The 71816-nt window shown below is 47.8% G+C and overlaps 2 protein-coding genes across 11 annotated transcripts; both read right to left on the reverse strand.

Annotated features, from left to right (window-relative positions):
- Positions 1–6628: 6628 nt before the first annotated feature.
- ADAT1 (adenosine deaminase tRNA specific 1) lies at positions 6629–30866 on the reverse strand. Of its 9 annotated transcripts, XM_040410073.1 has the most exons (11): positions 30731–30799; positions 30630–30686; positions 23770–23912; positions 23477–23533; positions 18652–18706; positions 15630–15760; positions 14729–15257; positions 13621–13760; positions 12184–12283; positions 10278–10364; positions 6629–6984 (listed from the first exon to the last, which is right to left on the reverse strand). In XM_040410073.1, the coding sequence occupies exons 2-11, from the start codon at positions 30635–30637 to the stop codon at positions 6858–6860; spliced, it is 1377 nt and encodes a 458-aa protein (XP_040266007.1). In that variant the 5' UTR covers positions 30638–30686; positions 30731–30799; the 3' UTR covers positions 6629–6857. The 9 variants fall into 9 exon arrangements, 8 of the variants coding, with proteins under 8 accessions (XP_040266007.1, XP_040266009.1, XP_040266008.1 ...); XM_040410075.1 differs by lacking the exons at positions 30630–30686; positions 30731–30799 and adding an exon at positions 30805–30866; XM_040410074.1 differs by lacking the exons at positions 30630–30686; positions 30731–30799 and adding an exon at positions 30495–30603.
- A 3164-nt stretch (positions 30867–34030) lies between these two features.
- On the reverse strand, positions 34031–57637 carry KARS1 (lysyl-tRNA synthetase 1). Of its 2 annotated transcripts, XM_040409348.1 has the most exons (15): positions 57515–57624; positions 51348–51520; positions 50296–50413; positions 49656–49818; positions 47911–48004; positions 44291–44477; positions 40249–40374; positions 40047–40166; positions 39807–39969; positions 37346–37519; positions 37077–37162; positions 35330–35415; positions 35101–35227; positions 34306–34449; positions 34031–34223 (listed from the first exon to the last, which is right to left on the reverse strand). In XM_040409348.1, the coding sequence occupies exons 2-15, from the start codon at positions 51479–51481 to the stop codon at positions 34146–34148; spliced, it is 1800 nt and encodes a 599-aa protein (XP_040265282.1). In that variant the 5' UTR covers positions 51482–51520; positions 57515–57624; the 3' UTR covers positions 34031–34145. The 2 variants fall into 2 exon arrangements, with proteins under 2 accessions (XP_040265282.1, XP_040265284.1); XM_040409350.1 differs by lacking the exon at positions 51348–51520 and having other exon boundaries at positions 57515–57637.
- Between the last annotated feature and the right edge of the window lie 14179 nt (positions 57638–71816).

Here is a 71816-nt window from a genome sequence, read left to right on the forward strand (position 1 = left end):
TGTACTGAAGGGGATTCTTAGCAAGCTCAGGAATATGGGTCTGTGCGATGTGTGGAGAACTCTGAACGCCGATAAAAGAGATTATTCCTACTATTCTCATCCCCATAAATCCTTCCAACGCCTGGATTACTTTTTTGTCTCTGACAGGTTATTGCCTCAGATCAGGAATGCTATAATTCACAATATCACTATCTCGGATCACGCTCCGGTTTCTTTTACATTTATAGCCCCTGGAGTATCTGGGAAGGAGTAGGTTTGGTCCCTGAATCCTACACTTTTGAACTCTCAGGCGGACACCATCTCGTTTGAGGGAAAGCTGACAGAATATTTTTCTATTAATGCCCAAGCTGGTGTAGCTTCAGCTTCAGTATGGGAGGCCCATAAGGCTGTTGTGCGGGGAGAATTTATAGCATTAGGTGCATTTTTAAAGAAGAAGAGGGACAGTCGTCTAAATTCCCTACTTTTAGAGATCTCTTCTCTTGAACAAGCACACAAACGATCTATATCAGATACTGATTTGAAGGCTCTGACTGCTCTAAGGAGGGAGCTGAAAGACCTTCTGAATGTTAAGGCTGCTAAGGCTTATCTAAAAATCCGTCACCGGCAATATGCTCATGGAAATAGAGGTAATAGATTACTGTCAGCCCAAATCAAACAGAGAAATGATCAATCCTATATTGCCAAGATGTGCAATGATAGAAATGAGACAGTTGCAGACACCCCAGGTATAGCTGGTATTTTTACCTCCTACTACTCTGCCCTATATAACCTCCGGGGGAAGGAATCTCCTAATACTATCCAGGACAGAAACACCCTTACCAACTCTTTCCTCTCCTCGCTCAATTTACCAAAACTGTCATTGGCAGACAGTGAATCCTTGACCTCCCCCACATCCCTTTCAGAGATTCAGAAAATCCTCTCCTCCACCCCCTCGGGTAAAAGCCCTGGCCCCGATGGCCTCCCAATTTCGTACTATAAGAAATTTTTTCAAATACTGGGACCTCACCTGGTGTCTTATTTTAATTCTATGCTAGATGGTGCTCCTCCTGCTAGACAGGCTCTGGAGGCTCATATTGTGGTCCTTCCAAAACCTAATAAAGATCCAGTAATCCCTTCTAGTTATAGACCTATATCCCTTCTAAACGCCGACATAAAATTATGGGCCAAATTGTTGGCTTACAGAATAGCCCCCTTCTTGAAATCTCTAATCTCTTCTGACCAGTCCGGCTTCGTGGGTGGGCGTGAGTGCAGGGACAGCACATTTAGGGTTCAGATGCTAATCCAACATGCTCTACGAACTAAAAGTAGTCTGGCTCTATTGAGTACCGATGCCGAAAAGGCCTTCGATAGGGTGGATTGGGGTTTTATGGAGGCTGCTCTCATCAGATTTGGTTTCCATCCTAAATTCGTGGGAGCTGTGCTGTCCCTGTACTCGGCTCCCCATGCCCGGGTAAGGGTTAATGGTGTTTTGTCCCCTTATTTTGACATCTCTAACGGAACTCGACAGGGGTGCCCATTGTCCCCATCCCTCTTCATCCTCTGCCTAGAAGCCCTTGTTCAGAAAATTAAGCAAAGTAACGTTATTAAGGGGTTAAAAGTCGGCTCCACTAGCCACTGTGTGGCGGCCTTTGCAGATGATATGCTGCTTATAATGTCGGACCCGGTCACTGCTTTCCCAGAGGTTTTGAGACTGTTAGACGAATTCGGTCATCTCTCTAATTTCAAAGTCAATTTGGCTAAATGTTCCGCCATGGGCATTAATCTCCCTAGGAAGACCTTATCTAGCCTTTCATCCTCTTACCCCTTTCTCTGGTCTACAACTCATATTAAATATCTAGGCGTCAATTTAACGCCCTCCCCTAGTCAGCTGTACCATTCAAACTATTTGCCCCTATTGTCGGACATTAAAGCACAATTAGAGAACCTCAAAATTCCCTTTCTGTCCTGGATAGGTAGGAAAAACCTTTTAAAAACGTACGTCCTCCCTAAGCTACTGTATCTTTTCCAAACCCTTCCGATTTCCCTTCCAGCTTCCTACCTTTCTCAGATCCAGAAACTTTTTTCTTCCTTCGTGTGGAAGAGGTTGAAGCCGAGACTTTCATACAGCCGTTTGTCCCAGCCTATTGCCAGGGGAGGGTTTGGCCTCCCAGACATCAGAAGTTATTATTTGGCCAATCTGATGAGACTCCATTCAGAAATTCTCAACCCTCATTCTCCTAAACTAGGCTGCCAGATAGCTAATATTTCTTGGGAGCCTGGGGAACTGATTAAACTCTGGGAGTCCTCGCCCTCTATGGTAGGGGGTGACAACCTAGCTAGCCCCTCATTTGTTGGGATCTGTAGGGAATGGAAGAAATTTGCGTCTCTACTGTCGCTTCCAAGGGGACTTACCCCTTTCACACCAATCCGCCTAATCCCATATCATCTGAAGCCAGGTTATGTAGATGTTCTTAACATATGGTCTGGCCTTGGTAACGTTGCTGTAGGTGATGTGTTGAAGGGCGATAAGGTCCCTGACTTAGAGTCCTTGAAAAAGTCCTTCGGGGCGTGTAATTGGTCTCACTTACATTACTTACATTTCAGGAAAATTTGCGTAGCCTACTTGAACACCGCCACTAAGGAGGAGTACATTCCATCTTGGTATGATGTCGTTCTCCAGTCCCCTAGCCCTAGAAGTAAATTACTTTCAAACATATATAACAAGACTCTGGACCTGGGGGATTCGGGTAGACCTCACTACATTACCCAGTGGGAATCTGAACTTAATATGCAATTCTCAGATGGTGATGTGAAAAGGATCTTGAGCCACTCTCATGGTTTCTCTCGCTGCATATCCATACAAGAGAACGCGTTCAAGATAGTTACAAGGTGGTATCGCACACCGGATGTATTAAGCAGAATGTTCCCTGGGGCATCTGAGAACTGTTGGAGGTGTTTGACGGGAAAAGGTACAGCTTTGCATGTTTGGTGGTCCTGCCCGGATATCCGCCCTTTTTGGGATGATGTGGCTAGCGAAATAAGGAAAATATGTCCGGCCAGTACAGCCCTAACACCCACAGCTGTTCTTCTAAATTTTTCTGATCTCAATTGCCCCCTTAGCAAACACTCCCTATTATCACACCTTATCTCAGCTGCGAAACTTTTAATCCCATTAAAGTGGCTCTCGGTTCAGCCTCCTACGGTGCAGATGTGGAGGGAGAAGGTGCACGAGATCTGTAGATTTGAGGAGCTGACTAGTTGGGAGACATTGTCACACGATAAGTATCTGACAATCTGGGCTAAGTGGTTGGGCAAATCCTAGGAGTACTTGTTTTAAAATCTCTATTCCTATTAGATTAACATGGTCACCCTTGTTTCCTTCTAAGTGCATACATCATTTGTCGTGGTTTTCACATGAGGTATTGTATGTATGTGTACTTCATATGCGCGCCATTGTCGAGTTTTTCTATGTAAATGCTCTGCTTTATGATCCTTGGACATGTTGTCCTTTACGTTTATAAGTGTATATTTCGATTTATTATGCTTAATAAAAAGAAATTTGAAAGAAAGAAGAACCTCCTCATAAAAAATATTCACACATTAACCTCATGTTGCCCGGTATTTATTTTTTTTCCGCCAGATTTATCACAGGGGCTCAGGCTGGATGATCTGACTCTATACAAACAGACTTATGCCAAAATGGTCGTACATCTTGGGCTCCGCCCCCTTGTTGAGCATATCAGAAAAAAGTGAAGAAAGCCTACGTGCAAAAAAATAAAATAAAAAAGCCACCTAATAAATAAAACTGCTAAAAAAAAAATGTGAGTATGTAAAAAAAAAAAGTGTGAAAGCAGCTCAAGGCTACCTGCACCTGTTACGGATTTTTTTCTGTGCAGATTCTTGCACAGAAAAACCACAGCATTAGGCCTCATGCACACGGCAATTTGCGCTCCACAATGCACAGGCACCAACGGTACAGCTGTCGCAGACGGATCCAGACCCATTTAACTTGAATGGGTCCGTGATCCGTCCGCACCGCAAAAAAATTAGATTTTTGGTACTCCCCGTAAAATCCTTTTCTCGTAGTAGGCATTGGGGGACACAGCACCATGGGTATATGTCCAACTACCACTAGGAGGCGACACTAGACATAAAAAGTGTTGGCTCCTCCCCGTTGGGCTATACCCTCTCCACAGGCACTAGGCAGATCAGTTTGCACCAAAAGCAGTAGGAGAGAGAAGAAAGGCAAGGAACCAACAACTCCCGTACCGGGAAAGATCAAGAGACCAGCCCGGAGAAGCGGAAGTAAAACAACATAGGGAGGGATCTGTGTCCCCCAATGCCTACTACGAGAAAAGGATTTTACGGCGAGTACAAAAAAAAATCAAAATTTTCTCGTGCATGGCATTGGGGGACACAGCACCATGTGACGTCCCAAAGCAGTCCCCGAGGGTGGGAAAAGAACAGCCATGCCACCGGTTGGGCACACAGGTGCGGGAGAACCATGTGACCCAACAGGAGAAAGGCATGGAATAGGCAGAAGCCTCATAACAAGGGAGAAACCCCAAGGAAGCAACAGTGACGACTGCCAGCACCCCAGGACAAATGCCTGGGAGAACGACCCAAATGCAAGAAGAAGGCAAAGGGGAACACGGAGCTCAGCCGAAGGCTGGAGAGAAAGTAGGACAGCACCGCGCATCGGAGCTACCTAACATTCTAATGCACAAGAACAGCACATTGAAAGCACAAACACCCTGAGGCCAACCCCTGACGGGCCGGGGGAGCAAGGGAACATGGAATCACTGAAGGCCAAACGAGTGAGGGAAGCCATAGCAAGGCTCACATGTGAAGGGAGCAGGTCTCCCCTCACCGCAAATCAGGTGAAGAAGTTAAGCGCCCTATTGAAAGGAAAAAATCCCAAAGGCGCTAAGGGAAACCGCCAACCCTTGGAAGGGGAGGGGGTTTTAAGTAAAAGCCAGGAAAAGAGAAAAGATAAGACAAGACCTGCATCCCAAAATCAGGAGACGAGGAACGAGCCTCTGAAAACAAAGTATCGCTGAGAAGCGCAAGACCGGAGAAACTCCGGCCAAACAAAGTATCAGGGAAAAAAGGGGACCAGATGCAGGCCCGGGAAATCTCAGCAGGGGCACACCGGAGTGACGGAAGCCATAGCAAGGCTCACATATGAAGGGAGCAGGACTCCCCCCACCGCAAAGCAGGTGATGAAGTGAAGCGTTCTATTGAAAGGTGAAAACCCCAAAGGCGCTAAGGGAAACCGCCAACCATTGGAAAGGGAGGGGGTTGTAAGTAAAGGCCAGGAAAAAAGACAAGACCAACATCCCACAACCAGGAGACGAGGAACGAGCCTCTGAAAACAAAATATCGCTGAGAAGCGCAAGACCGGAGAAACTCTGGCCAAATGAAGTATCATGGAGATGCAGGCCCAGGAAATCTCATCAGGGACACACTGGACTGAGAGACATGGGAGGAGAAGGAGAGTACTCCCAACAGTCTAAGGAGGAAGGCTCTACAAACAGGAGGAAGTCCCTCCTGAAGGAGACCATAAGGTGGAAATGCAAACCGTAGCACTAAACCACTAATACCAGCTACTTGAAGTGGGAGGATGGGAAGATAGACACGAATCCAAAGAGGTCCACAAGGCTATTGGAACCTACAAGGTGAACAATCAACCCAGAGAACTGGAGAAGCTTCCCCCAGAGAGGGAAAAACGGAAGGCCAGGGGGCTTCTGGGGCCAGGATACAGGTGCAGGTATCCAGAAAGGGAGGAGGGGGGAACGCGCCCAGGCCCGGGGAGGAGGGTGGGAGACCCTAAGATAAGTGAACATACTCGCCCTCAGACGTCTTCAGGCGCAGCAATAACCACCCCCTCGGCGGACTCAACACGGGAACCGTGGGACTGCCGGAATTCCACTGCGGAAGCAGATTTGGGGACTGGGTGGCTGCCAGGTACCTGAGTACGCGCCCGCAGGGGGGCAACTAAAGTGGAACACGATGGAGCCACCCCTGCCGCAGGCCGGAACCTGCAGAGAAGAAAAAATGATTGGAGAAAAAGTAAAATAAAAAAGTAGCAGGATGACCTGCACAAAAAGCAGGTCATGTCTGCCTCCTACGGACACTAGAACAAGACTGATCTGCCTAGTGTCTGTGGAGAGGGTATAGCCTAACGGGGAGGAGCCAACACTTTTTATGTCTAGTGTCGCCTCCTAGTGGTAGTTGGACATATACCCATGGTGCTGTGTCCCCCAATGCCATGCACGAGAAATAGAACAAGCATTCTGTAGTTCTTCCTTGGGGTTCTGTGCCTCCATTCCGCACCGGACCTTCCGGATTTACTTGAATGAGTCTGCATTCGTGATGTGGCGTGCACAGGGCCGGAGCCCATATGTTGCGGGCACTGCTGGGTAACAGCCGTGTGCATGAGGCCTCATACAGTACCAGTGAATGAGATTTCACAGGACTCATTTACACGCTCTACACAAAGCAAAAACACAAACTGACCAGCCGTGCGGATTTTTAAGTCTGGAGAACATCAATTTTCAATGCAAAGGTGAGCTAAAATCTGCGCCAAAAAACACAAGTAACACATGCGGTTTTTGGTATGAAATTTCTGCATGACAGCCCGCACCTGTGTGCCTAACCCCTGATACAGTCCTACCAGTAGGAGACCGACAGTCACATTGCAGGTGTTGGAGTCTATGGGACTCGGTTACAAGAAAAATGTATAATTGACGAGTTCAGATGTCACAAAGCCTCCAATGTAAAGCTCAAGTGCAGATGGAGGCGCACATCACCGAGGGGCTTTCCCATCCTCTCCCAGAACCTCTGTTGTGCCAGGTCGGTGATTTGCACTTTGGGTCTCAGCTGAAGTTCAGGTAGTCACGTGATGTTCGGATCCAGGATGTAAGTACCTGTTCTCGCAGCAGCCTCCAGGCTTCCTGGTAAGACCGAGCAGCTTCTTTATAATCACCATATGTCTTCAATTCCCTGGAAGAAAGGAGATAAAATATTGTAAGATGTGTACAGAAACCAGTTATGTGACCAGTAACCCTAAAACCACATAAAACCGTCATCTCTTATGTTGCTAAATATTTAAAATTTAATCTGGTGGGACTTTACTACATCCTTGGGAAAGCTGGGTGGCAACTAGGCTTGAGCGAATCAACCTTCAGATTATAGATCCAAAGTCGATTCATTCAAATAACTTGCTGTTTCCGTACAGCATTAAAATGTATTGGCTCAGTGTAGGCAAAATTCGTATCGCCCAAAGTTGCGCGAGAGGTTAATTCCTACTGTATTCGTATCTGCGTACTGAAAAACAATTGAGAATAGGAATCTAAAGTGGGCTCTGGTACTGGCTGGTACCTCGGGACCAAAGCCCACTTCGGATTCCTATTTTAAAATACGCAAGCCTAGTGACGACCCATATGGATGCTGTTCTAGCTTGCACAGGTGTTGTCATGTCGTGTTTGTACATGACGCTTAGGGTACGGCCACGTGGTCAGGTTTCTGCAAGCAGTTTTGGAAGCCAAAATCAGGAGTGAATTAAAATAAAAAGTGAAGTCGTATCTCTCCTTTATACTTTCTTTCCTTTTACAATCCACTCCTCATTTTGTCTTCCAAAACTGCAGAGGCCCTGAGCGTGTGGCCGTACCCTTAGATAGCTGGTCAGAGATATACATTAGATGGTCGGCGTGTTCGACTGACCTTCATCCAGAGTATACGGCCAGCTAAAAAATTGCCTTGTTTAATTTTGCACCTAACAGGGTGTGGTGCGTGAGGGCGCAGTGTCAGTGCAAGGACATCCTATACAGGACCCCACGTAGGCCGCGAGCTCCCCGTGTACTCGCTGCTGTCTTACAGCAAAGTACACAGCAGGAGAATGCAATGACGAGTGATCAGTACAAGATAAGGACTGGTAGTCGTCAGCCGCATGTGGGGGCCAATACGTATGTACACAAGCATCATCACAGATAAGGTGCCGTAAAGGGTTAATCCAGGCTTTCATCTCAGTGATCGTCATCCTGGGTGTGCCGGCCATACACATCAGAAGACCACTGGTTGAACCCACTAATTGTGGCAGGCCTGGCCAACCATCTAAGGGGTGTGCCCCGTGTCCCGTCTCTCCACCAATGCCAAAAAGAAGAGCATGTTGGATCTGATGGGAGATAAGCCTCCGCCAGAGAACATGGGGGCGTCAGGATGAAGTCTATAAAGGCCTGGTTTAATTTTTATGATCCAGACATTCCTGGTGTGTGAAGCTGGATGACCTCATGTGACCGCCCCCATATGTTCACGTCCTGAAGCTATCGATGGCAGCGGTGCTGGAGCAGAATCCAGACTGCAGCGTATATTGTGTGAGGGACGTGCAGGACTGTGAGTCTGGTAACTCCTGGTTATACAATCCCCCTAAATGATTACAGACATTTTATACACAAGAAGCAAGTGAGACGGTGAAAATGTCATTTATACTTTGTAAGGCTTCTTTTTTTTTTTTTTTATCCCTCTCGAACGAATCTAGCTCCTGATGAGCTCAAAACCCAATCTGCACGCAGAAGAAAAATCCATGCGCAGATATGACCATGCTCAATATGCTGTGGGAAAGGCGCCGTTTTTCCCCGCAGATTTCAACGGTTGCAATAAATATGATGAAATCCATGGCAAAAATCTGCACGTGTTACATTTGGGACCCAGCCGACCAGCCAACATAAAGTACACACGCAGCAGCTCAAAGCTCTGTCCGGAAGTTCTTAATTGCACTGATACATTGTAACGGGGCCATGCAGATGAATTAGCAGAACCGTCTGAACTTGCACCCGAATAATAAGTCACAAGTAAAAAAAAAAAACTGATATTAAATCCACCTAAAAATGAGGTCCCTAAGTGCAGCTGCAGAAAACAATGTCCTCCTGGCAGTAGGCGCTCCATTCATAGAAAGGCCTCTGTGTTATAGTGACACCAGACATTAGCCAAGTTTTCCTGGCATCACTACCGGCTCTGACTTCAGGGAAGCAAGTGATTTTTTTTAACACCGGTGACAGCCTGGGAGCGGCGGAGTGTAAATCTCAGTGGTCGAAAGACGAGGCGGCATCCAAGAGGGCGACTTCTATTTTCCATTGTACGGTATAATCTTCTCTACAAGGAGCAGCGTGGGTGTCCAGCAGCGGCACACAGCACTCGTCACAACTGCAAAACCAATGGGCTTTCCTGTTTGGGGTATTCTGGTAATCAGGAATTATCCCCATCCACTGCAGATCAGTTGGAGTCTGATTGCTGGGCCCCCACTATCTCTGGCAGTCCCATAGACTTTGAATGGAGCAGTGCTGTGCATGCTCAACCATTCATCAATGCAAACAGGGTACACAAGGCCCCCGTTCTAGTGATCGTGGGGGTCCTGGTGGTTGGACTCAATCTAATAGTTATGAATTATCTGTAGCTTCTTGTTACTGGAACATTCCTAGAATGACTCCAGTTCTGCAACTTTTTAACATATGTTGCGTCTCAGTTCATCACCCCCTTAAGGATTTCTGCTGCTTTACATTCAGAGCTAAAAAAACAACAACTCACGGGGCCTGGAATTTGTCACAGCTGTAGATTCGCCACAAAGTATCCAGTCTAAAGAATCCTATCCTGCGCTGATTGTTTGCTCCAGTGTTTCGGTACAGGTAAAATGCACCTGTCTGGGGTGCAGGTGGATACAAATCTAGCAGACTCTCACACCGTCCCCTGTATTGTCTCATCAGCAGTTAGATGTTAACAGAAATATTCCCGCTCACTGACAGCAAGCTGAGATTTTGAAGATAGCAAAGAGGTAAAACACAAAGTATAATGTAGCTTTGCAGGACTTGATTCTCAAAAACTGCAATTTTAAGACCAAGTAAGTGAATATAGGAGGAGACTTTTTCCATGCATAGAAGCTATATGGGTGGGACGGCTATTAAACAATGAACACTTTTTCATCCGCTCATATGTGTACCCAAAATGGGGTGACATCACAAGCCACTCACAAAATCCTTTATAGCAGGCAAGTGTCCAAGCAGTCACACCCTATGAGGGGAGAACTGCTAATCCACCGATCATTACACCATACTGGCAATAACCCACTTACAGATCTCTATACGGCGTCACCACTTTACTATGTACAAGGAGATATTTACTGTAACTTGAGAGCCACAAGAAGGACGAGGGTGCAGCGACCATCTCCGGGCTAAATGATATAAAAATGACTACATGTATATCCATGTATTCCAGTGCTGAGAAGCCACGTGTAACATGGTTACCTGAGTGACTCCGGGATCTGCTCTTCCGACAGGTTCTCTAGCAGATGACGAAACATGTGAAATAATTCTACTTTACAGATCCGGGATCTGGTGGAGAAAAAGACAAAAAACACTGTTAAATACATCACATCATGAAACCAGCACAAGTAGTGACCATCAGTTATTACTGTACAGAGGATGCCACATCCACCAAGGATATTGGACTCTTATGGGGAAATTCACTAACCACTTTCTAGGTCGGCCATGCCTGTGACATGGTGATCGCCTGCAGTTCAGTCATTCATGTACAAGCCTGTATTCTCCAATCTGTGGCTCTCCAGCCGTTGCAAGATGGCATGCTGGGAATTCCAAATTTGCAACAGCTGGAGAGCCACAGGTTGAGGATCACTTGTTTAAGCGATCTGTCCGGCAACATGGCAGAATAAACTGGTCGACCAGGGAGTAAGGGGGAGCTGTTATCTTCCCTGGTGTAAAAAATAAATCAAAAAATGCAAACACTGGGTTTCTACACCCCCTTGCCACTTTCTGAAAAAGGAGGTTGGCATGGGCAGGGCCATCAGCCCCGGCAGATATATCCCCATTAACATCAGTTTACTGGTACAAATAATAACCGAACTCTACACAGACTGCTGGAGGATGAGCTTCATTTATGACGCCGGTGGCACAGGGGATATCAAGGCTGGTGTAGAAAACACTGGTATTGACAAATCTCCTGTCTTTGAGCAGATGGCGATGCCACTCACATGCAGTTTTGGCCGACCCCAGTTTCAGTTGTCTCTTGTGCATGGACGTCCTTAGACACCATGCTCAGCTACAGTCTTGGGGTCTGAAACTTTCTGGGCTGCTTCCTCATTATGACCGCTCTTCTCTTTCCTCATACAGCGGCCCTCTTTTGGCCTTTTCCATTCACTGCGATGAGACTTCCGAACACAGGCGAGTACGCACGCTCAGCTACTTTCAAAGTCCCGTTACTGTGAAAGGACGCGTGGTACCGTGTTAGCCAATAGAAAACTAGTTTAGTGCTCTAGTTTAGGAGTATTGCAGGTTTGATACCTTTTGACGGCTAACAAACATAGGAGTAATGACGTTACATAGCGAGCTTTGGAGACATCCCCAGTCCCCTGGTAGTACACCTGATGAAGGCTATGTAACATCGTTACTCCTATATTTGTTAGCCATTAAAAGGTTTCAAACCTGCAATATTCCTATTTTGTTTCTCTTAATGAGAGCACTCAATAGGACGCACACACCTCGCCCTCTCTGTTCCTGATGGGAGATTATAGCGACCCCTACAGGACACCAGTATGATGCATTCTCTCACCATAGTTCCGCATACCCCGAGGACGTTTTAGTTTCGTCCAAACCTGTGCTCACAAATCTTTCCTGGGATCCGATAATCCAGGACAGCAGTCACGCAGCCTCCGGTTGTGAATTTAAATACACACAATATTGACGGCTGTTTTCAAGGCACCGGTATTATCATCATAAAAAATATTTTATTCACATTTTCAATAAAAATAGCAAATATTGAAACGTTTTGGCCTCACTCTGCCTTTATTGAGCCAAAGCACAACAGTCTACTTCCATGTGAGACGACAAATGACTCCAAGTGGGAACCAATCATCCTCCATATTCATGGGGTCACAAATGTATTATGGTGGATACTCATATGTACATGTGGTATCTCCAGTGTTCTCCGATGCCATGCGACTGGTCCAGGATTCCTTGCTTTACAAATGTCACTAAATGACGTGGGTGCAATGCTCGGTGCAAACAAGCACAAAACTGCTCCCCAACCATGGACTGTACATGTGGTACCACGAAACCCCAGAGTTGCGCAGTAGGATACAAGCTCTGCATCCGCCTTCTAGAAACTTCACTAAATGGACATGAATCTCTCTCCTACCTGGACTGTGGCGTTCCAATCGCTTTCTTCGTGGTCCCTTGTCTGTAGCCATTAGCAGTGACATCTAGTGGCTGATGTGGAACTGCACACCAACTAATTGCTGCAGAGAAGAGATTGTACACGTTACATGATACGTATTTCTCTACAATCCTAATTCTCTCGATCCTAAAGGTCAGATCCTCATGATCATAAAGTGATGGTATATCCCAGCAATGTGCCATAGCGTTATATGCTGGGGAAACTCCTTTTATGAATGATATCACCGACTACTTACATGGTAACATCTGCTGGAGGATGTGTACCATTTTGGGGAAGTGTGAAAAGTAATTGGTTATACATTATTGGCCTAAGCTTAGCGTGTATGCTGGGAAAAGCTCCTGACATACATGCAAAGGGTGTGCATAGGGTTCTATTAACGTGAAGGAGGCCACAGGAGCGTATGTCGTGAAACCCTAAGTAACCTGCTGGTCCTCTCCTAGGTCCTAGTATAACCGTATATAACAGTATAATGCACCCACAGGTAGGAAGTAATACAATTTTAGGAGCCAACCACTGTGGCCACAAACAGTGCAAGTGCTGCCACAATATTACCAAGCAGACCCAAATCATCCTGTCTACAGAAGGGAATACCTGCAACTGATATCTACTTTTTTTACGTATCTATCTATACACACCTTCTTTATAGATTTGGATAAATGTATTTTTTTTTTTTTAGATATAACTTTATGTATTCTTTGTCCGAGATCAATTTTTCATATTGTGATGCAGCCCCTAAGATAAGGACCCTCTGCCATACATTGATATTAAGCCCCAATTTTGTAGAATTCGGCTTTTACTGGCCAGTTTTTTTGCACTATTGGGTCATCCTAATGTTCAATTATCTGTTCATCATTTATGGCTAATATAACAGAGGTAGAAACTGCCGTGTAAGGAGTGGGCTCAGCTCCTAAACCTGCTTCATACATTCCCGTCAGACACCGGGAAGGGGTTAATAAAGTTGGAACAAAAGATTGGAGGTCCTTTTTTGAGAGCGGATCCGGTGCTATTGATGTGGTGAATGGGAAACACCTGAGGAGTAATTCATATTTATATGCAGACCAGGAATCAGGGGGACAGGTCCTTCGGCTCCCAGAGGCGAGTCTCCCCGGCTGCTATGATCATTTACTGCTTTTGACTGATATTATTCTCTTCTTTTTATGTTACTGCACTTATAGAAGTACTGGATAACCCTGGGTGACTGATCGCGGAGAAAAGAACCATAAGGTTATCTGTATTTTTTTTTTTTTTTTTAGGGCAACCTTTAAATTGTTCCCCTAAGATACCTCGGGAGCCTCCCACAGATGTGAATATCTTTAGAAGGACCTTTGAGTGGTCCAACCATCATTCCACTTCTACGGTCAGGTTTAGTTTCTTATACATTTCTTATACTGGACTCACCTGCACCACAAGGACCCAGCTTTCTTGCATCATCCGCTTTCCTCAGTGCGTCTCTTCCGTGCTGAAACTGTAATCGTGACTGCAGGATACGTGGCACATGCACGTGGAATCCTTCAGGTAGACCCGAGACATTTTTGCACCTGGATTAAAGAAAAAAGGGCAGATGTCGCAGCCTCTGCCTTAGGGTAACATTCACCTGACTGAAAACAACGGCCGTTCATAAATGTGCCCCTTAGTTTTAGACGCCGGCCTTAATAAAGCGCTGCACTAGCGGTGGATCCGCCGCTGCCGCCGTTATGAAGTGGTGCCAGCGCCAGTTCTAAATGTAACTCAGCTCCCTTACTTTCGTACATTTAGAACATTTTTTCTCACGCCCACTTTATTACATCTGGCGTGAGCGGAGGGAAGTCGCAGATTGCGGCGTAAAAGGACCTTTGCGCCACAATCTGTGGCATACTTCTGTTTCATGAACGGCCGTTAAGAATGGGCCCATTGATGTTAATGGAGTCCATCTGGCCAAATCTATTTTTTGGATGGACATTATTAACAGGCTGTGTGAATAACCCCGTGCTTACACTGTTCTTAGAACGGCGGTCACGCGTTGTGTAAATGTACACTTACGGGCCGATTCATATGACGATCACAATTGGTCCAGGAAACAAGGCCCATGTGTCCCGGAACAACTCTGTGGCTCCCCAATCCTGATTCTATCATAGTAATAGTCATTTCCGATCTGATTGCGCCTCTTTTATGCTGTACTAAAGAGCCGCGATCAGGTACGATTTCACTTTATCATAAATTACTATGAAGCAGTCAGCTCAGGTCAGGGAAGCCACGCAGTCAGTCCACGAGATGCGGTCAACACGCAGTTCATGTTTCCCGGACAGAGCGCAATCATGGGAATCAGACCTTACCATCTATTTCAGGGGTGGCCAACCTGAGGCTCTCCGGCTGTTGCAAAACTATAACTCCCAGCATGCCCAGACAGCCTACAGCAGTGAGCCTACAGCAGGGAATGGTGGGAGTTGTAGTTTTACAACAGCTGGAGAGCCGCAGGTTGGCCACACCTGATCTATTTAATGAGCAAAAGATTATCATAATGTAGTACCTACTGTGTAGAGCCCTCTCCATGGACTGCAGACTAAACGGGCACTTCCCCACCACAACGGAGGACAGATAGATGGGTTCTTGTAGAAAGTGCATGAGCAGCGCCCCCTGGCAGCCAAGCACGGTCCATCGAGCCATCTTGTCACTGCAGGACATGGATAATGTGCGGTCTCCTCGGCCCGGCTTAACGCGGAGGACTCCCACAGTGTGATAGTCCACCCCTGGATTGTGCCCATCTTGAGCCTCCCCAGGAGCGCACTTCGCTCCGGTCCTGAACACATCTATTGGTTCAGGGTTAAAAGTGGCACTTTCTTCCTTTTCCTTGGTTTCAGCTATTCTCTCGGTTTCCTGGTCGGATCCGTCTTGCTTCATTCTCTTGTTGGCAGGTGGAGAATCACAAGAAGCCTGCTTCCTCTTATTAGTGGTTGTGATAGGGTCGCAGAGTAATGGGGTGGCTTCCTGTGGCGCTGTAGAGGTGGGACAGAGCTGGTCCTCTAGGGGAAGCATGGGTACAATTGATGCATCACCACCTATCGGGGCAAATAATAATATATCTAATATACTCTCTGTGGGATGCAAAGAATAAAATACTTTACACATGAAGAAACTACATAAGTCATGAGGGGGGAGGGCCTGCACTGCACTGTCCTCCATGAGCTTCAGAGGAACGGCTGAGGGGTTCACCAGACCCACAGCGAATGACTTACTGGCAGCGGCTTATCTAACATGAGAAGAGGATCCGATATTGAAATTCAACATTCCCAAAACTTCTTACCTCCTATGTCGTCTGTTTGGGAGGGCCGGCACGTGAATTTGGCAGATTGGGACGACTTTACTCTTACCTTGGGCACCTTTATACTCCCGGGGACAGGTAAGACCGAGCTCAGCAGACAGATACTCACATGGAGTGTGACTGGTGAAGAACACAAAGGAGACCCCAGGCTTCAGCGTCCACTTGTTGGTATCACTTCCAGGAACCAGCACACAATCATGGCTCCTTGACAGCGCTAAGGAAAGCTGGTGGAGGAGGTACCTGGCCCAAGGCAAGAAAGCAGAGCCCTTAAAAGGGTTTTCTGAGACTTCTATACTGATGACCTATCCTCTGGAGAGGTCACCAGTATCTGATCTGTGGCGGTCTGACACCCGGGACCCCCACCAATCAGCTGCTTGAGAAGGCAGCGGTGTTCCTAAGAGCTCTGCTCCTTCTCCTTGCTCACCAAGCGCAGCGCTGTACATTGTATAGTGGCCATGCTTGGTATTGCACACAGCCCCATTCACTTCAATGGGGCTGAGCTGCTTCTAGGCCACGTGACTGATAAACGTGACGTGTAAAGCAGAGAGAAGGCCGCGGCGCTACTGTGAGCGCTGGTGCCTTCTCAAACAGCTGATCTGCAGGGGTTCTGAGTGTCGGACCCCCACTGATCACCTATCTAGAGGATAGGTGATCAGTTTAAAAGTCTGGAAACCTCCCCTTCCCCCCCAATACACCCCCCTAGGAGAGACTAATAACAAAAGCTGGATGTCCCGTCTACGATAAGCGTTCTGGGCAGCCACTTATCCTTTACTACTGTATCCAACATGGCCGACAGAGTGCAAGCTTACCCCTATTATAACTTATCAGAGGAATGTCCTAATTAGCTCTCTCGACTCAGTCGCCTGCTCTTGTGAAATGTCACATTATAGTGCAGTTATGTAATGGACACAAGTGCCAAAAGGTCAAACTTTCTGGATTATCAGATGCCGGGTTAAAGGAAATTCACTGAACAATCTTCCTTTCTAGGCTTTCCCATGTAAGCATCATGCGGAGGGCAGCTTCTGGAGGACGTGGTGTTAACAGACAGAGGGCAAATATGCCAAGGACGAGAGGCCAAACAGACCAGCAGAGAGACATTCTCGGCGGCGCGCCTCCCGCCTGCACGGTCATTAGTGACAGGGTGTGACTGCTGCCCTCCAGATCTGCTCCATGAATGACATACTCCATAGATGTAGTGCGGGCTCTGCCAGCCAAGGTGTGGGGAAGCAAATGCACAAAGGGAAAGTCACAGATCTGTTTCTGCTAAATATCGTGCTGGGAGATCAATGTAGGGAGACACACTGCGGCCCCCCCGGACACGAGCCCCACATAGTTCTAGACGCCTGTCTGTCCTTGCCTAATGTGAACACAGCAATGTTATTGTCACTGGTGCAAGAGACACTTATGGACTTTAACTAGTAGAACATCATGGGTTCCCGAGAGGCCCAAGGAAGATTTTTTGGTTGCTTATCCTACTATTGCTATGGCGTGTTTATGGCGGAGTTGAGGGAGATGGCTGAGAGTTACGTCCATGACCAGTTTGGAGCTGCCGGATAATGGTCTAATAACTCCACTTCTATCACTACAGTAACGTCAGATAACGAGTGAATTATTTACCGCCATCTCAATGATGACTCATTGACTCCTAACATTGGGATACAGTTTGTTCCCTTAATCAATGCTTCATACTCGAGGAATCATTCCATCGCAGGTTTGTAATAAGGCATAAGGGCTGATAATGGAGGCTAATGAAAGGCATGGGGGATGATATGGGGGTGATGAGAGGCATGGGGTTCATATCTGAGGTCTGATTGGGGGTCATTTACATTGGGGTCTGAGCTGAGGTCTGATTGGAGGTCTTATTAACATTGGAGGTCTGATTAACATTAGGGGTCTGATTGGTGGTCTGACCTGAGGTGTAATGAAAAGTATTTTGTTTCTTATTGTCCCTCTCTAAAACCTAGGTGCGTCTTATGGGCCGGTGCGTCTTATAGGGCGAAAAATACGGTATCTTGCGGATAAGTGATAATTTGTCATTCTGGCGCAACTAATTTAAGGAGACTCACTATGAAGTTAATCTCAATTTTTCTTTTAAAGGCTTTATAAAACGTCCAACCCCTTTAATCTGAACCAGTCAAGTGGTACGATGCCCTGCCTCAACCACAGCCTTTTGTAGGAGGTTGTTAGGCACAGTGCCCCCAGCCTATCTGAAATTACAGATTTTTTTTCCACTCGGTGCCAATCTGAAATTGAGTTAAGGGCACATAAGGGGGAGTTCGGGAGCATTTAAATCACAATGTATATGTTTAACATGGGACCAGAAGTTTGATACTTAAAGGGGTTGTCCAAGTTATATTTATTGATGACCTATCCTCAGGATAATTCATCAATATGAGATCGGCTGGGGTCCGACACCCGGCACCCCCGCCGATCAGCTGTTTGAAGAGGAGGCACGTGCCGTGCCAGCACTGCCTCTGCTTCATTGTTTGCCTGCTCGCCGTTGCATCTGCAGCGGTGAGCAGGTGTAATTACACCCAAGCCGTTCCATTCATTTCAATGGTACGGATCGCTCCTATACAGCAATCTGTACCACTGAAATGAATGGGACGGCTTGGGTGTAATTACACCTGCTCACCGCTGCAGATGCAATGGTAAATAATAAAGCAGAGGCAGCGCTGGCACGGCGCGTGCCTTCTCTTCAAAAAGCTGATCGGTGGGGGTGCCGGGTGTCGGACCCCAGCCGATCTCATATTGATGAATTATCCTGAGGATAGGTCATCAATAAATATAACTTGGACAACCCCTTTAAGGGCTCATGCACACAGCCGTTGATTGCAGACTTGAATGTGTCTGTGAATGGGTTCGTGGTCAGTTCACACCACAAAAATGTAGTGCATGGACAGAAACCCCACAGAAGCACTCCGGGACCTTCCGGATTGGGGACCCATTAAAGGGAACGGGTCCGCATCCGTGATGCGGGGTGCACGCGGCCGGTGCCTGCATACTGCGGACTCGCTGTTTGCAGACCGCAATACGGGCACGGCCATGTGCATGAGCCCTAGGACTGAATTATGGACATTAAAAGTGTTGGAGGTCTATTGCCTCGGAGAAATCAATATATTCATCTTTACCTCTGAAAACTTCTCTTTGCAATTATTTCCGCATGACTGTCTTGGAGAACATCACCTAGGCAAGAAAGTAACGTAAGAGGTAATGACAGGGTGCTTGTAACCACCACAGTACAGAGTAGAATGTGTTTTCTGGATATGGTGCCGTGCTCAAGATAAGGACAAAGAGTCACCGGGATCAATGACAAGTTGGCAGAGAGGGACAAACACTGCGTCATCAGGCAGGGATTTGTCATTGCTGGAAAATGAAACCCTCGTGAAATGAACTCACCTCTGCCCCTCAATATGTTCAAATGTCGCAACTGAAGACTAATGTATAAGGAAGCAAAGATCAATCAGCGCCATCGCTGGGAGTGACAGAGAATAAGATATCTCCCTAAGGGCTCCCCCCACGGCTCATCGGTATGGGACTGCTTAATGGCAGGAAGGACTGAACGGTTTGGAATTCAACATGCCTGACCCTATCTTCCCTGTAAGGCTACTTTCACACTCGCGTTTGGTGCGGATCCGTTATGGATCTGCACAGACGGATCCATACAGATAATACAACCGTCTGCATCAGTTCAGAACGGACCCGTTTGTATTATCTGTAACATAGCCAAGACGGATCCGTCATGTACATCATTGAAAGTCAATGGAGGACGGATCCGTTTTCTATTGTGCCAGATTGTGTCAGTGAAAACAGATCCGTCCCCATTGACTTACATTGTGTGCCGGGACGGATCCGTTTGGCTCAGTTTCATCAGACGGACACCAAAACGCTGCAGGCGGCCTCCAAAGCGGAATGGAGACGGAACGGAGGCAAACGGATGCATTCTGAGCGAATCCTTTTCCATTCAGAATGCATTAGGGCAAAACTGATCCGTTTTGGACCGCGTGTGAGAGCCCTGAATGGATCTCAGAAACGGAAACCAAAACGCCAGTGTGATAGTAGCCTTAGATAAGCAGCGCCAGCATCAGTTTATCCTTTGTTCCTATTCAATTGAAAATGTACACTCAGGTCGATTTACATTTATTTGTTTTTGGATGGGCAGCAGAGATGCCAGCCAACAGCGATGTCTATGGCTCCGTACTTTAATAACCCCATTCCATGATACCCAGACTCGTCTCCCTTGTTGCCCGATTGACACGCTGACATTTTCTTGTGTGTGAATGCCAATAGAGTTGACAAAGTAATTTCTTGAAGTGCACCTGATACTGCAGCTTTTTTTTTTTTAAATATGCAAGGGACGTTTTTTTGTAATGTGGTATTTTATTAGGGGAGTTTGTCCAGTTTTTTTTTAAAACTGCTAAGTGATGACTTCAGAGAAGGGAAAAAAATAACTAAATCACCAAATAAAGTATATTACAAAAATACTCCTAATCCCTTCCCCTATAAGCTAAAAAAATTGAAGTGACAGTTACACTTTAAACGGGTTCTGCACTTTGTTTTAACTGATGATCTATCCTCTGGATAGATCATCAGCTTCTGATCGTCGGGGGTCCGACACCCGGGACCACCGCCGATCAGCTGTTTGAGAAGGCAGCGGCGATCCAGCAGCGGCGCGGCCTTCTCACCGTTTACCGCTGACCGAGTGACGTCACGTTTACCGCTTAGCCCCGCCCAGGCCATTGATACTAGTCGTGACGTCACTCGGCCAGCGGAAAACAGTGAGAAGGCCGCGGCGCTGCTGCCTTCTCAAACAGCTGATCGGCGGGGGTCCTGGGTGTCGGACCCCTGACGATCAGAAGCTTGATGACCTATCCAGAGGATAGATCATCAGTTAAAACAAAGTGCAGAACCCCTTTAAGGCTAAGGCTACACGACGATGTGTCACGCGACAAAAAGGGTACAGCTACACGGCGACATTTGTTGCACAACTTTTCATGTAATGTATTTCAATGGTGTTGCAATGCAACTTGCTGCTACTGCAAAAAAATAAAAAAATGGACTTGGGTGGCTTTTTTGCGACTGTCCGGTCTCAGTATGTCGCCACCATTGAAATACAATACATCTATAGACAGGACTCCACCACATCATCGACCATGGAGTCGGCAGACACAACCGCAATCTATAGACAGGGCTCCACCACATCATCGACCATGGAGTCGGCAGACACAACCGCAATCTATAGACAGGACTCCACCACATCATCGACCATGGAGTCGGCAGACACAACCACAATCTATAGACAGGACTCCACCACATCATCGACCATGGAGTCGGCAGACACAACCGCAATCTATAGACAGGGCTCCACCACATCATCGACCATGGAGTCGGCAGACACAACCACAATCTATAGACAGGACTCCACCACATCATCGACCATGGAGTCGGCAGACACAACCGCAATCTATAGACAGGACTCCACCACATCATCGACCATGGAGTCGGCAGACACAACCGCAATCTATAGACAGGGCTCCACCACATCATCGACCACGGAGTCGGCAGACACAACCGCAATCTATAGACAGGGCTCCACCACATCATCGACCACGGAGTCGGCAGACACAACCGCAATCTATAGACAGGGCTCCACCACATCATCGACCACGGAGTCGGCAGACACAACCACAATCTATAGACAGGACTCCACCACATCATCGACCATGGAGTCGGCAGACACAACCACAATCTATAGACAGGGCTCCACCACATCATCGACCATGTAGTCGGCAGACACAACCGCAATCTATAGACAGGACTCCACCACATCATCGACCATGGAGTCGGCAGACACAACCACAATCTATAGACAGGACTCCACCACATCATCGACCATGGAGTCGGCAGACACAACCGCAATCTATAGACAGGGCTCCACCACATCATCGACCATGGAGTCGGCAGACACAACCGCAATCTATAGACAGGACTCCACCACATCATCGACCATGGAGTCGGCAGACACAACCGCAATCTATAGACAGGACTCCACCACATCATCGACCATGTAGTCGGCAGACACAACCGCAATCTATAGACAGGACTCCACCACATCATCGACCATGTAGTCGGCAGACACAACCGCAATCTATAGACAGGGCTCCACCACATCATCGACCACGGAGTCGGCAGACACAACCACAATCTATAGACAGGGCTCCACCACATCATCGACCACGGAGTCGGCAGACACAACCGCAATCTATAGACAGGACTCCACCACATCATCGACCACGGAGTCGGCAGACACAACCGCAATCTATAGACAGGACTCCACCACATCATCGACCATGGAGTCGGCAGACACAACCGCAATCTATAGACAGGACTCCACCACATCATCGACCATGTAGTCGGCAGACACAACCGCAATCTATAGACAGGACTCCACCACATCATCGACCATGGAGTCGGCAGACACAACCGCAATCTATAGACAGGACTCCACCACATCATCGACCATGGAGTCGGCAGACACAACCGCAATCTATAGACAGGACTCCACCACATCATCGACCACAGAGTCGGCAGACACAACCACAATCTATAGACAGGACTCCACCACATCATCGACCATGGAGTCGGCAGACACAACCACAATCTATAGACAGGACTCCACCACATCATCGACCATGGAGTCGGCAGACACAACCGCAATCTATAGACAGGGCTCCACCACATCATCGACCATGGAGTCGGCAGACACAACCACAATCTATAGACAGGACTCCACCACATCATCGACCATGGAGTCGGCAGACACAACCACAATCTATAGACAGGGCTCCATTACATGAGGGACCTAGCCTAAAAGTGTTTTCCGATAGTTAGATACTGATGCCCTATCCTCATGATCATGGAGGCCAACACCCAATACCCCCAACAAGCAGCTGTTTAGTGCAGCCACTAGAACAGGGATGGCCAAGCTGAGGCTCTCTAGCTGCTGCAAAACTACAACTCCCAGCATGCCCAGACTCCCTACAGATATCAGCCTACAGAAGAGCATGGTGGGAGTTCTAGTTTTACAACAGCTGGAGAGCCGCAGGTTGGCCCTGCCTGCACTAGACCACTGCGTCGTTCCTGGTGCTGGCGTACTGCACTTCAACTCCGATTCACTTAAAGGGAACCCATCATTAACTTTATGCTGCCCACAGTAACAGCAGCATAAAGTAGAGACAGGTGAGTTCATTGCAGCGGTCTGTCATCTAAAAGTTAAAAGTAAGTGGTTGCCGAGAACCAACATCACAATCATTGCAGACTGGGCCTGGAAAAGAGTCACGGCCACCTGAGAAGAGTCCTGGTTATTCATGATCTCCTGCCCACCTGCTGATGACTGACCGGCTTCTACCTCAGTGAGGTCAGCATAAGGCTACATGCACACGAACTTTGTTCGTTTCCGTGTCCGTTCCATTTTTTTCGCGGATAGGATGCGGAGCCATTCATTTCAATGGGTCTGCAAAAAATGCGGACAGCACACTGTGTGCTGTCCGCATCAGTATGTCCGTTCCGTAGCCCCGCAAAAAAAAAAAAATAGAACATGTCCTATTCTTGTCTGTTTTAGGCATTGTTACAATGGATCCGAAGAAAAAAAAAAAAACGGATGGCATACGGACGTCATCTGTTTTTTTTTTTTTTTTGCGGATCTGGAAATTGCGGACCACAAAACACATACGGTCGTGTGCAAGTAGCCTAAATGGTACCACAGCTACATAGTGGATGGAACCTTGATCCTAGCATAGTTTCCAGTGCCTGCCGAAACAACTGACTGGTGAGGGTCCCAGTTTGCCGGATCTCCACAGATCTGATGTGGATGACCCATCAATATCTAAGTACTGGAAACCCCTTTTAACATACAATTATATAAAGACAAGAGGTGTCAGGATGGTCTGTACTCACCAGTTGTCCGTAATTTTGACTGCCCGATACATTTTGTCCCAGTTCCCATAGCAACAACTGTAAAATGTAAAAGAAAAAAAACAATGATATATATATTCAATTAAATCTTAGAAAATTTTAAATGGAAGTAGTACACCACCTAGTGGACAGAATAAATATTACACAAGAAGGGGCACACGGCTTTTATACCTCTCGATGAATGAACACAAGAGCTAACAATCCAAACTTATAGAGACCAGTTGTAGGAGGTAGAGTGCCCACTCACAATGGCCCAGACTTAGAAACATGATCACCTTTCTTTCCCGCCGCACACTCCACTTGTATCACGGCAGCCATCAGAGTCCATTCCTTGCTGGTGTCTGGCTGGCCTTGCTTGGAGAGCTTGGTCCGGTAATGTCCATAGCACAAAGCAGCGATCTCATCCGCAGCGTCCGACCTTTAACCACAGAGGATCACATCATCAGCCGCAAGATACAAGTCATGGAATCAAATCCAAGGATCCTGACCAGCATTCACACTGGATTTGCAGTGAAAGGTTGGCGTGAGCGCAAGGGTACCTGCCATACTACACTACTACATACTACACTGCTCAATACAGTGCGTGAATTCTTAAGGGGCATCTGTCAGCAGTTTTGTATCTATGACTCCGGCTGACCTGTTACATGTGCGCTTGGCAGCTGAAGACATCTGTGTTGGTCCCATGTTCATATGTGCCCGCATCGCTGAGAAAAAGGATGTTTTAATATATGCAAATGAGCCTCTAGGAGCAACGGGGGCGTCGCCATTACACCTAGAGGCTCTGCTCTCTCTGCAACTGCCACGCCCTCTGCACTTTGATTGACAGGGCCAGGCGTGATGACGTTTTCACTGACTTCTCATGAAGTGGAGAGGGCGCATGCTGCGGTTTGTGTCCGGCCAATTCCAGGCATTGTCCGCTGGATCAGGACCCTAAGGCCTTTTGCAGACGAGCGTGTCCGGATTAGGTCCGGATGCGTGAAAAATGTGCGATTTTGCAGGCAAAGTCATTCAGTTCTGCCTGCGATCGCGTTGTTGTTTTCATTGGGCGGGTGCAATGCGATTTAATGCGTTTTGCACACACGTGATAAAAAAAACTGAATGTATACAAACATCTCTTAGCAACCATGAGATTTTCACGCAGCTCCATTCACTTCTATGGGGCCAGCGTTGCGTGAAAATCTCACGCAAGAGTGATGCACAAAGCAAGAGTGATGCGTGAAAACCAACGCACATGTACACAGCCCCATTTAAATGAATAGGTCTGGATTCCGTGCAGGCGCAATGCGTTCGCATCACGCATTGAACCCGCGCAGAATACTCGCTCGTGTTAAAGGGGCTTTCATACTGATGACCTATCCTCAGGATAGGTCATCAATATCAGGTCAGTTGGCGTTCCATCCCCTGGCACCCCTGCCAATCAGGTGCGCTCTAGTAAGCACTGCAGCCTCCTGACAGCGCCGTCCATAGTGGCTGTGCTTAGTATGGAAGCTACATGTGCCACCCGGCAGCCAGTATCTCACCGGCAAGGCGGTCATTTTTCATTCAATATTAATTGCCGGTATTTTCCTGTGGGACGGTTACTAATGGGCACTTCCATTGTGGTGCACTCATTAGTACAGCCTTTACCTCCCCCAATTGTGTTAAAAAAAAAGAAACAGAACTCCCATCATCCATTTGCTCGCGCTGCGGGGAAAACTCTCATCACGCTGGAGCGCAGGTCCTGTCCAGTGAGCGCGAACAGATGGAGGAGAGGAGTGGTGTTGTTTTTTTGCAGAAGCAGAGAAGGGGGCACTAGTGTGGCCAATAATTATATTGGGGGCAATACTCTTACTGGGGGGCACTAGTGTGGCCATTAATCTTATTGGGGGCACTAGAGGAGGCATTACTCTTACTGGGGGGCACTACTGGGGGCATTACTCTTAATGGGGGACACTAGTGGGGGAATTACTCTTACTGGGGGGCACTAGTGGGGGGCATGACTTACTGGGGGGCACTAGTGGGGGAATTACTCTTACTGGGGCGCATGACTTACTGGGGGGCACTAGTGGGGCTATTACTCTTACTGGGGGGCACTAGTGTGGCCATTACTCTTATTGGGGGCACTAGTAGGGGCATTACTCTTACTCAGGGGCACTAGTGGGGGCATTAGTCTTACTGGGGGGCACTAGTGGAGCCATTATTCTCACTAGGGGGGCATTTCTCTTATTGGGGGAACTAGTGGGGGCATTACTCTTACTGGGGGCACTAGTGGGGGCATTAATTCTGGGGCGCACTAATGGGGGTATTACTAATTCTGGGGGGTGCTAATAAGGGCATTAATATTACTGGGAGCCACAGTATGACAGTGACTTAACGCCCTATGTTAAGCCACGCCCCCACAGCCACACCCTCTTCGGGTGTGGCCTAACTTGGCCGGTATTTTTTGGGAAAGGTGACAACCCTAATTGCAGGCCAGGACCATTCACTCGAATGGGACTGAACTGCGCCTGGACCACGTAACTGATGACCTAGGAAGCGGCCGTGGTCTCTTCAAACAGCTGATCGGACCACCACGAATCAGATATTAGTGGGCTATGCTATCAGTATGAAAACCCTGGACAACCCCTTTAACCCCTTAAGGACGCAGGGCGTACCGGTACGCCCTATTTCCCGAGTCCTTAAGGACCAAGGGCGTACAGGTACGTCCTGACTTTAATTCGGAATTCCGGCGCCGCAGGGGTTAATCGGAACGGGACGCCGGCTGAAATCATTCAGCCGGCATCCCGTAACAACGCAGGGGGGGGTCATTTGACCCCCCCGTATCGGCGATCGCAGCAAACCGCAGGTCAATTCAGACCTGCGGTTTGCTGCGCTTTTTGCAGTTTCTGATCGCTGCGGTCCCTGACCGCGGGGATCAGAAACTTTAGAGTGGCTAAAATCATTATTTTTCACCCCCCCCTGCACCCCTGCACGATTTTATGCCGGAGGGTGGTGCGGGGGGGGTGTCGCAGGCGGTGGGGGCGTTGCGGGAGGCGGGCGGTGCGGCAGGCGGGATCGCGATCCCCCGCCTGCCTCCCCATGAACGATCGTTGGCTTCTAGTGGGTATACCAGGGTGCCAGCACATTGCTGGCACCCTGGTATAAACGGCTGACATCTGTGAAGATGTCAGCCGTTTAACCCTTTCCATACCGCGGTCCGTACGGACCGCTGTATGGAAAAAGTTAACTGTCATCGGTCAGGGAGCTCCCTCCCTCTCCATCGGGGGGCTGCTGTGGCTTTGCAGCCCCCCGATGGAGAGGGAGAGAGCCCCCAGAGAGCCCCCCTCAGCCCCGTCCTTACCCTTCCCCGTCTGCGAAGTTCTGAGCAGACGGGGAGGGTTCCCATGGCAACAGGGCGCCTGCTCAGGCGTCCTGCTGTCCATGGTGCTGAACAGATCTGTGCTAAAAGCACAGATCTGTTCAGTGTAAGTAAAATACAGTATAGAACAATATATATTGTTCTGTACTGTATTATACAGACACCAGACCCACTGGATCTTCAAGAACCAAGTGGGTCTGGGTCACAAAAATGTAAAAAAAAGTGAAAAAAGTTAAGATAAAAAAAAAAACATTTATCACTGAATAAAAATTAAAAAAATAAAATAAACTACACATATTAGGTATCGCCGCGTCCGTAACGACCTGATCTATAAAATGGTCATGTTACTTTCCCCGCACGGTGAACGCCATAAAAATAAAAAAATAAAAACTATGAGAAAATTGAAATTTTGCCCACCTTACTTCCCAAAAAAGGTAATAAAAGTGATCAAAAAAGTCGCATGTACGCCAAAATAGTACCAATCAAACCGTCATCTCATCCCGCAAAAAATGAGACCCTACTCAAGATAATCGCCCAAAAGCTGAAAAAACTATGGCTCTTAGACTATGGAGACACTAAAACATGATTTTTTTTTTTTCAAAAATGAACTCATTCTGTAAAACTAATATAAAAAAAAAAAGTATACATATTAGGTATCGCCGCGTCCGTATCGACCGGCTCTATAAAAATATCACATGACCTAACCCCTCAGATGACCACCGTAAAAAAATAAAAATAAAAACAGTGTAAAAAAAGCCATTTTTTGCCATCTTACGTCACAAAAAGTGTAATAGCAAGCGATCAAAAAATCATATGCACCCCAAAATAGTGCCAATCAAACCGTCATCTCATCCCGCAAAAAATGAGACCCTACTCAAGATAATCGCCCAAAAACTGAAAAAACTATGGCTCTTAGAATATGGAGACACTAAAACATTTTTTTGGTTTTAAAAATGAAGTTATTGTATAAAACTTACATAAATAAAAAAAAATGTATACATATTAGGTATCGCCGCGTCCGCGACAACCTGCTCTATAAAATGACCACATGATCTAACCTGTCAGATGAATGTTGTAAATAACAAAAAAAAAAAACGTGCCAAAAAAGCTATTTCTTGTTACCTTGCTGCACAAAAAGTGTAATATAGAGCAACCAAAAATCATATGTACCCTAAACTAGTACCAACAAAACTGCCACCCTATCCCGTAGTTTCTAAAATGGGGTCACTTTTTTGGAGTTTCTACTCTAGGGGTGCATCAGGGGGGCTTCAAATGGGACATGGTGTCAAAAAAAACAGTCCAGCAAAACCTGCCTTCCAAAAACCGTATGGAATTCCTTTCCTTCTGCGCCCTGCCGTGTGCCCGTACAGCGGTTTACGACCACATATGGGGTGTTTCTGTAAACTACAGAATTAGGGCCATAAATAATGAGTTGTGTTTGGCTGTTAACCCTTGCTTTGTAACTGGAAAAAAAATATTAAAATGGAAAATCTGCCAAAAATGTGAAATTTTGAAATTGTGTCTCTATTTTCCATTAAATCTTGTGCAACACCTAAAGGGTTAACAAAGTTTGTAAAATCAGTTTTGAATAGCTTGAGGGGTGTAGTTTCTTAGATGGGGTCACTTTTATGGAGTTTCTACTCTAGGGGTGCATCAGGGGGGCTTCAAATGGGACATGGTGTCAAAAAACCAGTCCAGCAAAATCTGGCTTCCAAAAACCAAACCGCGCACCTTTCACTCTACGCCCTACTGTGTGCCCGTACAGTAGTTTACGGCCACATATGGGGTGTTTCTGTAAACGGCAGAGTCAGGGCAATAAAGATACAATCTTGCTTGGCTGTTAACCCTTGCTTTGTTAGTGGAAAAATGGGTTAAAATTGAAAATTAGGCAAAAAAATGAAATTCTCAAATTTCATCCCCATTTGCCAATAACTCTTGTGCAACACCTAAAGGGTTAACGACGTATGTAAAATCAGTTTTGAATACCTTGAGGGGTGTAGTTTCTTAGATGGGGTCACTTTTAGGGAGTTTCTCCTCTAGGGGTGCATCAGGGGGCTTCAAATGGGACATGGTGTAAATAAACCAGTCCATAGAAATCTGCCTTCCAAAAACCATACGGCGCACCTTTCACTCTACGCCCCGCTGTGTGGCCGTACAGTAGTTTACGGCCACATATTGGGTGTTTCTGTAAACGGCAGAGTCAGGGCAATAAAGATACAATCTTGTTTGGCTGTTAACCCTTGCTTTGTTAGTGGAAAAAATGGGTTAAAATGAAAAATTTGACAAAAATATGAAATTCTCAAATTTCCTCCCCATTTGCCAATAACTCTTGTGCAACACCTAAAGGGTTAACAATGTATGCAAAATCAGTTTTGAATACCTTGAGGGGTGAAGTTTCTTAGATGGGGTCATTTTTGGGTGGTTTCTATTATGTAAGCCTCGCAAAGTGACTTCAGACCTGAACTGGTCGCTAAAAATTGAGTTTTTGTAAATTTCTGAAAAATTTCAAGATTTGCTTCTAAACTTCTAAGCCTTATAACATCCCCAAAAAATAAAATATCATTCCCAAAACAATTCAAACATGAAGTAGACATATGGGGAATGTAAAGTCATCACAATTTTTTGGGGTATTACTATGTATTACAGAAGTAGAGAAACTGAAACTTTGAAATTTGCTAATTTTTTTCAAATTTTTGGTAAATTAGGTATTTTTTTGTGCAAAAAAAATAATTTTTTTGACTTCATTTTACCAGTGTCATGAAGTACAATATGTGACGAAAAAACAATCTCAGAATGGCCTGGATAAGTCAAAGCGTTTTAAAGTTATGAGCACTTAAAGTGACACTGGTCAGATTTGCAAAAAATGGCCTGGTCCTTAAGGTGAAAATGAGCCCGGTCCTTAAGGGGTTAAACGTCTGCTTTGTGTCACCATAACTTGACACCCTTGTCTTTTATTTTTCTGTCCATGGGGCGATGTGAGGGGCCATTGGTGCCATTTGGAGGTACATCTGACTTTTTAAGAGGCAATTCTGGCACTGGGATTTTTTTATGTGTGGGACAAGTAATATTAAAATATTCTGGCCATTTTTGGAATATATATATTTAAAAAATTATGATAAATAGGGGCATTTTTGAACAGTCTATACACTTAGATGCCACAGTCACTACTGATCGTTGCATCTGAGGGCTTAATCATATGGGATCTCTGTTGTCAGACGTTGCAGGCAGGTATCATCTGTATAACACTGGCAGCACCCGCCTGGTATGGTGCAGGCGGGCATCAGCTGTATAACACCGACCACGGCTCCTGTCCTCACCAGGCGGGTGCCAAGGCCACGAACACATGCAGGGAAAAAAACGCGTACACCAAACCCTGCATGTTTTACGTGCATATTTTGCTTCGGATCTCATCCTTTGCATTGGCGGCACTCAGACCTCACATTGGGTGGGGTGCGGCCCTAAAAAGAGCATCAACTCCCGCACAATGGCTCCTAACTACCACGAGACCGCCAAAAAAAGGCCAAGCAGGGGCAAGTGAAGTCGAAGGGGCGATGTAAGTGAAAAATTGTATGAAGGTGAAGACAGAAGAGATACATGAATTTAGCGTCGCAATTGTAAAGTGAGGAAAATTGCACCAACTGCTGTAAATAGCAATATACTGACAGAAAATGGCTGTTTTGTTGCCATGGAGACCAGCAGAGCGCCCACTGTCGGCCACGAGCCAGGCATTACTGGGAAGAGGGCTCCCACAGTCTATGGCGGCACGCGCCGCCTCCGCCTGACATGTGCTTGCATTACCCCGCCATTTTCCTCTGTCGCTTCGGTGATGACGTCACTACACGCCGAGCACTAAGCCTGAAGAGAATAGAAAAGAGCTGAGGGCTCTGCCGCCTGGAGACCGGGTCCTCCGACTCCTCCACACACACGGCAGACCCGACGGCTGTCAGCACTTCCGTTTATCCCGTGAATTTACCTCAGTGTTAGCGCCAGGAAGTAATCTAGACGTGAGGCGACAGGGATTCTGGGAACTGTAGTTTCTTCGCGGCGGTTAGTTTCACTTTCACAAAGGCGGATCTTACCCGCTGGACTACAATACCCAGAAGTCCCCGCAGACACAGTAGTATTCGACGGTGTTCTGTGTATATATACATGACATTAAATGAGGTTTACTACTAGAAGTAAAACACAAAAATAGTAGTAACAAATTAAAACTACTGCTCTATAATGTCCTGCAGCCCCCCCCCCCATAAATAAAAAAAATTAAAGGCACAGTACCTTTTTCAGCAAAGTGAAGTTTGATTAGCATTGCGCAAGCAGTTTTCCAAATTTTGAGAATTTCTGCCAAGAGTTTAGAGGCACAATGTAAAGATCGCCACCTGAAAAAAAAATGGACCACCAGAGTGCACAAGCCTGTATGTCTGTATACACGCCGCCAGCTGTAGTGTGCCCCCATAACAAAGCACAAGCCAGAGTGCCCCCAGATACAATGCCAGATGTAGAGTGCCCCCCCATAACAGATACACAATGCCAGATGTAGGGTGCCCCCCATAAGAGAGCATAAGCCAGTGTATGCTGCCAGCTGTAGAGTGCCCCCATATAACAGCGCAGAGGACAGTAGACCATGTTCTGTACATCGCTCCGGTTGCCCAGTCGTGTGGGGTCATGGCATGGTGGCGACTTCTGAGCAATCCCAGTCCTATGGGCATCACTGTTTGGCTTTTCCATTTAGCAGAGGCCTACAGCTCAGGCATGATCAATGTCAGGTGGCAAGGGGTCCCTCCTCCGAATGGAGCAGCAGTACACGTCCATTCACTTCTATGGGGTTGTGTACGCAGTGCTTCCGTCCTTCCATAAAAGTGAATAGCGCACTGGAGTGACATGCACATTACCGCTCCAGAAAGGGGACCCCCAGTTCTCAGGATTACTGGTGGTCCCAGCGATCTGATCCTTTATGTCTGTGAAGGTTCTCATTTATCCAGGTCATGGTATATATCTGTAAAGAGTAAAACAAGGCAACTGGACTTACGTTTTCAAGAAATCTACAGTTTCACTCGTTCTTCCAACGAGCTTTCTCAATTCTGAGTGACTGTACAAGAATTCTCTGGGAATAAATATGTAACTGAATCAACATCTGGTAATTATACCCAGCATGGGGTCAGAGGTCATTATACCCAGCATGGGGTCAAAGGTGTTGATCCATTATCCTAATTGGAGTCAGTAGGTGATAATGACCTCCCAGAAAAAGGTGTCAAGACAGCATTGTATGTGGCAGACAATAGATGTCTAACCCCCCCCCCCCCACCACCACCTCTATGTAAGCTTGGCCTCTCCATTTTTACGTAGATGGACTCCTTCACACAAGCTTGAATAGAGGCGGGGGGGGGGGGGGGGGGGGTAGACATCTATTGTCTGCCACATACAATGCTGTCTTGACACCTTTTTCTGGGAGGTCATTATCACCTACTGACTCCAATTAGGATAATGGAATCAACACCTTTGACCCCATGCTGGGTATAATGACCTCTGACCCCATGCTGGGTATAATTACCAGATGTTGATTCAGTTACATATTTATTCCCAGAGAATTCTTGTACAGTCACTCAGAATTGAGAAAGCTCGTTGGAAGAACGAGTGAAACGTTTTCAAGAAATCTACAGTAAGTCCAGTTGCCTTGATTTATTCTTTACAGATATACCGGATCCTTTAGCTCTGTTCACATCCCATTATGTAATCATCTGACTATTCCGCAGCGTATAACACACACATCAATCTTGGTGCACCCGGCCTGTGTTCTGTATCCATAGGGACCCACTGTAAGGTCACCCTTGGCATATGCCAGGCCAGTATGCTTTAGCGTAGGGAAGGGCTTGCAGAGACGTGCATAGCAAAAAAATAATAATGGGAGCCTATGGGTGACGTATACCCCTATACAAGATTGCAGGATTTTCTCAACAGACTGGAAGAGTGTGAACATGGCTTTACCTGTACCAGCAGTGACAGCGTAAGCTGCAGCACCCACATAATATGCAAATACTGAACTTTATGATGACTGGTCTTCCAATTTTATGGGACACAGACATTTAGCATTTTATTTTCCTGGATATTTTGGGTGCTTTGCTTCTATTATTTTTTTTGCACAGGAGAATAGGCTGCAATAAGGAAGTGAGCCATACTTACCTCTGCTTCTGCCGCCTGGGCACTGTTGTACTTGCACTGGCCTCTTTGGTGCACCACTGATTGGCTAGGGTGGTCACATGTTGTCGGTCACTGCTACAGCCAGGTAAGGAGAGCCCAGCTGCATTAGGCAAGTACCATTCAGCTTTCCAATTTTCTCATGGGGGCGCAGCCAATAGGATGGTGACTGGGACAACCCTCCCCATCATCGCGGGCGACAGTAGTGAGGCTCATCCCCATTGCCGCCTGCCTTCCACCCCAACACCGGATGTTTTTTCATCCGTGCACAGGGAGATGCAGCGGTGGTCGTGCGGGCACCAGGAGCGTCGCGGGTGCCAGGGACCAAGGTAAGTATATTGTATGTGAGGGGTCCGGCCATATGGGATCGGATAACCCCTTTTAATATTGCTGGCCTGTCATCAATCTAGATCATCAGTATCTCATCGCTTCAGGTCCATCTCCTGGCACCACCGTCGATCAGCTGTTTGAAGAGGCGGCGATCTGTCTTGGCCAGTGAGGTCACGCGGCGTATTTCCAGCTCGGTGCCATTCAAATGAATGCACCTGGGCTGCAATACCAAGCACAGCCACTATACAATGTAAGGCGCTGTGCTTGGTTTGCTGTAGAAGACTGCAGCAGTCATCGGAGCACTACAGCCAAACTGCTAATTGGCGGGGGTGCCGGAGGTCAGAGCCCCACTGATAGTGGCCTCTCTGTCTGACGAGTAAAACGTGTTTTTTTTTTGTTTATCCGAGGCTCCGCTCCTGAGCGTTTATACTTTTATGCAAATAAGGCCTTTGGTGCAATGAGGGTGTCACTATTGCTGTTGTTGCACCCAAGCCGCACTCCTATATGCGGCCTATATCAATGTAAACGGTTGGATAAGGAGGTCGCTGGTGACAGATTCCCTTTAAGATAGGCCATCGATATCAAACTCCCAGAAAAGCCCTTTAATTGGTTCTGATTTCACGTGCTCCTCGTGGTCTTCAGCGACCAGTGGGTTCAAACACTCTACAGGCTAAGACCACAGTTTATACAATTTATTTTTCAGTACAAAGCAGCAAAGAGCTGTAACGTGGCGTCGACAGAACCTCCGACGAGTACGTATCAAACATCTTAAAAGCAGACAGATCCCTAAAGTTACACCGACGTCCCGGACTCCTGACTTGGCTCCTTCTTGTTGTCTTCTGGCTTCATGGCTGGGAATAGAAGAACCTCCTAGAGAAATGGAAAGGCTGCTGTTAGAAGCACAGTGACCTCACTGGAGGTTACAATCACGTAACGGCCTCACGCGTCTTACCTTTATATTATTGGAGTCCGTAAGGAACATAGTCAGTCTGTCAATACCCATCCCCCAGCCAGCGGTAGGTGGCAGGCCATATTCCAGGGCAGTGCAGAAGTTGTCATCAATGAACATGGCCTCATCATCACCGGCAGCTTTGGCCTAGAGACACGAGAAAACGGTTAACGCGACCGATCTTACGCTTAGGGCAGCAAGATCTGATCATTCTGACATTTGCAGTAGCCTGGGCTATCAGGTTGGCATCATGGCACTGCTTACCGTCCTATGGCGGAATATGACAGCCCATTAGGTTGTCACCCATCTTTCTCAGATTCTTAAAGGGGTATTCCTATCTTTTAAAGTGATGTCATATTGCTACAATATGTCATACTTTATGATTAGTGGGGTTCTGACTTCTGTGACCTTCTTTCGATGTCCATATCGCTGGTTTAAAGCTGCGCCCCCCTTTCGGTTTCGACTAACCTCATGGGCACCTGGCCATGTAGTTGGGAACTGCAGTCGGCACTATTCACTTGAATGGGGCTGTGTTGGAGTTTACTGGGGTGCCACCGCGCAAGGGGACAAACAGTGACAGAACGCAGCGCTACGGTCGCTTTATTCTCAGGACCAGTGGGGGCCCCAGAGGTCAGACCCCCCCCCCCCCCCCACACTGATCATAAAATGGTGGCAAATCTTAGAGATAAGACAGAAATTTCACAAATTAAGTGTGGGAAGGACATGACTCCCAAACCGTAGGATATAGAGAATATAAGAATAACGGGTCCCACAGAGGTTCGCATAGTAGTAACTTACCTTAGCTTGGTCTTCAAAGAGCTCCTTCTGCCTGACGGGGTCGTTCATTTCAGTATATGCATTGCAGATCTCTTTCTTCATCACAAATAGCTCAAACCGTTCTGTCAGCCCCTTCTCAGATCGGTGCCTTGTGTGGAGATCACGAAAACAAAAAGTTACAAGTCCGTCTAATTTCATCATGTACGTAAAATGGTGCTGGGAGGACAGACCGTGACAGGTCAGGACTTACCATTTAGAAAGTGGACTCATGATTTGGGGATGGTCACAGATATAGGTCGGGTTAATGCAAGTTACTTCCAGGAACTCGCCAACAAGCTAGGGGGGAAAAAAAAACAAAAAACGCCATTCTCAGCGGAGTTCGCAATTATCTAAGGTTACATTCACATCTGCGTTCGGTAAATCCAGAAGAGGAGCAGACTATGGAATTTACTGCACTGTAGCCGGACACTACCGTGGCTGTGTCAGATCCCAGTTAACTATAGTGGGATCTGTCGGGTGTCCGGAAAGAATGCCGGCTTACTGCCAAAAAACATAATGCTGCATGCAGAGGCTGGCATTCATGCTGGAAACCAGTCGGAGCCCAATATAATGCAGAGGCTGGCATTCATGCTGGAAACCCGTCGGAGCCCAATATAATGCAGAGGCTGGCATTCATGCTGGAAACCTGTCGGAGCCCAATATAGTGCAGAGGCTGGCATTCATGCTGGAAACCTGCCGGAGCCCAATAAAATGCAGAGGTTGGCATTCATGCTGGAAACCCGTCGGAGCCCAATATAATGCAGAGGCTGGCATTCATGCTGGAAACCCGTCGGAGCCCAATATAATGCAGAGGCTGGCATTCATGCTGGAAACCCGTCGGAGCCCAATATAATGCAGAGGCTGGCATTCATGCTGGAAACCCGTCGGAGCCCAATATAGTGCAGAGGCTGGCATTCATGCTGGAAACCTGCCGGAGCCCAATAAAATGCAGAGGTTGGCATTCATGCTGGAAACCAGTCGGAGCCCAATATAATGCAGAGGCTGGCATTCATGCTGGAAACCCGTCGGAGCCCAATATAATGCAGAGGCTGGCATTCATGCTGGAAACCCGTCGGAGCCCAATATAATGCAGAGGCTGGCATTCATGCTGGAAACCCGTCGGAGCCCAATATAATGCAGAGGCTGGCATTCATGCTGGAAACCCGTCGGAGCCCAATATAGTGCAGAGGCTGGCATTCATGCTGGAAACCTGCCGGAGCCCAATAAAATGCAGAGGTTGGCATTCATGCTGGAAACCCGTCGGAGCCCAATATAATGCAGAGGTTGGCATTCATGCTGGAAACCCGTCGGAGCCCAATATAATGCAGAGGCTGGCATTCATGCTGGAAACCCGTCGGAGCCCAATATAATGCAGAGGCTGGCATTCATGCTGGAAACCCGTCGGAGCCCAATATAATGCAGAGGCTGGCATTCATGCTGGAAACCCGTCGGAGCCCAATATAGTGCAGAGGCTGGCATTCATGCTGGAAACCTGTCTGAGCCCAATATAATGCAGAGGCTGGCATTCATGCTGGAAACCCGTCGGAGCCCAATATAATGCAGAGGCTGGCATTCATGCTGGAAACCCGTCGGAGCCCAATATAATGCAGAGGCTGGCATTCATGCTGGAAACCTGTCGGAGCCCAATATAATGAGCAGGGCACTTGACAATGGCGGATACAGTAATTCTGGTAGTCTGCCCCTCTGCCGGAGCAGACTACTGCATTTACTATAAGGAGATGTGCACCTAGCCTAAGAAAAGCAGATAACAGCAGAGGGGACACAGCGGGGGGCTCAGCACCTGTACAATACATGGCAGAAAGAGCCTTTGGATCCACTAAGGCACCAAAATCACGTGTGTAGCTGATATTATTGCACCTCTTTAGACACGGCCCTGAGCGTCACTGCCCCTTTACAGATGTGAGATCCTACTATTCCTTGAACAATCCATCACATACCTTATCTAGAAGCCTTGCAGTGGTCCGAGGAGGAGGACATTCAACTCCTTTCTCCACAGCGATATCATCTAAGAACTTGCGGGTTTCTGATTTAGAGATAAAAATCCCCCCCAAAAATGACTTTCAGGAATCCAACAAGAACACAAACAATTTTCAGACTTTGAAGACAGATTTGGTCTTTAAGGATCCATTCAATTGCGGAACGGGTGCGGACCCATTCATTCTCTTAAGTGCTGGCATCTCCATACAATGCCGCCAGTTATCCTTACCCTCGGTGTCAAATTGGTCTGTTGGTGGCAGCTTCTTTCCTAGGACCTTTTCCAGCTCATGGACCATGCTGATTCTCCTGAACGGTGGAGTGAAGTCTATTTCTTGGGCTGGTCCTTCGGGACCTTCTGGGTGGTACGTCACTTTATAGGCTCCAGTGATGTGTTTAACCATGCCTGCAGGGACACAACGTAAAATAATTAGCGGGAAAGATTCATCTCTATAATCTGGCATACACAGGTGTCGTATCCGCGCGGTCGGCCCTCCAAAGCCAATCAATGTGGTAGGATTCTCCCATCATTATCAGAGAGGAATGCAAGAATCATGGAGTCGAGGGCCGTTTTGGGTGAAGTCAGAGTTGGTAGCAATGTACTAAGTTCAGCTTCCAGGCCATCAATATCAGATAGACGGGGACCCCAAACCCCACAGATCAGCTGCTTCAATGTAACCCCGGCACCAGAACTAATCCATTGTGTAGTGGACAGAGCTGGTAACTGCAGTGCCGCTGACCCATGGTGCGAACACAACTTTCCACAACTAGTGTTTGATAAAGGTCCCGGAAGGGACCGAAACGTCACATGTCCACACTTGAAGTTGCCTTGCATATGAAAACCAAATAAAAATAAGCACAGTATTTCAAAAACGCATCTTAAGCAATGCCTACGTTTATTTAATTGATTCTTATGCGATTGGGACCCCACGACTGGAGCACCCGAATAACAGGACACATGTGCCACATCTTTCACCAATTGCAGTGCTGCTGCTGCCATTCACTTCAATGGGGCTGCAGTAACCAGCTGGACAGCGCAATGTAATGTTGAACGGCTGATTGGCGGTATATTGTGTTTCAGACCCCAGAAGATCAGATACTGATGGGCCTATAAGAAGACGTAGCGGATGGGGCAAAGCCACTGCCAGACTCCTCTCAGTGCACAGGGTACAAGGGATCATCATCTTCCACAACATCGGCCATCTGGGGAGAGGCAGGAGGGCCAGTGCAAATTAGATGGTCTGCCAAAATGTCAGCAGGTTCAGCTGACACAGGTCTAAGGTGTATGGCCAGTCTCGTCAAGGCTGCTGCCCTTATAGTCAAAGGGTAACCAATTTTATTTAAAGCTATGTGACCTATAATTAGTAATTGTCATATGCTTTATGTTTTTTTTTCTGCATGGACAAAATAGGCCCCCAGGGTTCGGGATGGCTATAGCGCTTTGGAGTCTTTGGCTATAGCGCTTGAGCGCCGTGTACGGGTGTACTGCAGGAACAGGGTCCGCAGTGAGCGCTGTGCTGGCGGCAGGGGCACACATTGCGGCTCCACTCAGCTGAAGCCTGGCATAGCACATTAACACAGGGTCTTCTGCACAGTCCGGAGCAATCAGTGCCCGTGGATGCCTGACTGCGCGGGCACAACCCATGTACATTGTGGATGGTCACCGGGCTAGGATCAGAAGTGCGTGCAACCTAATTAGACTGGGGAGCGCAGCGCTGGCCCGGTAGGGAAAATTTTAATAATCAATCAATGCAACAGTTCACATCAAGGAGGCAAGATGAAATACATAAAGAAATTCTTGGATAACTTCCTCCCTGGCTGTGACGCTCTCTGCTGACATCGGACCGCGCTACAGCCACGGAGAAGGAGACGCAGACAAACTAGTAAGCGATCTCACATCCCTGCACTATGCCCTACACGACCCACGAAAGGGTTTCATAATACCAGATCAGTGAAGGTTTGACTCCGCTGATCAGATGCTTGAAGAGGCCACAGCTTTCGGGCGAGCGCTGTCCCCTGCACACCGTCTACACTGGACAGGTCATCAATATCCTGAAACTGGATTACCCCTTTAAGGGTTGTTTCACACGAGCGAGTCCCATTGCGGCAATCAGGCTCCTTGTGCGAGCGTGATCCTCCGTTCTAGACTTATACCGATTTATAATGCGGTGTGTCTCCATATTTCTACGGAATCATATTGACAGCGTTAGGTCACCGATTCTGTATCAGTAACGTCAAGCAGAGACACACAGCATTATAAATCCGTATAATACCGAGCGATCCTGCAAGTCTAGGATAGGGGATCACGCACACATACGGAGCGCAATTCCCACAATGGACTTGCTCATGTGAAACAGCCGTAACCCCTCCACTGCCCTACACCACGGACATTATTTCCTGATCTGCCCCAGATCCCAGGGATGTTACCATAAACCTATTAATTAATCCTAGAGGATTATGGCCTACAGCCGTGATGGCTAACCTCTGGCACCTCAGCTGTGGTAAAACTACAACTCCCAAGATGCACACTCGCTTGGCTGTTCTCAGAACCCCATAGAAATGAATGGCGCATGCTGGGAGTCGTAGTTTCACCACAGCCGGCTTACAGCAATATTGATTTGCCTTGGTTTCCCCATTGCCCAGCTCCTAACGTCTCCACTCACCAGCTCATGTATATAATGTGCATTACATACCCGACAGCAGCTTCTCCGTGATCTCCATGAGGTCGTTATAGTCGGCATAGGCCATGTAGAATTCACAGGTCGTGAACTCGGGATTGTGCGTCAAGTCGATTCCTTCATTTCTGAACTGTCTGCCCACCTCATAGACACGGTCAATGCCGCCGACCACCAGCATCTGAATAAATGCACTGGTTAGCAGCTACAATCCATGGCGTTTCACCGCAAGTCATAAGGCAAGAAGGAGACCGTTACCTTGTGATACAGCTCGGGGGCAATTCTCATGTACAGGTCCATGTCCAGCTCGTTGTGATGGGTGATGAACGGTTTGGCTACAGCCCCTCCAGGGATAATATTCATCATTGGAGTCTCAATCTGTCAATAGATGTAGCGACTAAATATTACGTTGCGTCTCCGGACAAACGTCATCTATACAGATCACTGAGAGTTTAGTTACCTCAAGGAATCCCAAATCATCCAAAAACCTGCGCAGGTAAGTGATAATTTTCGCTCTGACAATAAACTTCTGCCGTACGTAGTCATTGAGAATGAGGTCGAGATAACGCTGGCGGAATCTGGTCTCCTGCAAAATAGAAGAAGATGAAGAATAATGAGGCTTATGGGGAAAAAAACACAACAGCTCTGCAGTCAAGAAACCATGGTCCGCGCCCAGGAGAGGTCACCCGCCAAGTGAATGGCTGCAACGGTCACGTTCTCAAACCCTGGCAGGTCACTGACAATATAACACGCAGGTATACGGAAAGTCACTGCTGAAGCCAATCACTGTCCTCAGTGGTAGTCAGCTGAGGACAGTGACTGTGGCTGCAGCGGTCACGTGCTGCGTCTCAGCACATCACCGCTGAAGTTTTTTGCTTGGAGGACGGGAAGAGTATAACATTGCTTTTTAATTATTTTAAGTCATTTTAGGGCTCATCACAGATTTATAATTATCGGACAACCCCTTAAAGATGGCGCCGTTGACTTCTGTCAATTTGACACGAATCAAAATCAGCTCTTTCATAGGTTTTTGAAAAGTTGGGTGCTAAAAAGTGTGGCCCTGACCGCTGCTTCTCCAGAGCTCGTGATTCAGCTTTCCTAGACTTCTGAATGGCGGTCTACTTGTGCATCCGAATCTTCTGTGGTAAAAGGAAGGAGGCATATCTCAGGGGCCACAACTAACACTGGCCGTGTTCACACTTCATGTTCGCCATATGCACTAGAAAACTCGTGGAGCACGTGTCGAATATATACACAAGTCCCCTGCTGCAGTGTGAAAGAATTAAAAAATAAAAGTAAAAAAAAAAACATCAGCAAGGCCTCCTAAGGACACCAGACTAAGGCATCGTTCACATTTCCACGTCAGTGTCACGTCTAGGGCTGAGACGATTACTCGATTAAATAGAGTAATTCGACACAAAAAAAAATCGAAGATTCGTTTGTGTCATGTGACCACGGAGCGGGAGTGAAGCGCTTGCTATTACTCCCACTCAGTGGTCTCCCGCTGCGCTTGGAATACTTACCTTTCCAGCAGGCGGCCTCCGGACACTTCACAGTACGTCCATGGCCCCGCGCTGCTCTGACGTACAGACGCCATGACCTGACGCACTGTGCGACGTCAGGCGTAGAGCAGCGCAGAACTATGGAGTGTCGGCAGCGCCCCTGCTGGAAAGGTAAGTTGTTGAAACCGAGGGGGTGGGGCGCGACTAAGGCCGGGCGCCTGGAGTGCACAGCGTCATAGCAACCAGTGACGCTGTGCAATCCGGGTGTCAGGAGGAGCATGGGGGAAGAGCTGATGGCACTGGGGTGGGGGATGAGCTGATGGCACTGGGGTGGGGGATGAGCTGATGGCACTGGGGTGGGGGATGAGCTGATGGCACTGGGGTGGGGGATGAGCTGATGGCACTGGGGTGGGGGATGAGCTGATGGCACTGGGGTGGGGGATGAGCTGATGGCACTGGGGTGGGGGATGAGCTGATGGCACTGGGGTGGGGGATGAGCTGATGGCACTGGGGTGGGGGATGAGCTGATGGCACTGGGGTGGGGGATGAGCTGATGGCACTGGGGTGGGGGATGAGCTGATGGCACTGGGGTGGGGGATGAGCTGATGGCACTGGGGTGGGGGATGAGCTGATGGCACTGGGGTGGGGGATGAGCTGATGGCACTGGGGTGGGGGATGAGCTGATGGCACTGGGGTGGGGGATGGGCTGATGGCACTGGGGTGGGGGATGGGCTGATGGCACTGGGGTGGGGGATGGGCTGATGGCACTGGGGTGGGGGATGAGCTGATGGCACTGGGGTGGGGGATGAGCTGATGGCACTGGGGTGGGGGATGAGCTGATGGCACTGGGGTGGGGGATGAGCTGATGGCACTGGGGTGGGGGATGAGCTGATGGCACTGGGGTGGGGGATGAGCTGATGGCACTGGGGTGGGGGATGAGCTGATGGCACTGGGGTGGGGGATGAGCTGATGGCACTGGGTTGGGGGATGAGCTGATGGCACTGGGTTGGGGGATGAGCTGATGGCACTGGGGTGGGGGATGAGCTGATGGCACTGGGGTGGGGGATGAGCTGATGGCACTGGGGTGGGGGATGAGCTGATGGCACTGGGGTGGGGGATGAGCTGATGGCACTGGGGGAGTGGAGCTGATGGCACTGGGGTGGGGGATGAGCTGATGGCACTGGGGTGGGGGATGAGCTGATGGCACTGGGGTGGGGGATGAGCTGATGGCACTGGGGTGGGGGATGAGCTGATGGCACTGGGGTGGGGGATGAGCTGATGGCACTGGGGGGGGGGATGAGCTGATGGCACTGGGGTGGGGGATGAGCTGATGGCACTGGGGTGGGGGATGAGCTGATGGCACTGGGGTGGGGGATGAGCTGATGGCACTGGGGTGGGGGATGAGCTGATGGCACTGGGGTGGGGGATGAGCTGATGGCACTGGGGTGGGGGATGAGCTGATGGCACTGGGGTGGGGGGTGAGCTGATGGCACTGGGGGGGGGGATGAGCTGATGGCACTGGGGTGGGGGATGAGCTGATGGCACTGGGGTGGGGGATGAGCTGATGGCACTGGGGTGGGGGATGAGCTGATGGCACTGGGGTGGGGGATGAGCTGATGGCACTGGGGTGGGGGATGAGCTGATGGCACTGGGGTGGGGGATGAGCTGATGGCACTGGGGTGGGGGATGAGCTGATGGCACTGGGGTGGGGGATGAGCTGATGGCACTGGGGTGGGGGATGAGCTGATGGCACTGGGGTGGGGGATGAGCTGATGGCACTGGGGTGGGGGATGAGCTGATGGCACTGGGGTGCGGGATGAGCTGATGGCACTGGGGTGGGGGATGAGCTGATGGCACTGGGGTGGGGGATGAGCTGATGGCACTGGGGTGGGGGATGAGCTGATGGCACTGGGGTGGGGGATGAGCTGATGGCACTGGGGTGGGGGATGAGCTGATGGCACTGGGGTGGGGGATGAGCTGATGGCACTGGGGTGGGGGATGAGCTGATGGCACTGGGGTGGGGGATGAGCTGATGGCACTGGGGTGGGGGATGAGCTGATGGCACTGGGGGGAAGTGATGCACTTGGGCTGATCACACAGGGGGAACAAAGGGTGTTGGGGACTAATGGCAGGGGGTCTGATGAGTTTTTATAAAGGAAAACAGTCTATTATTTTTTACTTATTAGATTACTCGATTACTAAAATAATCGTTCACTGCAGCCCTAGTCACGTCCGTGAAAAAAAAAAGCGTACACGTTTCATCCGTGAAGATGCCAGTGAAGGACATGTGGTTGGTCCGTGTGTCAGTTTTTACCATCCGTGTGTCATCCGTAATTCACTGACGTTGCTGAGCTGAAAATTCATTTCCAAAGAATCTCCTATTAGTCTTCAGTGAAAAACTGACGCAACACGGACGCGTGCCAGTGAATTTCACAGACCCATAGACTTCTATGGGCGTGCTTGTTCCGCATTACGGATCAAAGTAGTGCATGGCCCCAGGATTTTTTTCCCTGACCCGCGGACAGTAAAAAAATATACTGAAATGTGAACAGACACATTTGAAGCAATGGGTACGTGTGCCGTCTGCAGAAAGTGAAAAACGGAAATGTGAACGAGGCCTAAAACTTGTTGGCCTGGTGTAGAGCACTGAGCGGAGCCAACATCTCTCTTTTTCTAGTGTCAGCCTCCTAACGGGAGGGATTGTACACTGCATGCATCAGGTGGTATACTACTTTTTTGGGGCTGTAAATGGGTGACGTACGCCTTCATGTGCCTTACATGGAAGTAAAAGAAAAAAAATGCAGTTCTGCATTGTACACCAGATTCTAATGCAAATCAATTCGCGTTGATGCCAACAGCAACCAATCAAATTCCATCTTTCATTTGGTCTGTGAAGATTAGAAAGCGGGAGCAGATATTCGACCGGTCGCCATAGATATCACTGCCCCGATCACGCAGAACTAGCGCCAGGATCTGATCTTCCGGATGCGTCTCCTTTACCTTGTCTTTCAAACCAAAGTGCAGATGCGGTAACATGTGTAGACAAGGGGACAGAAGGGTCATTTCCTGGGGGATGATGCTCAGTTCTCCCTTTTTAGTTTTGCCGGGGTTTCCTTTCACTCCAATAATGTCTCCGCGTCGCAACTTGTTGTTTACCGCAAAGAATTCTTCCTCGGATTTGTAAAATCTGCAGTTAGAAAAACAATATTAATGATAGTTGTTACCTTTCAGCTCATATGTAACACTGCATTTCTCTAATGATCGCCTTACATTCTGTACTGGGGCGGGTTGATTTCAGATCCTAAAAAGAATGGAGGACGATGCTATGAGGATTTTCCCATGAACCGTGTCCTGAAAGGCTGTTAGAAGGATTTCCGAGACGTAAATATTTGCAATCATCTGCCGGACATCACGTCCAGGGCCTTTGTGCAGCTCAGTCCCATTCAAGCAAATGGGGCTGCGCTGCAGTACCAGGCAAAGCCACTATACAATGTATGGCGCTGTGCCTGGTATATTAAAGAGGTGGTAGTAGCACTGTGGGGCCTTCAAACAGCTGATCTGTGGGGGACCCCCAACAGTCAGATATTGATGAACTAACCCGAGGATAGGTCATCGATGTGTTAGTCAAGAAAAATCCCTTACCGGACGGACAGGTCCAGGTCTTTCCTCTTAGAACCATACTTCATTGCATCTTCTCAACCCAGATAGTGTCTAAGTATGACCTATTGTTCTTTATGTAGGTTATAAAAATGTAAAACCCTAATAAAACGAGATTTTGTGAAACTCGCCTGTAAAATCTGTTTCTCGCTTGATTCATTGGGGGACACAGACCATGGTATAGCTGCTTGCTGCCACTAGGAGGCGACACTAGGCTGAAAACGGTTAGCCCCTCCCCCGCCAGCTATACCCCCTCCCCCGGTCAGGAGAGAGCCCTCAGTTTGTGCAAAAGCAGTAGGAGAAGCAGAAGGATATTACCACGTCAACAAACGGGGGTGGGTGCTGTTTCCCCCAACGAATCAAGCGAGAAACAGATTTTATAGGTGAGCTTCACAAAATCTCGTTTTCTCGCTTATATCATTGGGGGACACAGACCATGGGACGTCCCAAAGCAGTCCCTGGGGAGGGAACACAAAACAGAGTGAAGAAGGTAGAGAACCTCATGACAGTTATCACACCGCGGCCAGGCGGCCCAGAGCGGCGTCCGCAGAAGAGAGAGCGTGAACCCTGTGAAACTTAGTAAAAGTGTGGAGGGAAGACCAGGTCGCGGCTTTACACAACTGAACCGCCGACGGCGTCCCAGACCTTCAACCAGACCTCCCTGCGCTGCGTGACCGAGAGGGCCGAAATCCACGCAAAGAGAGTGCTGACGTCCAATGAGGCCTCACAGAAAAATGTTGTCGCCTGGGACATCTGGAGGATGAAGTTTAGGGTGTCTGCAGAGGCATCCTGCTCCGCGAGGTCCTGATGATGGCGCTGCAACCACACCGAAAGCGCCCTGGCTACCTAGACCGAGGCGAATGCGGGCCGCAGACCTGTGCCCGCCAGAGAGAATCTGGCTTTGGAAAGAGAGTCCAAACGCCTGTATTACGGAGTCCTGTAGGGAGGACCCGTCCAGAACCGGCTCCGAAGGGGAGGAGGAGGGACTGGGCTGGTTTGGTGGAGGTGGATGATCCTGTCCCGAGGCAAGGCAAGAGTCACAGGAGCCTGTAACCAATAGTGGCAAGCAGCAGACCTTACAGGATCCCAGTGGGACCTGAGGTGTCGCTTTAGATTTTTGGGGGGCCCCAGGTCTTAAGCATGATGGCGGCAATCCCGGAGTCAGGGTCTCCTACAGCTTTGCGGAACACTATCTGTCTTACCGTGACCTGTGAGGAGCTGGAGTAGCATTCAAGCGTAGAGCGGCACTGAGGCAAAGCGGAAGCCCCGGAGCTGGCGCAATAGGCTCCGCCCCCGTCACAGATCGCGGTAAAAAAATTGCGCAGGAACTATGACAAAAGGCAGACTCCGAAAATGGCGCCCACCGCCAGAATGCAGGGAACAAGAAGGAATCCCTCAATCCCTCCTACCTCTCAACCAGCCGGCCCTCCCAGATCCACAGGTAAGCCTTAAAGAACCGTGTCACAGTGTGAGCACGGGGGGAGGGGGAGCTGCAGGAGAGCCGGTGTTACTTATCTGAGTCCTGCAGTCTTCACCCTCTGTACCGGACCAGCAGGGGGTCACCTCTTCAGTCGTCTGGCACAAGGAGTGGCAGTGCACTGGATAGAGGGCAGGACTAGGTGACCCCGGATCTGGTAGGCCACCGGAGCTGCAGGTCGAGCCTGGTTCCACTTATCTTCTGGGGGGAAAGGGAGGTAGCCGGGGACGGCCATTCGACCCCAGCGCCCACTCCACTGAGAGACCAGGGACGCACCATGCGACCCTGCGTCCTCTGTTTAGAAAAAACTACAGGGACAACCCTGCAGAAGCAGGAGTGTCACCTCCTTATCCGACACTAAGCTAAAACTGAGGTCCTCCTGTTGGAGCATGGGGTATAGCCAGTGGAAGAGGAGCTGTTTTTTATTATTTGCATAGTGTATCCTCCTAGTATTGGCCTAAGCTATACCCATGGTCTGTGTCCCCCAATAGAATGGGCGAGAAAGGAGATGTGTTACTATTTGGTTTTACTTGGTGACACATTACCTTTAAGGATCACTATGCAGAGACGTGGCTGTGCACGTGTAGCCACCAGCTCTCAGCATGCACATCCACGTTGGGATACACTTAACACAAGGTGGCGCCATACTATGTAACTAAGGCCTCTTTCACACTTGCGTTGTCCGGATCCGGCGTGTACTCCACTTGCCGGAATTACACGCCGGATCCGGAAAAACGCAAGTGTACTGAAAGCATTTGAAGACGGAACCGTCTTCCAAATGCGTTCAGTGTTACTATGGCACCCAGGACGCTATTAAAGTCCTGGTTGCCATAGTAGGAGCGGGGAGCGGGGGAGCGGTATACTTACAGTCCGTGCGGCTCCCGGGGCGCTCCAGAATGACGTCAGAGCGCCCCATGCGCATGGATGACGTGATCCATGTGATCACATGATCCATGCGCTTGGGGCGCCCTGACGTCACTCTGGAGCGCCCGGGGAGCCGCACGGACGGTAAGTACACTGCTCCCCCGCTCCCCGCTACACTTTACCATGGCTGCCAGGACTTTAGCGTCCCGGCAGCCATGGTAACCACTCTGAAAAAGCTAAATGTCGGCTCCGGCAATGCGCCGAAACGACGTTTAGCTTAAGGCCGGATCCGGATCAATGCCTTTCAATGGGCATTAATTCCGGATCCGGCCTTGCGGCAAGTGTTCCGGATTTTTGGCCGGAGCAAAAAGCGCAGCATGCTGCGGTATTTTCTCCGGCCAAAAAACGTTCCGTTCCGGAACTGAAGACATCCTGATGCATCCTGAACGGATTTCTCTCCATTCAGAATGCATTAGGATAATCCTGATCAGGATTCTTCCGGCATAGAGCCCCGACGACGGAACTCTATGCCGGAAGACAAGAACGCAAGTGTGAAAGAGCCCTAAACCTCAATCTCTTGCTTTAGAAAATAAGTCTAAACCTAGAAATACTTAGAACTTACTTAGAGTTGGCCATAACCTGCAGCTTCATGCCTTCCCCACGGAGGTCATAAAAGATCAGTTTGGCCCCCGAGATACGTTTGGCATGGATTCTGCCTAAAATGGGAATAAAAAGCCACAAACCAGTGAGAAAATGTTTTCTAAAATATTGGTTAAAACTCAGACTTTTACTAACTAAAGCCCTATTGATTTGCCCCTTTGAAGCATGTTAAAGGGGACCTCGCACGTCAGCAAGTGGAATGTATAATGTAGAGAAAGTTAATACAAGGCACTTACTAAATGTATTGTGATTCTTCATATTTCTTCCTTTGCTGGCTGGATTAATTTTTCCATCACATTATACACTGCTCGTTTCCAGGGGTTATGACCACCCTGCAATCCATCAGCGGTGGCCGTGCTTGCACAGTATAGGAAAACGTGTCAGCCTCTCTGGTGGCCGGGACCCTGGGAGTGAGCACAGACCAGCGCTTTTTCTTACAGAGTACAAGCACGACCACCGCTCCTGGATTGCAGGGTGGTCTAAACCATGGAAACGAGCAGTGTATAATGTGATGGAAAAAAATGAATCCAGCCAGCAAAGGAAGCAATATGGAGAATCCCAATACATTAGTAAGTGCCTTGTATTAACTTACACTATATAATAAATGCTATTTGCTGAAGTGAGAGGACCCCGTTAAGGGACAAGGATGGGGGGAGGACACATAGGGAGTTCAATCCTTATTATGAACCTACATGACAAAACTTTCTGTGCATTATCAATGATGGACCAGGGCGGAGTGGGGGCACACAGGCTTAGCACTGCACATGTAATAATTCTGGAGCATCTTTTCTTACTGTTTCTATGTTGTGCAATTTGTCTATTATTCCTACTAGAAGTTTAGGAATGAATTGCCAGAAGTCTGCAATAAAAGTCCATTTTGGGAGTTAACAGTTGAGGGGTGTCCCTGCACAGTCTGCTCCTATCTGATCAGTGCTGCCAGTGTCCGAGTGTGCAGGGACACACCGCCAACTGATGAAACTCTACTGCAGACTGCCGGCAATTCATTCCTAAACTTCTAGTAGGCTTAATAGAGGAATGGCACTACAGAGTTATATAGAAAAAGATGCTCTGGCTTTGTTATTACTCAGGGAATGCAGGTTAAGTGTCAGGTTCTCGTTAAGGCCTCTTCCACACGACAGTATGTATTTTGCGGCCCGCTAAAAATACGGATGACATCCGTGTGCATTCCGTATTTTGCAAAACAGACGGCCCTTAATAGAACAGTACTATCCTTGTCCGTAATGTACTATTTTTTTGCGGAACGGAAATGGAATGCACACAGACTACCTTCCTTTATTTTTTAAATGAATGGTTCCGTATACGGAAAGAACGGACACGGAAAGAAAATACGTTTGTGTGCAAGAGGCCTAAAGGGGCTGTTCTGCCTAGGAGCGGAAAATCCCAATGGTCGAAACCGGTTGCCAGTTAAAAAAAAAACACGACCCACTAAACTCTGAGCCGTCCCACTGTTCCCACATTGCTGCTCCCTTCCTGGCCACTTTCAGTCCCCACCAGAAGTGGCTGGGGACCGCAAGAGCAAAGGACAAGTGAGCGGTTAGTTTTGACCACTGGGGTTGTCGACAACTAGGTCAGACTAAATAGTTTAGTCTTCAGGCTCTACGGTTTTATTCTTGATGAGCAAAACTGTCCAAAAAAAAAAAAAAAATCTTGTTCACGTCAATGGAAAAAGACAAAGAGTAAACTCACCAGCTACAGTGACGACTTCCTCCGAATGGTCGCCGACCTGAAGGCCGTTGTATTTCTCGATGAATTCGGTGAGAGACATTTGAACATGGAACTTGTGTGGATAGGGGTCGTCCTTGGTGCCTTTCAGCTGCTGGATGGCTTGAGTTCGGATTTTGTAATATTGCTGGAAGAAGGGAAAAGTGAAGGAAAAAGTTGAGAAACTCAGTATTCACCTCCCTGACAACATCCAGGTCCACGGATTACCGCCGTCATGCCTCATATGTACTCGCTGTAGTACAGGAATCTACAAATGGTCAGCACGGCCATATCGCTACGTGGACAGGGCGCCCTAAGAGAATCAAGATCGGAACCTACCCCTCGGGAACCCCTGAAATGAACGGGGCAGTAGGTGGTGCAGGTGTACCGCCGCTCCATTCATCGCTGAGCGCTGTACCCCGACACTCCCATAGAGATGAATAGGGTGGCAGTACAAATGCTTGACCGGCCATTCCATTCGTATCAGGAGGCCCAAGGGGTACTGGGTTTCCGTTCTCATGATTGGTGGAGGGAAGGGCAGGGGTAGGACACCCACCGATCTGATACTTTTCCTAAAGGGGATAACTTGTGACAACCGAATATCCCTTAAAGCTCAGGAACTCACATTGGGATCAAGACTTTCCTCGTCCACAACCTCCGCTTCCGCTTTCTCATTCTGATCTTTCTGCTTTGCTTCCTTCTCGGCCGCCTTCTTCTCGGCTTTCATTCGCCGTTTCAGCTCACTGGAAATGACATCAGAAGGAGAGACAGGACATTAAGCAGTTTTCCATCTTTTACCATCCAGCGAGCATATCACGTCTTAGGTACGGTACGTTCACACTTGCGGCAGAGGATTCCGGCAGGCAGTTCTGTTGCCAGATCCGTCAAGACGCATGCAAACTGATGGCATTTGGCAGACGGATAAGGATCCCGATCTGTATGACAAATGCATTGAAATGCCGGATCCATCTCTCCGGTGTCATCCGGAAAAACAGATCCGGCATTTATTTTTTTCACATTATTTGCAGTCTGAGCGAATGCCAGATCTGTTTTGCCTGAACACTCGGGGGCCTGATCCGGCATTAATGCATGTCAATGGGAAAAAAATGCCGGACCAGGCATTCCAGCAAGTGTTCCGGAATTTTGGACGGAGATAAAACCGCAGCATGCTGCGATATTATCTCCGTCCTGAAAAGTGAAAAAGACCGAACTGAAGACGTCCTGAACGGATCGCTCTCCATTCAGAATGCATTAGGATAAAACTGATCAGTTCTGTTCCGGCATTGAGCCCCTAGGACGGAACTCAACACCGGAAAAGAAAAAACGCTAGTGTGAAAGTACCCTATCCAAATTGAAACTGCTATTGAAGACATATGGCGGAGAATTGCCACACTAGCAATTACGGGGGTAGTTTTTAATGGCTCAAAATCCCAGTGTCCCCCGTCCGTCCCCCTAAAATCATATAGAAAGCAGAAAACTAGGGCAGCCTGCAGACTGGATCCTACTGTAAATTACAATGAGAGTAACAGAATCGTATTAAGGACCTGCCTTTTAAGCAATGGCTCGATATACGGCCGAAGTCTCGTATAGCAGCTGAAGAGCATTTTACACAATTGCCAGGCAGGAGGTTCATGAAGAAAAAAGTTGGTGAGGCGCAAAGAAACAGGAGGCACCAACCTTTTTTTCCCATGAAGTGCCTGGTCCTTGTAGAGAGGAGAGAAAGTAGAGAGATGCTTTCCAAGGATATTCTCCTTAAGTGCTCTGGGCGCCCATACCGGGCTCCTAAACAGCCTGAGGAGAGCCTGCGCCATGGCAGCACATCGCTCCTAACCCCCAAGGTGCGTTACCACCTAACAGGAAGACAACAAGGCGGAAGACATTATACATGAGCAAAGCATGGACGTACAACCACACAGCACCCGCCCCATGTCACCCGGCGCTTCAGCAACCTCCGTCCACTCTGGACTCCCAACATTCACTTATATGGGAGAAAAGCTGAGCAAATGTGCATGCTGGGAGTTGTAGCTTCACAACCACTAGAGCGTCTAAGGTTGCAGGTCCCCCCCTGGTCTAGATAAATCCCATGCAAGTATTACAGGGGGATATTAAAAGATAGATGCAGATATGGGGCCCCTATAGGACAACATGAGTTTTCTACTAAGGGACTCAACCAGACGGGTCTGGATGCATGGCGCGGGCGTGTCCCTTCAGTCTCCAATGAGACCATCAGGAGGTATGTAAGGCAACAGGTCTCAGAAAAGTCCCACGACTAAAGGTATTTGTGCAACTTGTTGATTTGGCGGTAGAAGTTGCACGCAACTTGCATCACAGTCTATGATGGCGAAGTTGCATCCAACAGCGCCGAATTTCCTGCAACTGCTGAGACGCAGGGCGCACGGCGACAGCATTGACAGTCATTAGACTCAATGCCACGAGACACGTCATCTAGGACTGGGGCTATACGCGTCACTTTTCTTGCAACATGAAATTGCATCTAGTGATGGTCAATGGTGTCGCAACATTTTTTGCGGAACTACAGTCCCAAAGAATCCAGACCTGATGGATTTTGTGCTGCACGTGACTTTGACTTTCGTATACGACATGCGCCTCGCCTGCAGCTTTGCTGTGGCTTTTGGTTGTCTTTTTGCAGACAAACCACTGCTCTAAAATAATCGCACGACGGCAAGTTAAGACTTATCTGCACGTCGCAGAAAATATTCTACATTTTTCAAACCGGCCCCTGGATCTGAACACTTTTGTAATTGCCAGTAATTAAAAATGTATTATAGCTACTGAGCTATTCACTGAAACCTGTCTACAGCGCCACCTGCTGTTTGCTCTTTTTCTAAATTCTTTGTCCAGCGCACTGAGGTGGACGCACACGCTCATTTCCATCCTTCAAGTGCCACCAGCTACGACAGACAAGTACATACCCCCCCTGAGAAATGGCAGCCTGCCCCGCCGGAGCTTCCAGCTTGAAACAGATCTAGCAGAGCAAATGGAGCAATGAATGAGGAGACCTCTGGACCCATGGGAGGTACAGCGCTGGTCCTAGCTTTGTTAGGCCTCCTGCACACGACCGTAGGTGTCCCGTTGCCGTACTGCGGATCCGCAATACAAGGGCACCGTTCCGTGTGCATTCCGCATCACGGAAGCGGACCCGTTCACTTCAATGGGTCCGCAAATCCGGAGATGCGGGGCGCAACCACTACGGAGTGCTTCCGTGGGGTTCCGTCCCGCAAAAAAGATAGAACATGTCCTATCTTTTTGCAGGACTGCCGGATCGCGGACCCATTAAAGTGACTAGGTTCGCGATCCGCTGCGGCTGCCCCGCGGTCGGTGTTCGTGCATTGAGGCCCGCATTTTGCGTTCATGTGCAGGAGGCCTTAGAAAGAGGTTGTCATGTCCTATATGATATCCGATTTCTATTTATTACATTAATCATAAGATCACCCCTTTAACCTGCGCGTCTCAGAAGTCTTTGGCGTCCGTGAGATGGGTTAATCTAGGGCAGTGGTCACACTACTAGATGAATTACCACCCATCAGTATGCCTGGGCAACAACAACAGGGCACGCCAGGAAGGGGCACAGGCCGCTGATCCTCAGCAGTGATCCCAGTGCTCAAACATCTATCCTGTAAGCCCAGTGCATACCAGCAATGGTTTATAGTCCAAGAAAATCCCTGTCAACTACATGAATGCACACGACGGCTGGAAAATATTTTGCCGTCTGGTAACCGGTCAGTTTTATCAGTTTACATCTAGAACATCTAATATTCGGCTTATCTGCAGACGACTGGAAAACAGAAGTGAAACTTCTCCCGCACTTATGGGAGTAACCCAGCGCTCCGAGATGACATGAAATCACATGGCCCCTTCTGTACTTTGCCGAAAAAAAAAAATATTTTTTTTTTAAATTAGTTAAAGGGGTTATCCGAGTTAGGGACTCTGTCACCACTTTCTAACCCCCCCTTTTAAAAAAATTGTTCTCTCCATGGCGCCCTTGTGATTACAAAGGTGTTGTTATAACATAAATTCGCCGTCTCGTTTTGATAAAAATACCCTTTATCTAACCTGTCAATCTTGTGGATAAGGTGCCCAGGGCGTTTCTGAAGGTCTGAAGCTGCCGCCCACCGCCGCCGCCGTTGGTGCCCAGCTCCTCCCCTGATCCTTTCAGCGCCGCCTGAATGTAAAGAAATCCGCCTCCGGCTCTCGCTCAGTGCCCCCTCCTCCTTTTCAAAGATCCTGCGCGTGCGCACAGGCCTGTGCCTGATGCGTCCGTGCGGACATTTAGAATCAGCCTCATTGAGCGAAGTGCGCATGCGCGCACTTCGCTCAACCTCCTCATAAGACGAGCACTGCAGCCAGCCACTCAGAGCCTGCCAAGCGCTGTATGGAGCCGCAGGCTCTGAGTGGCTGGCTGCAGTGCTCGTCTTATGAGGAGGTTGAGCGAAGTGCGCGCATGCGCACTTCGCTCAATGAGGCTGATTCTAAATGTCCGCACAGGCGCATCAGGCACAGGCCTGTGCGCACGCGCAGGATCTTTGAAAAGGAGGAGGGGGCACTGAGCGAGAGCCGGAGGCGGATTTCTTTACATTCAGGCGCCGCTGAAAGGATCAGGGGAGGAGCTGGGCACCAACGGCGGCGGCGGCGGGCGGCAGCTTCAGACCTTCAGAAACGCCCTGGGCACCTTATCCACAAGATTGACAGGTTAGATAAAAGGTATTTTTATCAAAACGAGACGGCGAATTTATGTTATAACAACACCTTTGTAATCACAGGGGCGCCATGGAGAGAACAATACTTTTAAAAGGGGGGGTTAGAAAGTGGTGACAGAGTCCCTTTAACCTTATCTTTATGGCTTTATTTCTCCTATACCTTAGTTTTCCTAAATCACTTCCTGTACCTATCTTGTGCCGTTTCTCTGCTACACTAAACAGTCATGTGACCGCCCACGTCATCAGCTGTGACGTTCCGTTGACATGGAGCTCTCTGCTTGTTGGAGTGACTAAGCCATGTCAACGGAACGTCATCAGCCTTGGCCACGCCCCCACCTCTCTGCATTACAGTCCGTGCGGCTGTGAGTTGATCGCGCATGCGCGATCCTCAGGCTACTTTCACACTAGCGTTCGGAGCTGGTCCGTCTGATGTTTCATCAGACGGATCCGCTCCTATAATGCAAACGCTTGCATCCGTTCAGAACGGATCCGTTTGCATAACTGTTTATTTCAGATCAGATTTTTCACTTCGGAAAACTCAGATCCGACAGTATATTCTAAACACAGAAGCGTTCCCATGGTGATGGGGACGCTTCAAGTTAGAATATACTGAGAACTGTGTACATGACTGCCCCCTGCTGCCTGGCAGATGCTGCCAGGCAGCAGGGGGCAGACACCCCCCCCCCCCCCCCCCTCCTGTATTTAACTTATTGGTGGCCAGTGCGGCCCCCCCTCCCTCCCCAGTATTAATTGTAACCAGTGCGGCCCCCCTCCCTCTATATTCATCGGTGGCCAGTGCAGATATTAAATATGACCAGTGCGGTCTCCCCTCCCTCCCCAGTATTAAATATGAGCAGTGCGGTCTCCCCCTCCCTCCCTCCCCAGTATTAAATATGAGCAGTGCGGTCTCCCCCTCTCTCCCTCCCCAGTATTAAATATGACCAGTGCGGTCTCCCCCTCTCTCCCTCCCCAGTATTAAATATGAGCAGTGCGGTCTCCCCCTCCCTCCCTCCCCAGTATTAAATATGAGCAGTGTGGTCTCCCCCTCCCTCCCTCCCCAGTATTAAATATGAGCAGTGTGGTCTCCCCCTCCCTCCCTCCCCAGTATTAAATATGAGCAGTGTGGTCTCCCCCTCCCTCCCTCCCCAGTATTAAATATGAGCAGTGTGGTCTCCCCCTCCCTCCCTCCCCAGTATTAAATATGAGCAGTGCGGTCTCCCCCTCCCTCCCTCCCCAGTATTAAATATGAGCAGTGCGGTCTCCCCCTCCCTCCCTCCCCAGTATTAAATATGAGCAGTGCGGTCTCCCCCTCCCTCCCTCCCCAGTATTAAATATGACCAGTGCGGTCTCCCCCTCCCTCCCCAGTATTAAATATGACCAGTGCGGTCTCCCCCTCCCTCCCCAGTATTAAATATGAGCAGTGCGGCCTCCCCCTCCCTCTATTCATTGGTGGCCAGTGCGGATTCAAAGTATTGTGATCAGTGCGGCCTCTCCTCTCGACCCCCCCCCCCCCCATCATTGGTGGCAGCGGAGAGTACCGATCGGAGTCCCAGTTTAAATCGCTGGGGCTCCGATCGGTTACCATGGCAGCCAAGACGCTATTGCAGTACGCTAGTGTGAAAGTAGCCTAACTGCGGCTAATAGCTCAACCCCTCCCACAAATATAACAGATCAACCCCTCCCACAAATATAACAGATCAACCCCTCCCACAAATATAACAGATCAACCCCTCCCACAAATATTCATGAGGGAGAGATGAGTCATTGTTGTTACTGCTGCATGTAAACACAGCAATAACAGAACCTGGAAAAGGTGTAAGGATCGTTCTTTTTTTTAAAAATCAAGCTTGACTAATGTATATGTATATCCTGATTAATTTTGTTAGGTTTTATTTTTTTTCCCATAACTCGGATAACCCCTTTAATCTTGTTGGCGCACAACTCAGGGGACACTACTGCGTTTTTAACCCCTTAGCGACAATTATTTTAGCCTTTAAGGACCAATAATATTTCCCTCTTTGTGTTCCAGCAGTCATGACGTTTTTATTTTTTCTTCTAAATATTTTTTAATTTTTATTTTGCGGGATTAGTTGTATTTTTTTTTTTTTTTTTTTTTAGGAACCCTTTTGGGGTATATATAGTTTTTATATTTTTACATTATTTTGTTGAATTTATTTACAGCGTTCACTTAGGTCAGGGATGCGGCCCTCCCAGCATGCCTTAATAGCTGTCAGACTGTCCAGGCATGCTGGGAATTGTAGTGCATCCCTGCGCTAGGCAGTAAAAAAAATAACAATCTGATTATGTGGGTCAGTACGACGATGATAATCTCACATTTCTATATATTTTGACTATTTTTTCTCTCCTCCTGTCAGCTCTGCAGCTGCTCCCCTTCTTCCTCCTCCTAACTGAGGGGGGGCAGCTGTTTGAGACCCTCATATCTCAGGTTTGGTAGCAGCTAGAGACGTGTATTGTTTGAAAGCTGACATTCCAAGCCTTCATACAATACTAGAATGACAGCAACATCCTCAGTACATGGGAAGATATCGCTGTTAGAAATCGGGATGCAGTGAATGCAGCTGAAAAGCAGGTTTTACCGGCGATTCTTCCCGACTCGATTTCTAACACGGATATCGCCTGTTTAGCCTGGACTTTAACTGTCATTTTGGTCTTGTACAAAAGCAGCCCCTCCACTTCAGCCTCCATATGGATTATACTAATTATATTGTCTCATAGATTTTGCATTTAATGTGAGAAAATCTGCACAACATGAAAAAACAAAAAAATCCCATCAGGACCAAACTCTTGCCTCATCCTTATAAATCTAGATCCTCTGTCCAGACATTTTTTTTGTGAAAGTCTAGAACCCCTCTCTGCCAGTTACATCAGCCAAACCCGCCGCCTCCTTGGGAGTTGTAGTCTTCTTTTAACTCTTTCCCGTTACAGCCTATACTCGGATATCCCTTAAAAAACTACAACCCCCAGAATCCCTCACGGTACAACTCAGGCATGGAAGCGGAGTGCAGATGCACATGTTCCTCAGAAAAAGGATCCCCGAGCCGCTCCCTACAGGGACCGGGCCTCGCATCTATCCCGCCGCCCTCTAAACGGCGCCCAATTGCTCACTTCTTGCTCAGTTTCGACTCGCAGTCCCCGGGAGCGGCTGCCTCAACGTCCGCCATGTTCTCCGGCCGGTAAAGAGAAAGCACTCTGCGCAGCCGCTAAAACTACTTCCGCCCACAGGTCTTTGTAAGGGGTGGAGCTTGGTGACGTGGCAGCGTTCGATTGGCTCCTCGAGTGTCATGCCTTATGTGGTGGTTCCTGGATGTTGGACTTGGAACTGTAGCTGGTGCTGTAGTCACAGTGATGACTGTCACACACATAGTGTATTGCAGGCAGTTACATCATATAGTATTATTGCTATAAACATTTATCAGGGATTCATAATCTACTTTGTACCTCGCGTGCTTGTGAGTGCGAGTGCAAAAAATACTCTTAAAGGGGTGTTCCACTTTTATTTATTTACCCTCCTGTAATACTTAACAGGGCTTCATTCGATGTCTGTGACAGGAACACCCCAGTGCCCTAGATACTGAATAGAGCAGGAGGGCTCCTTCTTGACCCCCACCTCGTTCACACTGATCCTGGGGCCTCCATTTTGGTGATCTGTGGTCCGTGGACCAGTGGCAGAGTGCCCACTGACAGCCTCTGCTTCATGCCATACAGGTTCCTCTAGGCTCCTTGTGTATGGAGATGTTTTTCCAGTGGAGGCCTCATGCACTCTCTTTGAAGGCAAATTATGCCCCTTCCCCCCAAATGTCGATCATTTTGATAAGAATTGAACTCTAACTGAATGTGGCTTAAATAAGTGTTTATGAGGTCGGGAGATCGGAGATAAGAGAGACACGTGAGCCGTCAGATGACGGGATTCAAGCCATAATTAACCATTGCGCCATATTATTGACAGTTAGAGCTGAATTCACATCAAACTGATAAGAATGTAGCTTAAAGGGGTTCTGCATTTTTTTTAAAACTGATAATCAAATCCTCTGGATAGATCATCAGCATCTGACCGGTGGGGGTCCGACACCCGGGACCCCTGCCGATCAGCTGTTTGAGAAGGCAGAGGTGCTGGCAGCAGCGCCGCGGCCTTCTCGCTGTTTACCGCAGGCCCAGTGACGTCACGACTAGTTCCCTTTAGAATACCTGCGTGCTGCGGCTAAGTACCGTATTTTTCGCTTTATAAGATGCACTTTTTTTTCCCCAAAAGTGGGGGGAAAATGTCCGTGCGTCTTATAAAACGAATACTAGAGAGCGCTTCCATTATGGAAGCGCTCACTAGTATGTATTAGGAGCGGGGAGCGAAGCGCCGCAAGCGCAGGTAATATTTATCCTCCCTCGTCTGCGCCGCGGCTCCTCTTCAGCTGTCGCGCTCCCATCTTTCTGGCCTGCGCTGCACAGTCCTGACCCTGTACAGCGCCAGGACGCAGTGCGCGCACTATAACCTGACGCTGCACGCAGTCATGTGACAGCGCGGCGCAGGCCGGGAAGGTCGGAGCGCGACAGCTGAAGAGGAGCCGCGGCGCAGGACAGGTAAGATGATTTTTTATTTTAGTCTGATCTGAGATCTGATGGGCTATTCTGAGGTCTGGGGGTACTGATGGGCTAATCAAAGGTCTGGGGGTACTGATGGGCTAATCTGAGGTCTGGGGGTACTGATGGGCTAATCTGAGGTCTGGGGGTACTGATGGGCTATTCTGAGGTCTGGGGGTACTGATGGGCTATTCTGAGGTCTGGGGGTACTGATGGGCCAATCTGAGGTCTGGGGGTACTGATGGGCCAATCTGAGGTCTGGGGGTACTGATGGGCCAATCTCAGGTCTGGGGGTACTGATGGGCTAATCTGAGGTCTGGGGGTACTGATGGGCTATTCTGAGGTCTGGGGGTACTGATGGGCTATTCTGAGGTCTGGGGGTACTGATTGGCTATTCTGAGGTCTGGGGGTACTGATGGGCTATTCTGAGGTCTGGGGGTACTGATGGGCTATTCTGAGGTCTGGGGGTACTGATGGGCTAATCTCAGGTCTGGGGGTACTGATGGGCTATTCTGAGGTCTGGGGGTACTGATGGGCTAATCTGAGGTCTGGGGGTACTGATGGGCTATTCTGAGGTCTGGGGGTACTGATGGGCTAATCTGAGGTCTGGGGGTACTGATGGGCTAATCTGAGGTCTGGGGGTACTGATGGGCTAATCTGAGGTCTGGGGGTACTGATGGGCCAATCTGAGGTCTGGGGGTACTGATGGGCCAATCTGAGGTCTGGGGGTACTGATGGGCCAATCTGAGGTCTGGGGGTACTGATGGGCTAATCTGAGGTCTGGGGGTACTGATGGGCTAATCTGAGGTCTGGGGGTTACTGATGGGCTAATCTCAGGTCTGGGGGTACTGATGGGCTAATCTGAGGTCTGGGGGTACTGATGGGCTAATCTGAGGTCTGGGGGTACTGATGGGCTATTCTGAGGTCTGGGGGTACTGATGGGCTATTCTGAGGTCTGGGGGTACTGATTGGCTATTCTGAGGTCTAGGGGTACTGATGGGCCAATCTGAGGTCTGGGGGTACTGATGGGCTAATCTCAGGTCTGGGGGTACTGATGGGCTAATCTGAGGTCTGGGGGGTACTGATGGGCTAATCTGAGGTCTGGGGGGTACTGATGGGCTAATCTGAGGTCTGGGGGTACTGATGGGCTAATCTGAGGTCTGGGGGTTACTGATGGGCTAATCTCAGGTCTGGGGGTACTGATGGGCTAATCTCAGGTCTGGGGGTACTGATGGGCTAATCTCAGGTCTGGGGGTACTGATGGGCTAATCTCAGGTCTGGGGGTACTGATGGGCTAATCTGGGGTTTTATAAGGCTCTGAGTGGGCTGATATGAGGTCTGATGAAAAATATTTTTTCCTATTTTTCTACTCTAAAATCTGGGGTGCGTCTTATCATCGGGTGCGTCTTATAAAGCGAAAAATGCGGTAATTCACAGAGCGGTGCGGGTGTGTGCTGGCGCAGGCTGGGAGTGGTCCCGTCTGGGCGGCACGCAGCAGTGTTGACGTGGAAGGAAGAGCCGCCTGAAGCTGCGCGGCCCGCGCGCCTGCTAGTGAGGTGAGGGCGGCGGCGTGACGGTGACTGCTCGCTCCAGTCTGGATTAACTACAAGAACTCTGCCCTCCCTGGATGGCTGAAACCCTAGTAGGTCACCCTACCATAATAAGTTATATTACAGTATAACGCATATATGTCCCCTGCTACCCCCTCCTTTATATTACCCCCTGTATAATGTCCCCTGATACCCCTCCTCAGTTATATTACCCCTGTATAATTTACCCTGATACCCCTCCTCAGTTATATTACCCCCTGTATAATGTCCCCTGATACCCCTCCTCAGTTATATCCCCCCCTGTATAATGTCCCCTGATACCCCTCCTCAGTTATATCCCCCCCTGTATAATGTCCCCTGATACCCCTCCTCAGTTATATCCCCCCCTGTATAATGTCCCCTGATACCCCTCCTCAGTTATATCCCCCCCCTGTATAATGTCCCCTGATACCCCTCCTCAGTTATATTCCCAGCTGTATAATTTACCCTGATACCCCTCCTCAGTTATATTCCCCCCTGTATAATGTCTCTGATACCCCTCCTCAGTTATATTTCCCCCTGTATAATGTCTCTGATACCCCTCCTCAGTTATATTTCCCCCTGTATAATGTCCCCTGATACCCCTCCTCAGTTATATTACCCCTTGTATAATGTCCCCTGATACCCCTCCTCAGTTATATTACCCCTTGTATAATGTCCCCTGATACCCCTCCTCAGTTATATTCCCCCCTGTATAATTTACCCTGATACCCCTCCTCAGTTATATCCCCCCCTGTATAATATCCCCTGATACCCCTCCTCAGTTATATTCCCAGCTGTATAATTTACCCTGATACCCCTCCTCAGTTATATTCCCAGCTGTATAATTTACCCTGATACCCCTCCTCAGTTATATTACACCTGTATAATGTCCCCTGATACTCCTCCTCAGTTATATTACCCCTTGTATAATGTCCCCTGATACCCCTCCTCAGTTATATTACCTCTGTATAATGTCCCCTGATACCCCTCCTCAGTTATATTACCCCTTGTATAATGTCCCCTGATACCCCTCCTCAGTTATATTCCCCCCTGTATAATTTACCCTGATACCCCTCCTCAGTTATATTCCCCCCTGTATAATTTACCCTGATACCCCTCCTCAGTTATATTCCCCCCTGTATAATGTCTCTGATACCCCTCCTCAGTTATATTCCCCCCTGTATAATTTACCCTGATACCCCTCCTCAGTTATATATTTCCCCCTGTATAATTTACCCTGATACCCCTCCTCAGTTATATTCCCCCCTGTATAATTTACCCTGATACCCCTCCTCAGTTATATCCCCCCCTGTATAATGTCCCCTGATACCCCTCCTCAGTTATATTCCCCCTGTATAATGTCCCCTGATACCCCTCCTCAGTTATATTCCCCCCTGTATAATGTCCCCTGATACCCCTCCTCAGTTATATATTACCCCCTGTATAATGTCCCCTGATACCCCTCCTCAGTTATATATTACCCCCTGTATAATGTCCCCTGATACCCCTCCTCAGTTATATTCCCCCTGTATAATGTCCCCTGATACCCCTCCTCATTTATATTCCCCCCTGTATAATGTCCCCTGATACCCCTCCTCAGTTATATATTACCCCCTGTATAATGTCCCCTGATACCCCTCCTCAGTTATATATTACCCCCTGTATAATGTCCCCTGATACCCCTCCTCAGTTATATATTACCCCCTGTATAATGTCCCCTGATACCCCTCCTCAGTTATATTACCCCCAGACGGATCCGTTTTGCTTTCTCATAGAGTTCTATTAGGACAGCACAAAACTGAATGCCTCTTAAAGGCTCCCGATTTGCATCCCATCTCGCTATTCCGTTATATTCTGTTTGAAACGGAACCTATAACGGAACCTATAACGGAATGGCATAACGCAGATGTGAACCCGGCCTTAGGAATAGATTGTTTCTGAATACTCAAGCCAGACATCCCAACCTGCAAAACCTCATTTCAGGGAGGTGCACTTCTCATTTCAGGGAGGTTTTTTTTTTTTTTTCTTTCACAAACCTTTTATTACATTTTCCAGACCTATGCAGTATCTGCACACTGTGCTCTATGGTGTGGAGGACGGGGCTCATTACCCTGCCCCAAATTATCATATTTATGTATATGATTAAAGGGATTCTGTCACCACCTATAAGCCCTGTGAGCTAAACATCTGCTCATGTCCAGGGCAGCATTCGGATTTCTAAGGTGGCCTTATAAAAGCTATTTGTGGCTTTATTCTGCGGAAAAACAGGTTTTACTAACCTGTCAATCATTGAATTAAGGTGCCCAAGCGGGGGAGGTCTGTGGATGCATGGTGCCCGGCCGCACGCATCGCCGTTCGTGCCCAGCGCCGCCTTCTACTCCTCAGTGCCGCCTCTCCCTCCCGCTTTGAGATCCCGCGCGTGTGCACAGGCTCAGCCTGATGCGCCGTTGCGGACTGCTGGCATCGGCTTCTTCTTGCACTGTGCGCACGCGCCGAGAAGGGGACACTGCTACAGGTTGCCGGAAAGGTTTACTGCGAGTAAACTAGAGATGGGAAGTTCGGATCTTTCACATGAATCGAATCTTTGGTTCATTCACTGAGCTCACAAGAAGCAAGTGAACCGAAGCTTAGGTTGCGCAATGCGCATGCGCGGATGCTTCGATTCACTTGCTGAGTCGGCTCTTGGTCTGAGTCAGGAAGTTTATTTTTTTTTTTTTATTTTTTTTTATTTTTTTTAAAGTGATAAAATAGTAATACATTAATAAATTCATCTCATCCTATACTGAGTTTCCATTTTATTTATAAACCCCCCTATCCCTCCCTCCACCCCCCCTTTTTCTTTCCGCGGGGCTGCCGTGTCTACATCTTTATCATTATTTCCAATTGCCCCCTTTCTTTTCCGCAGGGCTGCCGTATCTACATCGACTGTCGTTATTTCCAGTTGCCCCAGATCCGCAGCCAGACTGCCTTTTTCCCTGCTGTTTGGGCTAGAATATTTTCGTACTGCCTAAACCTATTCATCCACTGGTGCCCCAGTGTTTAACAATTATTATTTTAGCTAGTGCAATGCCCCGAAACCACAGTATCTGCTCAATTTTATTTTGGTCTGTCTCTGGGAATGTACCCAGGATAGCATAGTCAATGCATGCCTGGTGCTTCATAGGGGAGCAATCCTGCAGTTTCCGGAATATTTTAATCCAATATTCCTTTATCCCTGGGCATTCCCACAGCAAATGTTTATAGTCTCCTTTGTCTTTGTTACATTTATAGCAGTTCTGTTTCCTATCTTTATAAATGGTATGCAGTAATGCTGGTGTATAATAGAGACGGTGTATAATTTTCAAAAGGATCCATGCATGGGCGGGTGACACAGTCGATCTTTTAATATTTCTGTACACGGCGTTCCACATAATAGGTTCCCCTTTATGTAGGTCTCTTTCCCATTTAGCCTCACCCCTAAATGTGATCATTTTTGTGTATTCGTGTTTAAGCTTGGCATAGATGTGTGATATACACCCTGTACAGAATTATTAGGCAAATGAGTATTTTGACCACATCATCCTCTTTATGCATGTTGTCTTACTCCAAGCTGTATAGGCTCGAAAGCCTACTACCAATTAAGCATATTAGGTGATGTGCATCTCTGTAATGAGAAGGGGTGTGGTCTAATGACATCAACACCCTATATTAGGTGTGCATAATTATTAGGCAACTTCCTTTCCTTTGGCAAAATGGGTCAAAAGAAGGACTTGACAGGCTCAGAAAAGTCAAAAATAGTGAGATATCTTGCAGAGGGATGCAGCACTCTTAAGATTGCAAAGCTTCTGAAGCGTGATCATCGAACAATCAAGCGTTTCATTCAAAATAGTCAACAGGGTCGCAAGAAGCGTGTGGAAAAACCAAGGCGCAAAATAACTGCCCATGAACTGAGAAAAGTCAAGCGTGCAGCTGCCGAGATGCCACTTGCCACCAGTTTGCCCATATTTCAGAGCTGCAACATCACTGGAGTGCCCAAAAGCACAAGGTGTGCAATACTCAGAGACATGGCCAAGGTAAGAAAGGCTGAAAGACGACCACCACTGAACAAGACACACAAGCTGAAACGTCAAGACTGGGCCAAGAAATATCTCAAGACTGATTTTTCTAAGGTTTTATGGACTGATGAAATGAGAGTGAGTCTTGATGGGCCAGATGGATGGGCCCGTGGCTGGATTGGTAAAGGGCAGAGAGCTCCAGTCCGACTCAGACGCCAGCAAGGTGGAGGTGGAGTACTGGTTTGGGCTGGTATCATCAAAGATGAGCTTGTGGGGCCTTTTCGGGTTGAGGATGGAGTCAAGCTCAACTCCCAGTCCTACTGCCAGTTTCTGGAAGACACCTTCTTCAAGCAGTGGTACAGGAAGAAGTCTGCATCCTTCAAGAAAAACATGATTTCCATGCAGGACAATGCTCCATCACACGCGTCCAAGTACTCCACAGCGTGGCTGGCAAGAAAGGGTATAAAAGAAGAAAATCTAATGACATGGCCTCCTTGTTCACCTGATCTGAACCCCATTGAGAACCTGTGGTCCATCAACAAATGTGAGATTTACAAGGAGGGAAAACAGTACACCTCTCTGAACAGTGTCTGGGAGGCTGTGGTTGCTGCTGCACGCAATGTTGATGGTGAACAGATCAAAACACTGACAGAATCCATGGATGGCAGGCTTTTGAGTGTCCTTGCAAAGAAAGGTGGCTATATTGGTCACTGATTTGTTTTTGTTTTGTTTTTGAATGTCAGAAATGTATATTTGTGAATGTTGAGATGTTATATTGGTTTCACTGGTAAAAATAAATAATTGAAATGGGTGTATATTTGTTTTTTGTTAAGTTGCCTAATAATTATGCACAGTAATAGTCACCTGCACACACAGATATCCCCCTAAAATAGCTAAAACTAAAAACAAACTAAAAACTACTTCCAAAAATATTCAGCTTTGATATTAATGAGTTTTTTGGGTTCATTGAGAACATGGTTGTTGTTCAATAATAAAATTAATCCTCAAAAATACAACTTGCCTAATAATTCTGCACTCCCTGTAGAAGTATTAAATGTCATATCTTGACAGAAATCTAAAAAAGTGTTCCTTACTATCTTCAAATAATTCTTATTCTCCGTGTGATATATAGCGTGACGTAATTGTTCATATCGAAATTTATCAGTAAATCCCAATTTAATGTCTGGTAATATTTCATTTAAGGGCTTAATCCGTCCTTGATGAAAAACTTGTGCAATTAAATATATCCCATGTTTTTCCCAATATTCAGCGTGGCCTAATTGCATAACTTGTGGTAAGTGTGCGTTCCCCCATAGTGGGGTGTACTGAACTGATTCAGATGCGCCCACCATATCTCTAATTTGTTGCCACATATACCCAAGCATTCTACTAAACGGGTTTGTTATTGTCTTAAAAATACCAGTTTCCAGAATATGAAAAAGATCCGACCATGGTCTACAATGCTCCCCAAAAAGAAGGCAAATGCATTTATTCTTTCGATTCCTCACACACCATCTCAATTGGGCAGCTAGATAATATCCTTTTAAGAAAGGGATGGACATTCCACCCTCTTCTTTATACAGATACTGAATCTTAATTCTGACTCGTTTGCGGCCCCATATCAGTTCATTAAAGAGGGTCTCTAACTTATTAAAGAACTTGTCTTCTATCATAATTGGACTAGCGTTGAAAACATTTAATAACATTGGTAATAATGTCATTTTAATAAGCGCTATTCGATTAATTTGTGACAGAGGGAGTTTTAACCATGTTCTAATTTTTCCCTTAACTTTATCTATTATTGGGAGTATATTCAGTTTCAGATAGTGTTCCAGTTTGGTCCCTATCTGGATACCCAGATAGGTTAAGGAGTCTGCTGGGGTCAGTATGCTAACCCGGAAATTGTGGGCCAGTGGAACCGGGCGTCTTAATGGAAGAAATTTTGATTTTTCCCAGTTTATATCTTATCCAGATAGGGATCCAAACTCATCCAGACTTTCCATAACCCTGGGCAGGTCAGTGTACCCCTTCCCCAAAAAGAGCAGCATATCATCCGCGTATAAACTAATTTTATCAGCTTCTCCCTCGCACCCGAAGCCGGATATTTCCACATCTGTTCTGATTTTACATGCAATTGGCTCCAGGAACAGCGAGAAGAGCAAAGGGGAAAGGGGGCAGCCCTGGCGTGTTCCTCGGTTCAGGGGAAAAGGGGCAGAGTACTCACCATTAATTCGGACCCTAGATACCGGGTTTTGGTACAAAATGCGAACCCATCTGGAGAAATATTCACCTATCCTCACCCGCGACAATACTCTCCAAAGGAAGGACCACTCCACCCTGTCAAAGGCCTTAGCGGCATCCAAGGACAGGATGGAGCAGTCCTCCCCATCCCCCGTCTGGATGTTCAGGAAGGCCCGCCTTATATTATCCTGTATGTTCCTTTTGGGAATGAACCCGGTTTGGTCTGCATGGACGACTTTGTGTATGACAGTTTTTAATCTGTTGGCTAACAATTTGGCAAGAATTTTATAGTCTGTATTCAACAGAGAGATGGGGCGATAGGAGGCGGCTAACAGCGGATCTTTCCCTCTTTTGGGGATCAATGTGATGGTGGCTTCCATCCATGAGGGAGGTAGGGAACCCATTGTCCAAGATTCGTTTAGTACCTCCAACATTTGGGGAAGAATAGTTCCCTCATGTTTCCGGTATACTTCAAATGGGAAACCGTCCACCCCTGGGGATGTATTGCCCTTGATAGATTGCAACGTGGTCTGTAGCTCGGTCAGTTGGATAGGTCTGTTTAACCAATCAATATCTTGTTGGTCAAATTCAGGGATCTCAATGTTATCCAGATATTGATCTATTTTTCCTCCCTGATTTTTAGACCCGGCTTGATATAGTGTAGAAAAAAACCTAGTAAATTCCCTTAGGATGTCTTCAGGGTCTCGTAGGATATTTCCTACCTCTGTCCTAATTCCGATGATATTAGTACCTCCCCTTTGGTTTTTTACTATCATAGATAGTAATCTACTTGGCTTGCCGGACTCGCTAAAACTCCTCAACCCAGAAAAGAACATTTTGTTCTGTGCTTTTTTGTGTAAATATTGTTTATATTCATCTTGTACTTTTTTAAGTTGGAGTTGTTTTTCTGGAGTATTTGCGTGGCTAATCTCATTCGTCATCTGGTTAAGCCTCCCTTCTATTTCTTTTTGAGTTTGGGCAAAGAGATTTTTCTGTTTCCTGATTTCGTGTGAATATATACCCCGAAGGTATGCCTTAAGCGAGTCCCAAACCATATGGATATGTGTTGAATTAACGTTATCCCTCCAAAAGAGTTTTATTTCTTCATTAATCTTATCTAAATCCTTTATCAATGTCATCCAATGGGGGTTAAGTTTAAAAGTTCTATTTTGGTTTGGTTTATTAGGACTGTCCAGTGTTACCATAACCGGGCTATGGTCGGAGATGCCATGACATTCATAATTCATTTTTTTAACCCTATTAATGAGCCCGGGGCTGGCGAGGGCCAGATCAACTCGGGACATGGACCTATATGTGTTACTAAAGCATGAAAATACTTGCTTATTTCCATAAAGAGATCGCCATATATCAACCAGTGCCATCTCTGTACAGATTCTAGATAGTACTGTACTTGATCCTGAGTTTGATTCGTAATTGGTTATGGTGGAAATCCTATCTTTTTTAATGTCCATGACCGAGTTGAAATCGCCCATCACCAGCACCGGGCACTCCTCTCGTGCTGCAATATAGTCCATTAATTTACATAGTACTGTGGTAGTAAAGGGGGGCGGGATGTATATAAATGCTATAATTCTCCTTTGCCCCTGCCAGTAGCAGTGCAAAAAGATGTACCGCCCCTCTTGATCGATTAGCTGTTCTATTGGGTAATAATTCTTTAAAACCCTGTGTGTAATTATCTACCCCACTGTAGGAAAAACACAAGCATCCGGGGGGGTGAATTTAACACTGGGGTAAATAATATAATTAAAATGGAGGGTTAAATGTGTAAATGTATTTAAAAAAAAATACATCTCTCTCAATAGTTCTATAGCTACTGAATGAGACAGAAGGAAGGGATGCCTTTAACATATAGATCTCCTTGAGAAGCCAATTTGACCCTAAAGGGTTAATTCAACCTGTAATCTAAACTCTGTGTCATCTGTCACTTCTCTTATCTCTCTGCTCTGCTATCAGTGAACCTTTCCGGGATATATTGTATCACATGAGGGTGTCAGGGAGCCGCTATCTAATAGCGGGAGACTCCCTGAACGTCCGGGAGACTTGAGATCCCTGACTCAAGCGTACCGAGCAAGAAAGGAAAACTCTTTAAAGCTTGTCTTTGAAGTATTAGGTTAGTACAATAAAGAGGTATCCCTGCAGACCGCAGTACTCTCGTAGTTTGTAATCTTATTTATATATACTTATTTAGTTTTTTTCAGTACTATGATTAAGTGGTCAAAATTATTAGTGTCCCCCCATTTTTGACTGTGGTATCTTATGTGCCCCCCTCCCATATATTGGTCCTAGAGTCGCCACTGACCACAGATAACACAGTGATATCTCTCTGAGTACTGATAATGTAGTAGATGTCACCTGCAGTCCTATGTAACACCACAGATGTCACGAGGGTGTCAAGAGCCACGTCTGACTCCGTTATACCCGGGGTCAGGAAGTCGCAGCGGGTAGCTGCGCGCTCTATGTATAAAGATAGCGCTGTTACTTAATGGTAGCTTTCTGGGTTTGCCTTGCTATCCTTTTTGTCTCACTCAGGGATCCGTAGCTTCTCCTCCTCAGCTGTTTCTTGTCCAGCACTCCCAACCTCCTTATATTCCCCTCTCCCACTTCTCTGGTTGCCAGATATAGAGCTTCCTGCCTGGACTTCTATACTGACCCACTGGAGCTGTGTAGCTGAGATCCCTGGTTGTTGTTCCAGAGCGTTACCCTCCGGATCCCTGTTGGGCCTTGGTGGTCTGCTGTTGTCGCCCACCTGGGATTATATGTTTTGTCTGTATTGTCTGTCTTCTCCCTAGTGTTTCCCTTTAGTGTCAGTGGTGCGGACCAGTGTTCCCACCGCCCTATTCACTACGTAGGGCTCATCTTAGGGAAAGCCAGGGTTTAGGCACGTGATCGGCGTACGGGTGAGGAACCCGTCTAGGGACGTCAGGGCAGTCAGGTGCCAGCCGCAAGGTGAGTCAGGGGTCAACATCTTCCCTCTCCCTTGGACAGGGCCTTCCCATTTCCCTCCCTCTGCGTGATGCCGGTCATTACAGTAGTAGATGTCACTTGCAGTCCTATGTAACAGCACAGATAACACAGTAATAACTCTCTGAGTACAGATAATGTAGTAGATGTCACCTGCAGTCCTATGTAACACCACAGATAACACAGTGATAACTCTGAGTACAGATAATGTAGTAGATGTCACCTGCAGTCCTATGTAACACCGCAGATAACACAGTGATAACTCTGAGTACAGATGATGTAGTAGATGTCACCTGCAGTCCTATGTAACACCACAGATAACACAGTGATTACTCTGAGTATAGATAATGTAGTAGATGTCACCTGCAGTCCTATGTAACACCACAGATAACACAGTGATAACTCTGAGTACAGATGATGTAGTAGATGTCACCTGCAGTCCTATGTAACACCACAGATAACACAGTGATAACTCTGAGTACAGATAATGTAGTAGATGTCACCTGCAGTCCTATGTAACACCACAGATAACACAGTGATAACTCTTAGTACAGATAATGTAGTAGATGTCACCTGCAGTCCTATGTAACACCACAGATAACACAGTGATAACTCTTAGTACAGATAATGTAGTAGATGTCACCTGCAGTCCTATGTAACACCACAGATAACACAGTGATAACTCTTAGTACAGATAATGTAGTAGATGTCACCTGCAGTCCTATGTAACACCACAGATAACACAGTGATAACTCTTAGTACAGATAATGTAGTAGATGTCACCTGCAGTCCTATGTAACACCACAGATAACACAGTGATAACTCTGAGTACAGATGATGTAGTAGATGTCACCTGCAGTCCTATGTAACACCACAGATAACACAGTGATAACTCTTAGTACAGATAATGTAGTAGATGTCACCTGCAGTCCTATGTAACACCACAGATAACACAGTGATAACTCTTAGTACAGATAATGTAGTAGATGTCACCTGCAGTCCTATGTAACACCACAGATAACACAGTGATAACTCTGAGTACAGATGATGTAGTAGATGTCACCTGCAGTCCTATGTAACACCACAGATAACACAGTGCTAACTCTGAGTACAGATGATGTAGTAGATGGGTGTGAAGGCCCAGAATTCAGAACACAGTGTGACCCGAAGTCTGGGGCCGGGCTGCGGGAGGGTGGGCCATATTCTATATCCACCCTCCCCCCAACCCTACCGTGAAACAGATATTTGGATGGACATTACATACATCGCTATTAAATTTACAGGAGAATACAGCAGCACATGCCTCCTCCATCCAGTGACGTCTCCCGTCATGTAGACTTTCCTCAGCGTCTTCATTCGGAGAGAAGACCGCCATGACACCTTCTTTACTATCATCCTCCCCTTCCTGGTGCTACCCCCAATACTGAGCTAGTTCCATTCAAATAGTCCCCCATAATAATATGCTCCCAAACGGCGTTCCCTACGGCGTTCACCTCCAGTCCTCAGGGACCACCGGCCGCTCCTGTGCTCAGGATTTCCTCAGTATTGAGAAGTGATACAATTAGTGTCAGTGCATCAGGACTTACCTCAGGTGTTCATTCTGTGGGATACTCTCAAATCCTGACCGGCAGGTGGGCCCTGAGGACTGGAGTTGAGGAACACTGCCCCACAGTACCTCCAATAGCATCCCCATTAATATGTGCTCAATAATAATGCCACCAGCAGTAACAACCCTATAAGAGCATGCAGCAGTAATAAAGTCTCCTATACTTGTCTGCAGTATTTATAATACCTCCTATAGTGGTTCAAGTATTCATAAAGACCCGCTGCAGTGCCCCATGTAGTTACAATGACCCTCTGTAGTGCCACTAGATAAAATACCTAACCTCCCCCCTAGTGCCCATATGTATAATGCCCTCTGTATTATTTTAATATATAATGACCCCCTCTGTATTATCATTGTAATAATGGCCTCCATCCTTTCCATATATGATTGCCTCCTTTGTA

The sequence above is a fragment of the Bufo bufo genome, chromosome 10 (assembly GCF_905171765.1).
Source record: "Bufo bufo chromosome 10, aBufBuf1.1, whole genome shotgun sequence".
Lineage (NCBI taxonomy): Eukaryota > Metazoa > Chordata > Amphibia > Anura > Bufonidae > Bufo > Bufo bufo.

Excerpts from the sequence above, each read along its gene's own strand:
- ADAT1 (XM_040410073.1), bottom strand. Across the intron at positions 18,707-23,476 it reads GTCAAAATTACGGACAACTG|GTGATGTTCTCCAAGACAGT; the intron begins GTGAGTACAGAC and ends TTTCTTGCCTAG. Across the intron at positions 6,985-10,277 it reads CAGATCCCGGAGTCACTCAG|GGAATTGAAGACATATGGTG; the intron begins GTAACCATGTTA and ends CCTTTCTTCCAG.
- KARS1 (XM_040409348.1), bottom strand. The coding sequence starts at position 51,481 with ATGGCGCAGGCTCTCCTCAGGCTGTTTAGGAGCCCGGTATGGGCGCCC. Across the intron at positions 48,005-49,655 it reads GGAAGTCGTCACTGTAGCTG|GCAGAATCCATGCCAAACGT; the intron begins GTGAGTTTACTC and ends TTCCCATTTTAG. Across the intron at positions 35,416-37,076 it reads CTGCAAGGCTTCTAGATAAG|CTTGTTGGCGAGTTCCTGGA; the intron begins GTATGTGATGGA and ends TTTCCCCCCTAG.